At 33.4% G+C, this 61259-nt stretch overlaps 4 protein-coding genes across 4 annotated transcripts in view; 1 reads left to right on the top strand and 3 right to left on the bottom strand.

The window, feature by feature from the left end:
* Window positions 1-2248: 2248 nt before the first annotated feature.
* LOC143228619 (cuticlin-4-like) lies at window positions 2249-7297 on the top strand. The gene is made up of 2 exons (XM_076459844.1): window positions 2249-4444; window positions 6475-7297. The coding sequence occupies exons 1-2, from the start codon at window positions 4335-4337 to the stop codon at window positions 7295-7297; spliced, it is 933 nt and encodes a 310-aa protein (XP_076315959.1). The 5' UTR covers window positions 2249-4334.
* Window positions 7298-10838: 3541 nt separating this feature from the next.
* LOC143227883 (NADH dehydrogenase [ubiquinone] 1 beta subcomplex subunit 9-like) lies at window positions 10839-24065 on the bottom strand. The gene is made up of 4 exons (XM_076459236.1): window positions 23889-24065; window positions 18351-18493; window positions 13707-13762; window positions 10839-12398 (listed from the first exon to the last, which is right to left on the bottom strand). Exons 1-4 carry the CDS (start codon window positions 23984-23986, stop codon window positions 12264-12266), a joined length of 432 nt encoding a protein of 143 aa, XP_076315351.1. The 5' UTR covers window positions 23987-24065; the 3' UTR covers window positions 10839-12263.
* Window positions 24066-37309: 13244 nt separating this feature from the next.
* On the bottom strand, window positions 37310-53667 carry LOC143228305 (protein O-mannosyl-transferase TMTC3-like). The gene is made up of 8 exons (XM_076459582.1): window positions 53591-53667; window positions 49895-49967; window positions 48973-49059; window positions 47211-47287; window positions 46383-46503; window positions 41644-41745; window positions 41231-41314; window positions 37310-38165 (listed from the first exon to the last, which is right to left on the bottom strand). The coding sequence occupies exons 2-8, from the start codon at window positions 49946-49948 to the stop codon at window positions 37890-37892; spliced, it is 801 nt and encodes a 266-aa protein (XP_076315697.1). The 5' UTR covers window positions 49949-49967; window positions 53591-53667; the 3' UTR covers window positions 37310-37889.
* Window positions 53668-54376: 709 nt separating this feature from the next.
* The window catches only part of LOC143228618 (protein O-mannosyl-transferase Tmtc3-like), an 8085-nt gene continuing 1202 nt past the window's right edge, over window positions 54377-61259 (bottom strand). Inside the window, exons 2-4 of the mRNA XM_076459843.1 lie at window positions 59126-59263; window positions 55900-55993; window positions 54377-54508 (exon numbers count right to left, since the gene is read on the bottom strand). Coding sequence (XP_076315958.1) covers window positions 54377-54508; window positions 55900-55993; window positions 59126-59263 — 364 coding nt within the window. The remainder of the gene's footprint in view (window positions 54509-55899; window positions 55994-59125; window positions 59264-61259) is intronic.

Genomic DNA, 61259 nt, shown 5'->3' with positions numbered 1-61259 from the left:
TCTTTTATTCATTTTGAATAGTTTTTAAGTGGTGTGTGAATTTACACGCTGTAGAAACTAAACTGAGGTGAATAAAGATATTCATTTGTAAGGATTTTGGGTGCTTTTAAATACACTTTTCAAGGTCTAAGTCATATAGAAATGTATATACACGCAGTAAGTATCATAGTTTGAAATCAAGGTACGTTAGCTTTTATTTTCTAGTTTCCCAATGGTACAGTGGTATGTCGGCGGACTTACAATGCTAGAAACCGGTTTTCAGTACCGGTGAAAGAGGACAGAACAGAGCACCGGCAGCCCATTGCATAGCTTTGTGCTTTATTTCAAACAAATATAAACTCATTGTTGTGTTTCGTTGATTTTATGACTATATGTCCCATGGTATGTCATGATCAGTCAAGACAGAAAAATAATTCATTTCGGCATTTTAAATTTTGTTCAGTCTAAGATTGTAAAACAATTCGATTGGACATTCTTGCTTACTGTAAAATCGGTAAATTTTAATAAAATATACTTTATCAGTAAGTAAACTCAAAACCATTGATTCCACTTATTGGTAAAAATTAGCATGGAGGATTAATGCCGTCAAGCATTTAAGAAATTGTTAATCAATAACCAAAAATTAGACTAAAACAGAAAACTCTTATCATTTTTGAGTGATTACGACATGTTTATTTGTATCCTCTTATTTCTTCTTAGGGTAAAATAATTTGTTTATACGTAACTTTGAACACATCTAGCATGGCAAACTTGTAAGAAATGTCACATACAACTGAGTTAAGATTAGGGTCGAAGTTTGATTGAGTGTTCCGATAAGATGTATCATCCATTATTTTACACCAGTGGAATAAATAAGTGATAAATGAGCTACGTACTAAAAACAAAAAGCTAGAATTTTGTATATTGTGATATGTTACATCAATTACAACTACAAAAAATATACAAACTGTGTAAATAAATGGGATCCGGTCGCAGATCTCGTTTGAATGAAACTATTTTATCCGTGACGACGAGTAAACCCACTTGTAGAGAAAATTATATATGTAAAAACGGCTAGTATGGATACCGAAAATTCTATATAAAGGAGCGAACAACGTTTCGACCTTTTGTGAACCTGACGATGACCGAAGAAGGTCGAAACGTTGTTCGCTTCTCTACATAGTTTTCTCTATCCATACTAGCCGTTTTATATAAACTATCATTTTAATTTTTATTTTCTGTTATTACAGCAATGTGTTTTAAAGTATTTATTTTAATAACAGTGTGTTATTAAATTTCACTTCGAATTACGAAGACATGACTATAAGATACATCTTCTATGAATAGTGGTTTTAAAACAATGTTATTTTTTCCAGTTATATAAACGGCATACTTTCAGGAAAGAACGTTATGAAGTTTTGTTGCTGACAGTATTTTTTAGCGGTAAGTTCAGTAAAGGTATGAAGTTGTTGTTACTGACAGTATTTTTAAAGGTAAGTTCAGTAAAGGAATGAAGTTTCTGTTGCTGACAGTATTTTTATAGGTAAGTTCAATAAAGTTATGAAGTTTTTGTTGCTGACAGTATATTTAGCGGTAAATTCAGTAAAGTTATGCAGTTTTTGTAGATGACAGTATTTTTAGCGGTAAGTTCAATAAAGATATGAAGTTGTTGTTTACTGAAAGTATATAGAGCTTGGTAAGTTCAATAAAAAGGTATGAAGTTGTTGTTACTGACAGTATATTTAGCGGTAAGTTCAATAAAGATAAATGAAATTGTTGTTACTGACAGTATATTTGTTAGGTAAGTTCAATAAAGATATGAAGTTTTTGTTGCTGACAGTATTTTTTAAAGGTAAGTTCAATAAAGGTATGAAGTTGTTGTTACTGACAGTATATTTGCTTGCGGTAAGTTCAATAAAGATATGAAGTTTTTTGTTGCTGACAGTATTTTTAAAGGTAAGTTCAATAAAGGTATGAAGTTGTTGTTACTGACAGTATATTTAGCGGTAAGTTCAATAAAGGTATGAAGTTGTTGTTGCTGATAGTATTTTAACTGTAAGTTCAATAAAGATATGAAGTTGTTGTTACTGACAGTATATTTAGCGGTAAGTTCAATAAAGATATGAAGTTTTTGTTGCTGATAGTATTTTAACTGTAAGTTCAATAAACATCAGGGCTTTTGACTTTGTTTGCCTAGAGTGGTAAAAAGCAAAGGTATATATATCAGAAAAATATCGTATACTTTGAAATAACAGACTGCGGTTGAAAGCTTAAAAACAAATTTATTTCTTAGATGAAATGTAGATAACATCGCTCTTCGAAATTCTAAAACGTTCTTTAAACGTTTGGTTGTTTTTACCGCAATTGGATTATTTGTACTCTGTCCACCTGGGAGTGGGAAAATCCCAGGCATTATTTTTTGTAAGTATACAGACTCAATGCAGACTCACTGGAGGGCTTTAAATGTTCAGACAACTGCAACACTTCGCAACAGTTTTGATTTTTGTGTTCTATAACTTTATAAAAAACGCATTTTTTCTCTGTAAAGTACGTATGAAATAGTCCAAAGATTTTATTTTTTACCTTCGCACTTACAACTATTCTGTGCGGATAAGTTCCAGGGGCGTAGATTTTTTACACCCGATGAGGGAGGGGATGATTTTTGCAACCAGTTATGTGGACTGTTCAATTTGCAAATTGGTAATCTCTGATTACATGAACCTAAAAGCTGTAAACATGCAGTCACAGAGTAATCTTGTTACCACGATACTTGCATGTATACTTAGGCTTACTGACTGATACTTACGAACTGTCGCTTAGATCAAAAAGTTTAGAAGCAAGCTTATATTAAAGATGTACATTTCGGCTACTGGAAAAGCCTACATCTAGGCCTAATTATGTAATTCGATTGGTAAGAACACGAGAATCACAAGAACAAACACACAATTTGTAGGCCCGTGATGCAATAAAACGATTCAACAGATGGGATGATTGTATGCACCATACCCCCCACCTAAAATGAAGGGGGATGTTTCCCCAATTCCCCCAGGATCTACGCCCCTGCAGATAACACTCAATTTATCCTTTTTTTTTTTTTTTTTCAAGTGGGTTTAGGATCGTGTGTAGCTAAGTAGTAAGAGTTAAAGAGTCCCGTGACTATAAATTTGAGGGGTCATGGCTCGCAGCTCGTTATCACAAAAATGTGGTTCGCGTTTTGGAATTGTACATTCATATTTAACAGCTTTAGCAAAAAGAAAAAAAAATTCCAACAGAAACAACAGCAAAAGAACCACAAATGTTGTCGGAAGTATGTAACTTGTGCTTTACACGGAAACTGGTTTATAACCTACGATAGTGCTTTACTGTATAACCTTCTTTACTCCCCATTAAGGCATACACGACCTGTTATTTAGTGTAACCTCTGTTTCCTGTAACCAGCAGAACAGCCATATCTAGAGCGAAAGACAAACAAACAAAAACAACGCACATAATATTTGTATAACTGAAACATGCAACGAAAATATTTCAAGGTTGCAGTAAAAAAAGATAAAAACAGTCAAAACAATGGTTATGGTATTGAATATCTAATCATACTTGTTATTTATCTTCCTTTCCATTCCGGTTCAAGGTTATTTTCTTCTCTACTGCTTTTAAACTTTCCTTAATACTTTTAGCTATATTTGTTTAAAAGTGAGTTTCTGAAAACAATAACCAAGATGTATATATAAAAAAATAACAATAACACAGAGTTGATGTTTTTACTCTCAGTTGAACAACTCATCATAATATGAAATATTAAGATAGGTTTGTTTTATTAAACTCAAGACTATAGTTTCTTTGTTAAAAACATTAAATTTCAACTGATTAAATATTTAATCTGTAGAGTTTACTCTTATTATGTTTCTGATTTTTACTTGGTATTTTTAAATACGGGTATAGAATTTGTGGAATATTTTACTCGAAATTATAATTACTAATTAGAATGTTAAAACTTTCATTCACTATGCATGATTTTTACAATTGTTTGGGTTTATTAAATTTGTTAAGCTTACACACACATAGCCAATTTTTAACTTTTAAATTTAATTCAATGCCTTCAGGTTGGTCACGCCAGAGACGCAAAACAGTATGGTTCATCTTCAGGACAGAGTCAAGTTCCACTTCTTAGCTTTGTTGGTGCTACCTCCTCCAACAGACAAGGTCAAAATACACGAAGTGGATTTGTTTCAGGACCACAGCACATCTCTCCAGTCAGACCAGTGAATCAAAATTCATATTCTAATTTTAATCCTCTCCCAGCCGCCCAAAACATTCTACCAGAGTCTGAGCTGTTACCATTGGCCCCTGCAGGACAAATGCCACAAATTATCAACATTGACGTCCAGTGTCAGAAGGAAACAATGGCCATCAGGATTGAGTTCAGTAGTCCATTCAACGGAGTTATTTATTCTAAAGGATATTACAGGTAAAATGCTCATTACTTTCTGAAGTGGTTTTATAACAAATATTTCGCATAAGCCAAATTTTGTTGTCATTAACACTCCTACGAAAAGTGGGGCCTAATAGGCCCCAGAGCAACTTGGAAGGTTATTAATATTAGCCTAATATTAATTATTATTAATATTATTAAGGTTATTTATTAGCCTAATATTAATAACCTTTCAAGTTGCTCTGAAAATTTCGTAATGTTTAATCTTTTGCCCCATTATACTGAACATGCTCAATCGTTCAGCCGTGGGGGCGTTGTAATGTAAATGTCATTCCCTTATTCGTTAGTAAAATGAATGTCCAAAGAGTTGGCAGTAGATGGTATTTGCTAGTTGCTTTCTCTCTAGTCTGTCACTGCTAAATTATGAACAACTTGAAACAAATAGCTCGCGTATAGCTTTGCACGAGATATGAACCAAACTTTTGCCAGTAAGTAATATAACATTTAAATTAAAAGTAAATTATTGAACTAGAAATACACACAAGGAAGGCAATTAAATAAACTAACTTAATAATTAATTAAACACCTTAATTTTAGTATAAGTTAATTACTATTATTCAATGTTGAAGAGTAATCATTACAATTAAAAAGATATATCATATACAGTAAACCAGTGAAGATAGCTTGAAATATAATAATTGTAATGATACAGTGACTTTTCTCCAGCTTTTATTTAATATTAATTAGCTCTAATTTCTAATATAATAATCATTATAAAATGGTAAAAGTATTTAGCAAGGTTAAATTGTAGTTAGATTGTAGAGACCTCTACTGTATACACTAAAGAATAAATTAAATATTTACCGAAAACAGAACGGTATGGTTGTTTATTTATTTATCTAGGCTGTGCTCACCACAGGTATCGAAATCCTGTTTTTTAGTATTATAAGTTGTGAGACTTACTACTGTATCATTAAGGGTAAAAACAGATGGAATTTATTTTTAAATTCCAACATATCTTTTTTCCGCGTACCGAGCGTCAACCCTCTAGCTACAAATCGTAGTTTTTTAAAAATATTTCAACTAGTCACATATCATATTCTCTATTGCCCTGGGCGTATTCTAAGGTCATCCCTAACAGGATCCCAATTTACGCCGTATCAAGGTTAGTGTGAGCGCTGCGTCCGCAAACAATGCCGACCCGTAAGGGGTGTGAGTTTGCATCTTTAAACACAAGGGCGCAGAGTTTCTTTCTCACACAGAGCGCCGTTAACAATTGATACAGCCTTGTGCCGATCGTTTTAATGATGTTGTTAAATGACAAACCGAAAACATTTTAACCAAAAGAATGAACTTTTTTGTTACCGAAATTACGGAATTTGTTAAATATTTGAATTATAGGCCACAAACAAGAATGGAAAACTTAATATTCATGCACGATTCGAATTTAGGCTCTATTCCATTTCTCATGTAAAGAATAATAAAAGAAAAATATGCTCCGTCACTCTTATTCTGTTCATAACTAAATCATTAGTAATGCCAAATCTATATAGCTTCTTTTAAATTTCGCGCAAATCTACACGAGGGTTATCTGCGCTCATCATCCCTAAAGACTAGGGCGAAGTAGCTAGTCATCATCAGCCACCACACACTCTTGGACTACTCTGTTACCAATGAAGAGTGCGGTTGACCATGTTTAATAACACATAATAACGTATCCACGATTGAAAGGGTATATTTTTTAGGATGGGGATTCGAATCCGCGACCCTCACATTGCAAATCCAGCGCTCTAACCACCTGACTATATCTCAACATATAGGTAATGATGAATCTTCTCAACTGTTTAGACTAATTATAAGTTATAACCAAGTGAAACAGTTAAAATATTCACAATGATGAACTATACGTGTGTTGACATGTCACTTAGTAGAGTTGGAAACATGCATAACTATAAGAGTAAATAATAAAATGTTCGACTTCTTGTTACTTAATACTTCTACATCCAATGCGACTAAACGGGAAAAATATTGTTCTAATAATTCATCTTTTTTTCTCTTTTAAATAGTAATACGAATTGTATTTATGTGGTGCCGAACAATGGAAGATCCGTTTACGAATTCACCATTTACCTTGATCGTTGTGGTACCCAATTTGTAGATCAATTCAATCAAGGTGGTCAGGCTTATTTAGAGAACACTATAATAATCCAAAATGAGCCTGGTTTTCAAGAAGTATGGGATACTGCACGACACATTCGTTGTCTCTGGACAGGTCAGTTCGAGAAGACTGTGACGTCCAGTATTAACATAGACATGCTGGATATAATCTCTATAACCTACAGCGGAGATTCTGTAGACAGTTATATGGATATCCAAGTTGGACGAGGGCCATTTGCTGTTCCTGTCACAGGATTGGTCAGAATTGGCGATACTTTAACAGCAGTTATCTATGTACAAGGCACTGACAATTTTGACATTCACGTGAAGGAATGTATTGCACATTCTGGAGATGTCAGTAAGGGCATCCAACTTACTGATGTACGAGGATGTGTAATAAAGAAGAAGTTGATGGGCCCATGGCAGAAAACAAGACAGACAGGGAACACTGGGGCAAGCATCATTGCTTACTCTTTTTTCCAAGCCTTCAAATTTCCTGACACAATGGAAGTGTTCCTGGAATGCAACATTGAAATATGCAAGTTCCAATGTCAAGATTTCTGTACAGAATTCCCACAAGCTCGGTCAGGACGAAAGAAGAGAGATACTCGTGGTGGAGTAAAGGTGATAAAGAAGACAAAGACGGCATCCTCAGGCTTCACGACACCGTTGAACCAATCCGCTTGTTGCGTGGAATCGAGTTGTGGCTCCAGAAGATATTATATTTTCTGAAAGTGGTAACGGTACAGTATCACTGACCACAGGATCTAACCTTCGAGATGGTGACATCTGCATGTCCACCCCTAGCTTTGTCACATCACTTGTTGTTACCATTCTTATACTTCTCGCCTCTTCCACGATAACCGCTGTTCTTTGTATCCGTATTCGTAACATTCCGTCCCATCATACATCGACGTTCCATTCCTACTCTCAACGTGACCTGCTAAACAGTCTTGGTAAACCTTGACTTTTGTAACGGCTGTTCACATATTTTGTATCAGCCTTAAAAAAAAAAAAAAAGAGTATTAAATGTGCATTTATGGTGTTCTTCTAAAAAAGTCGAAGAACATTGTTTATCCGTTTGTTATAGTTAGTTTGCTAACTTTCTGAACATTTTTGTAAATACAGTAACAGTTACAATATTCAAAAGTAAAAATTCGCTACGACACTGTTTACTCAGCTCTTCGTAAAATATAATTCCATATTATTATTTTTGGCGTTCAAACAAAATTTTAAAGCTTGTAATGTTTTAATATGCGAGTTGTAAAAAATTATATATTTTCATGTTGCTAGTCGTTGAGAAGGAAAAAGATCGTACAAAAAATTTGTAACGTTTGCGAAAAGGAATAACAAATATTAAAAGCTGTTTCTATCGCATGTTATTTTCATGTTTATTTCAAAATTTTAATGTTTCATATAATGTACTAAACACTCCTAACAACGAACTTTAAATGTTCTATTAGAAGATCGTAATAATGTGTAAAGCGCACTCTTAGATGGTTTAATTTCACATCAGAACAACCATAAGACGTTTGTTTAAGAAATTTACTTTACCTAGAACTGAACCCAACTAAATTTCTTATTATTAGTCAAACTTGTATTGTTTTACGTCATCAACTACACGCTCAAAAACAGTGATTTAAAATGTTGTTTTACACGTTGTACCGTGTGCTCCAAAGATGGTACGTTTAAAGTGCTTTTCTGGAGACCCAGTGCATGTCTCGAGTAGTATTTTGGGCGTGTTCTATAGCTCAGGGTTGATATTTATAAATTCGTATGTCAGAACTAATTCAGATGTTTCCATGCTCCTAAGCATTAGTGTATAAGGTGCTGGTTAAGGTGTTTTATGGTATATTCCTCAGACAATCAACCACAACAACCAATAAATGTGGTTTTAGATGCTCACGTGTATGCTTCAAAGCTATAATGCTACAATGACGTTTAATATATAATATTGCATATTCATATATGATAATACAAGGAACTCCACACTTCAACATGCCAGAAGACTAATTATGAGTGAACACAAGAAATGGCTCCAACACCATACAATAATGACGTGCATTTCTAACAATGTGAAACAAATTTCTTATGTTGAATGTTTATACGATGCCATGTGCAGTAGTTTCACACACATTGCGTTTAACATATTCTAATATTAACATATAGCAAAGGGTAGTGCTAATATAGCAATGTAATAACTGTGTAAAGTTGTAAATAAAATGATTCATACAAAGGACTTTTGCAAATATATACTGGAAGTTATGCTTATCAGCAAGAATAAAAACATTAAATATTTCATAAGGATTACGTTCAGTTTCTGTAAGACTTATCAATACAAGGTAAATATCAGGGGATCACTTATAGATATCCTGATATATTTTTCAGGTTATTGAATAAGTTGAATCTACATAAAACTTTTAGCATTTTACCTTAATAACGATTTACAGTATTTTTATTCAACAAGTAATTTTATTATTATAGTCCCATCTGTAGACGCATAGAAATGTAGCCATTGAAATCAGTGACTGTAACACTTTAAACCACGAACATAAGTTTTTTGTTTTTTTTTAATTTTGCACAAAGCTACATGAGGGCTATCAGTGCTAGTCGTCCCTAAATTAGCAGTGTGAGACTAGAGGGAAGGCAGCTAGTCATCACCACCCACTGCCAACTCTTGGGCTGCTCTTTTACCAAGGAATAGTGGGATTGACCGTAACATTATAATGCCCCCCCAGCTGAAAAGGGTGAGCATGTTTGGTGCGACCACGATTCGAACCCGCGACCCTCAGGTTACGAGTCGAATGCCTTAACTCACCTGGCCATTCTTGGCCAGGAACACAAGTGAAGGATTTTTAGTGCTGCAACTATTCATAAATGATGATATAAATATACTTCATGATCTACTGTCAGAAATAATAATACAGGCCTGTGAAAACTACGTAAGTTGATCAAAAATGATAAACATTGTACATTTATAGAAAGAAAGGGTAAACTTATTTTACCTGGAACTTAATGTCTAGATAAGTTATTAATATCGAAATAGAATGGTTATATTTTGTTCTACCATTCTTAATCACTATTATTTTCTCTACCCTGGTATATACTTATTACTAATGAGGATATAACTGAATGTAAAGAAAAAAAAATCTTAATTCCATTTCACTTATTAACTTCAATGAACCCTCACACTAACATGAATATTATGAACATGATGTGATGTATATATAGTCACAATATGGCATCCTAACTACATAATGCCACAATTATCTTTTCCAACGGAGGTATATTTTAGTACCTGAAATCCCCCCCCCCTTTTTTTTTTTAAATCACTTACATAAATGCAACTTAGCTAAAATAGAAAAATTCAATTGTAATGGTAGTCTTGTGTTGGTAAACCTCTATAAAATTAACAAGTATGTGTCTTCTGGTTTGATAGAAATTAATAAAAACCTAAAAACCCAAGCACTTTGAACAGGTGGACCTTTTAAAAGCATTCAGGTTATAGGGTTTTATTCATTTCTACCAAGACTTCTTGAACCCATGTGATTTTCTAATATCATGAATGTCTTCTGGTTTAAAATATTGAAATACTAATTGTAGACTTGTGTATTTTACATCAAAGAACTAAGTATGATAAAAATCAAAATCTATGCACCTAACAATTTCCATATCATCATAAAAAACATCAATTACAAAAAATTGATAACAAGTAAGAAGTCTTATATGTGTCCATCTGATTGAGGTCACAAAGTGAATCAGACACTGAAGTTATCACTATATTCATTATCAAATGTATTTGTTAAATTCTCTTGTTAAATCACAGGTCATCAGAAAGAGAACAGAATTATCTGAATTTATGTTTGTTTGGTTTGAATTTTGTGCAAAGCTACATGAGGGCTATCTGTGCTAGTTGTCCCTAATTTAGCAGCATAAAACTAGAGGGAATGCAGCTAGCCATCACCACCCACTGCCAACCCTTGGGCTACTCTTAATAATGAATAGTGGAACTGACCGTTACAGTATGACGTCCCCACAGCTGAAAAGGTGTGTTTGGTATGACAGGGATTTGAACCCGTGACCCTTAGATTACAAGTCGAGTGCCTTAACCACTACTCCATGCCAGGCCCTGAATTTATGTCAGAATTTGTTTTGCTCACAAAAAAGTTAATACGATTCTCATAAAATTGAAAATGAAGTAATACAATGCTTAACATATTCTTAGTATTTCCACTGTAGGTACCTATAATTGTGAAGTAAATGTGATTCATCATTTTGTAATCAAAATCAAATTATATTTGCTGTAAGTTGTTAGGATCTGCAACATACTTGATTACCTCTGAACTACAGCATGATGACAATCTTGAAACATGGGCATGATGGAACAGTTACAAATCACAAAACTTCACTTCATTACACAATTAGTATTAAAACAATGACATTTTCAACTAATTTTGATTTTGACCATCATTCAAGGGAATATTCTCCATTTAATCGTTTTAGTTTTTTTCAAAATATTTACTAAATCCTCACCAGCAACGTAAGTGAGAAGAATCACACTCTTACTAAATATGTTTTAAAATATTTTTGAGATGTCAAAATTAATCACATTGGATTGTCTTCAGAACCAACCAGATGTAACTACACACTATTGTCCAACCCCACAATTTTCATTGTAACATTTTTCTGCCAAGGACGGAAAGCCAATTACAGCTCCTCCAACATCTTGAAACTTTCTAAATATTCTCAATCATATATGTAAACAGATTTCAGCTTCGAAGACAAACTTCAAGCAGTTTAAAATCACAAAAACTTGTGGTTGAATGTAGTTGTTGTGAGTACACTTTCCTAAGCCATCTTTCTCACTAAAATAACCACTGATTTTCATGAGTAGTTAGAAGAATTTGTAAGCAGTGCCAATAGATATCTCCAGCTTCCATGCAATGTTTTTCTCCTTTTTCATTGAAAGATTTCTCTGAAGATCAGACCATTGCTCAGACTGGTATGTGATGTGGTTTGAGACTCTGTTACTGTCCTATCTTTGTTGAAACATCAGAAATTCATTACAATTAAATGATATAAACTTGTTAAATGTGTCACATGTGGCAGCATATTTTACACCTGCAAATATATCCTAATGAATTAATCTACATATGCAAATATTTCTTTTTATCTGTGATCAACTCTTTGCATTTTATCTTGTACAAGCTCTGGTGACAGTTTTTTTAATCTATGTATATCAGGCACAGGGTTTTTGTGATATTACAATTCTGAAATTGTGAATTACTGAACAGCTTTCTTATTAAAATTATCATTCCTAATAATATTATATTAAAATATTCAGTAAATGCAAAATATCCGTGTTCTTTAAAATAAAGAGATGTGAATACTGAATGCTCTTGTTGAAAGTAAAATATCTTAAACAGTTATTAATTACAAATGGTTGATAAAAATAGTATCTACTCTTTGAAGAATTTCAAGAGATATTTTGCACTAAAGAAAATATTCCAATTTGTTTTTTATTCATTAAATATAATGTTCTAAGTTATTGTGTATTTTCTAGCATTGTAATTTATTCTCATTAAAATGAGTAAATCTGTTATTTTTGTTTGAAATAAAAGTAATGAAAGAAACAATATATTTACTACATTTATATGTCCTGTGTCTAACTATCTTCCTCTATTCATAAAAAGATATCTTAGTGAGAGGGCAATTCTTCTGGCTTCCCATAGGTTTTCTCCCATAGTTCTATATATTCCTTCTTCCTTTGCTCTCTTCTGGCAAAATATTCAGGATACTGTGCTTTCTCAAGTGGATGCCAGTAATCCAAGACCTAAATAATAAACAGAAAATTGTAAACAAAACTTTGTATTCTTAATTAGTTCACTGACTGCAATCAAATACGAATTAAAACACCTGAAAGCATTAGATAAATGTAAGTAAAATATAATTACAGTAATACGTAAAATATAACTTTAGTACTTTCAATATATTCTGTCTTTTTCATTCATATTATCATGAAAATTTATTTATTATTCACCCATAACTATCATAACTTTATTTTCTACTTACCTGTATAACTGAAAACTCCTGATGTTAACCAAAGTACAGTCACAAGGTAAATGAACAAATGTATTCACTGTAACATTTTTCAAATTCATTTTTATGATTTTATTAACTGTGTGTGACAAAATCTCATCTTACACACCCACAAAGAAAGATTGTTCAGATAACTAGATTTGTTAAGATATCATTAAAAATCAAAGATATAAATTTTAGTACAGTGTGCAATGCTGAAAGGGATACAGCATTAACAAGACTGTTTTTCTCATGCAATATTTTTTAACACTAACAGCTTCAAAAACTAAAATACATAAATCAAGAACAGAGTGAAAATTATCTATAAAATAGAATATTATCAGCACATCCTAGAATTTAAATATGTAAGTATTATAGTATTATGCAAGGTTTTCTAATATGTATATACCAAAGAGAAAGTTGAATAACATTTACTATTTAAGATAACAATAAAATAGAAAATATCTTCTGAAGGCTTATTCAATATAACTAATAAACATGCCTTCTATCATTAGCTATAATTAAAGTAATTCTGAAAACACATTTTCCAAAAGAGTTGTAGAGATGGATATGACAGCATCATGGATACTAAGTTATAGTTCCTCGGGATCTCTTAGCATGTTACGGTGCTTTTGTTTTAAAAAATTTCCAAAGATAACAGTCAAGAGTTTAAACCAGGAGAAGTCTTCAAAACTTGTCATTATACTCAAAAACACGCTCACTTTTGAAGTTTGAAATAAAACACATTCACAAATAATAATCATAAATATAAGCAATAAGTATGATAATTAATTTAAATGAAACTTACAAGCTTTCAGAAGATATTTTGTTTTGAATTTTGTTGTCTCATACAATTAAACATTTACAACTTTCTTTTTGGTATACTGATTTTATAACAGCCTGTACGTTTCCAGGCCGGGAAGAAATAAAATAATGCTCAGAACCATTTACAGACTTGAAAATAGCTTGGTCTTTCCTAGAAGATATTCATTTAAAGTGAAAGTTTCTTATTATGGGTTTTTTAATACTACATCTATTGGGAGGACACACACAAAGTACTTACCCAGTCAGGGGACCCAACTACTCTTTCATAAGCTACTCCTCCAGGACTACAAGGAACTGAAAATAATAATAACTAGTAATATATCTTTATACATGTATAATTATTTATTTAGACCTAAAATGATTTTAAACCATATCTTTACTAAACTGTCACACCACTAGATTAATTTTATTTTTTCTGTTGATTACTTTTCTAATGTGCTTGATTCAGAAAACTGTAATGAAATTTTGACTACTTGGAACCATGAAAAATCTGCAAAATGTACCCTAATCTAACCTTCAATACTGAATTTAAAATGTAGGCACCAATGGGAAATTTATACACAGTACTGTGCAACAGTATTAGTACAAGAGAATATTTTTTCATTCTTTTAATTTTATGGGGCTAATTCTTCCATGCTCTTAAAGAATGCCACTTTCAACACTATGGTAATGCTTCACTGATCCCTGTTGACAACTGAATGAGCCAGGATAAGAATATTTATCATTCTTTAGAATTCCCATATACTTGTGCTAAGGGCAGGTTATAAGGGTTCTACTTGAATAAACATACTGACCATGTTTAGGGTCTGAAATAACTGCCATGGTACACCATGCAGTGTCTTAACTATATCAAAAGAAGTAAGCAAGGAGCTAGCATATGATACTAGTATATGTTAGAAAAAATGGATTTAATGGTACTCCACAAATAAACCTTGATAAAGATAGTGTTTAATAACTATATATTAAGTTATATTTTTGTGCCATGACCAAAAAATCATAGAGAATTGTTGTCAGTACAGCTCAGAGTTCAAATAAAAACCTTTATATAATGCTGGTTGGACTATCCAAGAAATTACTGCACACTTCAAATGCCACCCAAACACTGTCAAGTACACCCTAGATTATGACGTTGAGACATGATTTGAAAATATGAAAGGAAGAGGTAGAACACTTAAACTCAATAATATTGATGTAAAGTATCTCATTTATTTTGGTACAGAGGAAGACTGCCATTGATCTCAAGCATGAGATAAATGACCAGGTACCAAATGACAGAAAAGTGTTCAGACCTACAGTATCAAAAAAGCACAACTAGAATGGAATATCTGATCATATAGCAATAAAAAAAAACACCTTTATTCCAATCTCCAAATATTGTCAAGAGACAGAAATTTGCCAACAAGCACAAAACCTGTGTTGTTGACAATTAGAAAAGGGTGATGTGGATGATTGGCAGAATACAGATGAAAGATACCTCAATGCATAGTACCTGACATGAAGTTTGGTGGAGGTAGTGTAATGGTTTGAAGGTGCTTTTCAGCTAAGAGTACAGGAAATACTTGCAAGATAGATAGAATAATAGATCTGTACAAGTACCATCAGATGCTGACTGATCCATCATGATATGCCTAGTTGTTTGTGTATTATTGATAAAAGCTCTTACTACTAAGATGACCCTAAACACTCATCCAACCCATGCATAAATTACTTAGCTATGAAAGAAGCTGTTAGTCATTAAAATGATGGAATGGCCCCTACAGAGCCCCAATTTCAACCCATTTGAGTGAATCTGAGATTTGATACGTCAAAATTTTACAAATCAAAAGTTACTTGTAAAGAAACTTTATGGGAGTTTGTTAGAAACATTTGAAGTAAAATCCTAAAGTGTTCTTTAATTAAATATGTTGCAACAAAGCCTGAAAGACTGTCTGCAGTTGTTAATGCAAAAGAGGGACACACAAAATATTAACTGTTTACTGAACCCAAACACTTTCACTGAGTTTCTGTTGTACTAAATATAAAGATTAATAAAATTTTGATGTTTGTTCTGACACTTGCATAATACGGTACAAACATAAATTAGTCTACTTCTACAGATAAAATGATTAGCAGCTGTTTCAGAAGTAACTTTCAAGAACAAAGTAAGTTAAAGCTTTGTAAACAATGGAGTTTGAAAACCAATGTATTTAAAACCAAAGCTATGGTAGCCATAAAAGATTTTATAACCCTTTCATGATGGGTCAAAGATCATGTCATACCATTTGATGACTTGAATTCAAAATTTTAACTACTATTTTATAAATTTTGTCAATAAGTTTAGAATCAACTTGTAGATTATAATTCAAACTTTAATATTATATACAAGTTAATTTGTTAATTTAAAATAAATGTTAACAGAACCTACCTAAATGTAGATTTTAGTGAGTCATGTGGTATGTTGAATGCAGCACTGGTTAGAATAAGATGCTTGTGATGCCAAAATACAAACCTCAACTTTTTATTTTGATGAGATATAGCTTATGTACTGAAATAAATGCAGTAGACCCGCTCACCTCTTTTCAATTATTTGAAACAGTCTCTTATATTCTCTTACTACAATATATGACATGTGAATAACCAATCGACAGCTCAGAGTGTACCCCTAGTGGTTTTCCAAGTCATTTTAATCTGTGAAAAGGCCACCACATTCTTTCAATCTAAGATTTCAAGAAGGTAAATTGTGCCTTTAGTTTGCTCAAAGTTTCACACTTTTTAAAACCTAAATACAGCTTAGTTATTTATGATTTTTTGGGGCTATTCACCTCTTTTCAATTATTTGAAACAGTCTCTTATATTCTCTTACTACAATATATGACATGTGAATAACCAATCGACAGCTCAGAGTGTACCCCTAGTGGTTTTCCAAGTCATTTTAATCTGTGAAAAGGCCACCACATTCTTTCAATCTAAGATTTCAAGAAGGTAAATTGTGCCTTTAGTTTGCTCAAAGTTTCACACTTTTTAAAACCTAAATACAGCTTAGTTATTTATGATTTTTTGGGGCTATTCAACTGTATATGTAAAACCTAACAAAAATTGTTTGATATCCTCCACATGTGATATTTTAAAAAGCTTAGCAACCTATGTCCAGCAGCAACTGAGTTCAAAGATCGTAGCTACAAGAGAACTGTTTGCTTTACTTCTTTTTTACTGTTCTATATTTTAAGAAAAATAAATATAATAACTAAGTTATAAATAGTAATAATCTCACTCTCTCTCTATATATATATATTAGATATATATTATTAGATAGAATAACATGAGTGTACATGCACCACTTCAATGAAAGTTATGTAATGTTTTAGCTAGGCAAGACTAAGGTCAGTATGATAACAATAAATATATAACATTATGAGCCTTAAACTACTTAGACTAAACATTTGTATTAGTGTGTTCTAACATGTAGCCATTCGAGCACAAAAAAACAATTTATATTTACTTCCTAATTTTTTTATGATGGTTACGAGGTTAGTTAGTTGACAGACCCCACATACAGTATAGAAACAATATAAAGTCTTACCGAATATAAACATTTAAAATCTATTTCAGAAGTTTTAGAGATAACACAAATAATACTGAAGATTTTTGGGATGAAGAACAGTTTGTTTTATTTGTAACACAAAATCATTTCACACTTGGGCTAGTAACCAAACAAACTTGATATTTTCACAAACAAATCTTTAGTAAAAATATTTCATATAAAATCTGTTTTTTGTGCACAGAAAACTTGTAATCTTTACTAAAAGTGTGCTAAATTTTGTGAAAGTCCACATATTGTATCAAAATACTTAAAGTGTGCAAATGTGTGTATGAACTTGTGTATAATATACTGAGACCGCCGTGAAAGGATTGATGTCTTTATTCTGCTTAATTACTTGGTATTCTATCATGCTAATCATTATGTTATAGAAAACCTAAAACTGTTTCTGTAATATTATTTTAAGGAGAATGTTTTACTGTATGATAAAGTGCCCTGAATTCAGACATAATTAACTTGCATATTTTTAAAAGCCATGTACAACAGAAATACTATACTTTAATATACACCAATGACAGAAGATTAATAAAAAAATGTACATTATGGAATGAAGTTGAGAATAATTACACATATTAATTTGTTTTATTACAAATATCACGTTTTTTTTGTGCACTACTGCATTCACGTGATGTTTGTTGGTTAAATGTTCAGTGGATAAATGTATTACTTTGAACGTATGCTTATTTAACTGAACACCTCTACTGAAACCATATAATGATCATTATTATACTCATAAATGAGAGTTAATTTAAAAGGATATTTTTTAGTTATGATTGTTACTTGTGAGTATATAAAGCACTAAAGATCTTATGTCTAGGTAGTGGCTCAGGTACGTAATACTTCATTACTGAGTATTCAATGAGAAATGCAAAACATATCTTTTGGAAACAGTATTTGGCAAAAGGCCCACTTATACTACTTACACTTAGTAACCTAGACCACAATACAGATTTTTAAAAATATTATCTTAATAAATATTTATAAAAATTTTAGTTTCTACTGTTTCTAGAAGATGGAAACATGAATACAAATCAAAGACAGTAAAACTAGGAATAGCAGCTGTTTATAAGCTATTTGCTGACTATTTTGACTAGCAGATAAACAAATTGAGTGCTTTCAAAAATAAACATTGAAAATAAAACAAATCCATTTATAATACAGATACAAGAATCAAAGACAGAGTAATTACAACCAAAAAGTCAATTTATTATTAATACATTATTACAGAAAATTAAAACATGTTTACAGTACATTAGTATTTTGTACTTGCTTTACAATTTCAAAACAGAGTCTAAAGTAACTTACATTTCAAAGGTTGATAATGAGACTTATGAAATAATTCATCTTCTCCTTGCTCAATAAGCTGCTTAGCGATCCTCATGTCAGTAATGTTCCGATTTTCTTCAAAACGTTGTCTCAGTAATACTGCATTAAACCGAAAATGTGGCCTGAAAAAAATTCAACAAAGTTAATTTACCTGTCTGTAACAAATATTTTGGTATTTTAAAAATATACTGAGGATACATGTTTGATACAGTACATAGCATGCTACAATATATTTAATTTTTTTCTCTAGCTTCCACCAGTGTTTGGTAGGAAAGATTTCTTTACAGACAGGCCTAAACTACATATAACATTTTGATCTATTTGTGACCCTGATTGTTTAATAATTTCAGAAGGGCTTTAAAAATAAAACTATTGGGCAGTTCTTTCAATAACATTTCTTCAATTCAGGTGAAAGAAAGGCATTTAAAATATGACGTGATGATTAAGACATTAGCAACAAATAAGTACATCTGAATGAAACAGTACATAATTATAAACAATGTGGGAAGTAATATATCAAGAAAACAAACCCTAAAGGTTTCATTAAAGACTGTTCAAATTAAATTTATTTAGCAGAACAGACAAGACTACAATACAGGGTGGTAATTTCTCTGTTATAAGATAAATACAAATAGTTTTAATGTCACAGAATGGAAAAAAAAGAGCTTTTCAGTTGGATGAAAGCTATGTATGGCAATATTTTAGTCAACACTTTAGATATTACTGGTATAACAAACTTAGTGAAACAGAGATAATGGCACACATGAACTGCTATGACAAAATTAATTTAAACAGATGAATAAGGAGTTAAACAATATTTTATCAATGCATATATTTATAATGTAAGAAATCCTTTTAAAATATTCCTGTTGAAGAGAGTTATTTTGGATAAAGAGAGAGAGATAAAACTTGTGTGTCTGATGATTTTTACCTTAGAATTGTACTAAAAGTTACTGAAGATTTTAACACACATTCTTGAACACTTATTAGAACCTAGAGATATTTCAATGAAAGTAAATAGCCTATACAATGTACCTGGAAGAGAGAACTAAACAGCTTTACTCATTAAATTTCATTTGTAAGTACATACAGTAATAACACTCCAAAGGACAGGAAGTCAAGTACACACAATTAATTTATCACATAACCATTAAAATTACAAACCAAAACTGAATGGTGATTTTAATTTGTATCCCTAATAAACCAATTGTTGAATAATGTTATTTGTTCAAGAACAAGTAAAGAGAAGGATCTCAAAAGCTTAAATTTATGTCACCTGATACATACCATATACTCCAATAATTATAATTAAGTTAAGCAGTTTAAAACATCTGAATAATAATAATTACATGTATATTTTTATATTCTAGGAAAATCCACTACAGTTCAAGGTTAAGTTTTTCTTTATAACTTAACATTTTACAGCAGATGTAATTGTAAGAGGTCTTCTAAACATTTTTTTTGCAGCAAATGTATGCCACTTTCAGAAAACATTTGACTTAGTTTAGGACATAGCTTAGATTATAGTAGCATGTATACACAGCTTTATCACTTGCTTGGGTACATGGCCCAGATTACAGCAGCATATGCACACACCTTTCTCACTTGTTTTGGTACATGGCTTAGATTACAACAGCATATGCACACACCTTTCTCACTTGTTTTGGTACATGGCTTAGATTACAACAGCATATGCACACACCTTTCTCACTTGTTTTGGTACATGGCTTAGATTACAACAGCATATGCACACACCTTTCTCACTTGTTTTGGTACATGGCTTAGATTACAACAGCATATGCACACACCTTTCTCATTTGTTTTGGTACATGGCTTAGATTACAACAGCATATGCACACACCTTTCTCACTTGTTTTGGTACATGGCTTAGATTACAACAGCATATGCACACACCTTTCTCACTTGTTTTGGTACATGGCTTAGATTACAACAGCATATGCACACACCTTTCTCACTTGTTTTGGTACATGGCTTAGATTACAACAGCATATGCACACACCTTTCTCACTTGTTTTGGTACATGGCTTAGATTACAACAGCATATGCACACACCTTTCTCACTTGTTTTGGTACATGGCCCAGATTACAACAGCATATGCACACACCTTTCTCACTTGTTTTGGTACATGGCCCAGATTACAACAGCATATGCACACACCTTTCTCACTTGTTTTGATACATGGCTCAGTTCATAGCACATCTCGACTTATCTAAAATCTTTAGATAAGCTTCAATACAAAAGTGCATCTAAAACTTTTATTGTAATATGTCATAAAATTGTTTTGAGGAAGAAACTAGAATTAAATGAACTGTAATTATTTAAGATCAGAAGAATGTTACTAATGTGGTTTCTCAAAGGTCTGGTTTATTTCATTAACGCTTTGGTAGTAAGTTATGCAAACCGAATCAAATCAGTAATGCTAGCACTAAATGTTTCAATGATAAAGACTGGGGCAGTTTTTTAGATGAGTAATAATTTTTAAAACTTGTTTTAAAATCATAGCGTTTTGTTTTAAAAAAAACAAAAATTCAGGAATAACTCTTTTTCAAGTGACAAAAGATGTGTTGCAAATTAGTTTGTTTTTTTTTTCACTAAAATGATAAAGTTTTTAGTTGTTACTGTAGCTTTCAGTTTAATGATAATGATGTTGAATAATCTTGGAAGCTGGTCAGTTTCTTTAGAATACAGAACCTAACAGTAATATCTTAAAATCTTGAAGTAGTTTAATAGTATGATGCAGATACTTGGGGCCTTACGTGTTTTATACACAAGTTTGTTGATATTAGAGAAATTACTAAATGGAAAATTGCTGATCTGATTCCTATTTCTATAAGGATAAAGTATGAGAGGATCTGAGAAACAAGGATAAGCCTATTTGGTAGCAAGGATTTATCAGCTTCTGTCAAAAGTACTTTAGAAAATTAGCATTTAGTGAACAATTTTTAGCATGGTTTTATAGAAGAGCTTTTTTAATTCACCAATGTGTTAGTTTTTTAATACATTTTATCCTTTAATTTTGAAAAAGATATCTTAATTTATGATATTTGCTTTGACTTTCAGGTCAAGGTACATCATGAGAAATTCTTCAGTAAGTTGGATACCTCTGGAATTGGTTGAAAAGTTAAATGGATTTGGGAACTATGTTTAAGTGTATAATGCATGGGGTCTCATCCAATAGACTGACCCTGCATTAGAAAAGTAATGTTGACCATGTACAGTGTTGCAATTTTTAGTCAAAAGTACAAGTCCATTGTGCTGAGAAAACAGAAATGTTATTAAAGTTTTGACATTCATGATATATTTATAAAATGACAAAGTCAGTCTGATTCAGGCTCTTGATATGTCAAAGTGAAGGATGATGTTTATGTAAAGAATAAAAATACTTCTGTTAATTATACAGTTTTCAAATTGTTTTTGCATAACCTCTACAGTCACCTTGGAACATATTTAAAGTTTTTTAGTATCCATACGTACTGAATCTGGCATTTTCTCTACACCAGAGTGACCTGCTGCAAGATAGAATTGTAGGAAAACTTTTGATAACAAATACTAAATGCATAACAATGTATTAAATGGCACTCTATGTTGTCAGGTCCTGCACACTTTGACTCAAACCAATATACCTCTGGTTAAAATAAATCAAAATGTGATAATAAAAAGGTATTTTTCACACTGAGGTAATGACACTTATGTGGTTCATCATAGAATTGTTACTAAACCTGTTATTCATTATTCATGTTAATTACTTGGAATAAATTTTCAGTAGTAGTAGTAACTTCAAGTTTGCTAACAACAATACTAATCTGGAAAGAGCCAACTATATAGAAAATATTTCTCTTATGCAAAAGGACCTAAATAATCATAATGAATAGTCTGTTTTGAGTATGTTTTGAAAACATTTAAGGGCAATAAGGGACCTACTGGTTAATCTAGGCTGTTCTATCCATAAAGCAAAACCATTAACAAATACAACAATCTCAGAGCCAGCTATCATTCAAATATTTATAAACCTTGGACTTGCAACTTTCATCATGTTCCATAGGTTATGATGTGAGATATGTAATCTAAAAATTTAGTGTTTCTTGTGTAAAAAAAGCAAAACAATAGTATTATGTTAAAATCTAAGGAGGATTTAGAAATTTTGATGATAAAAACCTAATGCATTTTGGTGAGTACTTAGCTGTATTTAAAAAAACAAATACAACTATTGATCTTAATTTTATACATTTTGAAAGGAAACTTTTTTCTAACATTGTACAAAATTCTGTTAGGACTATACTGAAGTGATGGGAAGTATTTGTCCTCTAAATGCAGTATAGTAAGGATATAAAACGTACATAGAATTGGTTTCACTTATTTGTTCACACACTACCTAAACTTTTTTTCAGCAGACCACAAAGGGATCTATGAAGTTATAAGCTGCTTCATTTCTCTAACCATATATACATTCACACACAGATCACTTGATAGGAGTCCATGAACAGAAACTGAAAACCATTGGTAAAGAGTGATTCCTGGTATATATCATTTTTAGATTGGATTTATTATGGAATGCTTTAATTGAAGCATTAAAAACTACTGAGTAGGATAGTTTATATACAGGGTCAGTGGTAAAAACATTGGAAATACAAATTTAAATATTTGAAGTTTGGAAATCGATATGCAAACTTATTCCTAACATTTTCATTTTCAGTTAGTTTTTAAACTTATGGAATAGCTTACTATATGATTTTCCCTGTACAATTAGTTTGATTTTTTTAAAATTCTGTTAAACAGATACAAGGTTTTGATGGACTATTTTTAAGATTGTTTACAAATTTAAAATGCACTAGAAACTTTTTAATAAACTTTTATTATTAATTTTTTGAATAAGGACTGATCTCAATAAGCTGAAAGATCCTCTTTACCTTTTCTGTGATATGACAGGGTAGATTCAGTTTTAGTTGGGAAAATGAGTGGTCACTTTCAGAATGAATATTCTTGATGTATTAAATGACCTTCTCTCACCTTGTTTTATCTCAACATGTTTTCTTATCCTTATGACACAATGAAATGCACAGGTCAACTGTGTTTGTGTATATATATTTTGAATCTATTTTAGACTTGATATACAGCCAAATATCTTTTCAAAGAATTGTTTCTTTCAGAAACCTAAATAAGTCATCAAGTTTATTGTATATTACAAAAATTGTTGTTGTAAGTTACAAATTACTTATTTACATTTTAATACTTTATCATTGCACTCAAAATTTCACATCAGATTTTGTATCACATATATCAGATTTTATTACAGAGTTTTGCAAATTTTTTATCCTTGCATTTTCTCAGAATAGACAATATTAATTGTTTTCATATCTGGTGCCAAGATGAAAAGTTGTTGCTATCACCAACCCTGAAGTAAACAACATATAGTTGGCACTGAGAAAATCAGCAGACTTGCACGTTGAGACCAACAACCTTAGTAGAACACTAATTACAACTATAAATGTAATTACCTTTCGTGTATATACGATTCCAGATTTCTCAGAGCCCTTTTGTATAAGCTACAAACCTTTACAGTATGACTTACAAGTCTTGTTTCGAGGTACGACATCTTAGACCAATTTTAACTTCTCAAATTTTATCCTGAGCTCACCTTCAACATTTATAAGCCTAATAGATAGCGCTAATGTCGAATGGAAACAATAATATTACCCTAATAACAAGTATATTAATTTTTCAAATTACGACATTGATTACAAATGACAGAATATTAAAAAAATATTGAGTTCTTAAATATTAGTTGATATTCTTTAGCATAAAATTTATATAATATTATATTTTTCAAAAATACTATTACATTATCGTGTTTGAAAAACGAAATATATAATTTTAGACTCGCCATTGTAACAACGTGAAGGTCAGGTAGTTAAGGCACTCGACTCCGTCATCCAAGGGCCATGGGTTCGAATACCTGCAGCACCAAACCAAACATGCACGCTTTTTCAGCCGTGGGTGCGTTATAAGTGACAATCAATCCCACTATTTGTGGTAAAAGAGTAGCCTAAGAATTGGCGGAGGGTGGTAATGATTAGGTGCCTTTCCTATAGTCTTATACTGCTAAATTAAGGACGGCTAGAGGATATAGCCCTCGTGTAGCTTAGCGTGAAATTCAAAACTAATCAAATAAACTGAGTTGCAGTAGAACCTATTCAAACATCGGAAACAGACACAGGACCGCTATAATATTTATACATTTAAATATATTTTAAATAAACTTCGTAACTTCAGAATAAACCTGTGCTGATATTAATTTTCAGTCCTTGTCCCATCCCCAGTGGCACAACAGTGGCGAGCACAGAGAGCAAATTGTGTAGCTTTGTGTTTGATTACAAAAGAAAAAAAAGTTTTAAAAATAGAATGTTGACTGTTTTGGCGTATTTGTAGTTTTCGAATAACGAATTAGGGCATGCAACTCGCAATCTGTCAGTCATGGGCTCAAATCCCTATCATACGAAATGCGTTCGTACTTTCAACCGTAAGGGCGTTATAATGGTTAGAAAAATCGACTATTCATTGGTAGAAAAGTAGCTAAAGAGTGGATGGTTGATGAATAGTTACCTTCTCTCCAGTCTTTCACTGCTAAGTTTGGAGCAGCTAGTGCAAGTGAACACAATGGAAACTTTAGTTTGAGAATCACTTCATTCTTGCCCCCATCTTATAAATATGACTGAAACTGAGGATGATTTTGACAGAAACAAAATTAGTAAAAACTATTACGATTCATGCATACATATTCATTTATTTTAAGAATTAATAGCACCCTATGGCTCAGTGATAAGTCGGAGGGTTTATTACACTAAAAAATTGTTTAATGACTTCTACCGTAGGTTTAGCTTAAAGCTAAATACGAAAAAAAACAATAACTAATTTGGAGTATATAATTAGCATTAATAGATTGAAACTCGAATATTTATTGTTTCTCTTAATTTCTTATTCCTTAAACTGGAAACGTAATGTGTGACATGCAGTAACGATCTAGGTGAATTGCCTAAATTCTAAATAATACGTACTACTTGCGACATCTATAGAGTTAAAATAAAGGTATAATCTGTTTGTTTGTTTGTTTTAGAAATTAAGCGCACGGCTACACGACGGGCTATCTGTGTTTTGCCCATATCTAAACCCAGTTTCTAGTGATGTGAATCGATAAACATACCGTTGTACCAATGTGGGGCAGGTATATTCTGAAACAACAAAGTGTAAAGAAAAGTCTCAGAAGTAATTTGTGTAGGCTAAATACATTTTATGAGAATGACTTGCCTATGTTAATAAAGCGACTTGTCGCTGCAAAGGTAAGCCAAAGCACCATGGGTTGCGTGTTTAGCACCTTTGTTTTTGGTTGAAGACGAATTTTCTAACATTTGACAATACAATGATACTAGGAAAAAATATGGATGCAGAAATATATTATAGTTATTTACGAGGAAGGCTATTCCTATTATATATAGCAGTATTTGTTAATGATTTAGAACCAAGATCGCAATTTTTGAAAACGATGTCTTCGAGTAAGTCGCACAAAATTTAAGACAACAACAGGCTCCGAAACGCACCTAACCATTGTTTGCGTAAGTTTGTTTCAATATACATTGTTATTTTATTGATTGTGTGCTATCATGCCCGTCAGAAAAAGCACGAAAAACAAACAGAGAAGAACCATACAATTCTAGGATATTTACTGCTCAAAAATAATATATATGAGAGAAACTGTTTCGACAACAAAACAGATCAAATTGAAGTAGTTGCTAAATATAAAATTACGTTAAAGAAAGTCATAAAAATCTAAGAAATACGCAGTAACATGCTTTAAATAGTACAAGTCTCAACTTTTTTGAGATACAGATTGAACAAGTTAAAATAACACAAACATCTGTAATGCAATTATTCGACTATGCAAATAATTCTGACTTTAATATTACATGCATATTTGAATTTAGATTAATCACAAAAAAACGATTTTATCCTAAAGGTTTTACCATATAACAGAGACGTTAAAAATATAAATTACTTGTTGCGTCTTACAAGGCACATAAAGAGAATGCTTTTGAATTCGGAAGGTTTGTTTGTTTGTTTGTTTTGGAATTTCGCACAAAGCTACTCGAGGGCTATCTGTGCTAGCCGTCCCTAATTTAGCAGTGTAAGACTAGAGGGAAGGCAGCTAGTCATCACCACCCACCGCCAACTCTTGGGCTACTCTTTTACCAACGAATAGTGGGGTTGACCGTCACATTATACACCCCCCACAGCTGGGAGGGCGAGTATGTTTAGCGCGACGCGGGCGCGAACCCGCGACCCTCGGATTACGAGTCGCACGCCTTACGCGCTCGGCCATGCCGGGCCGAGAATTCGGAAGGAGATCGTAGGATCTCCAGCTAACAACTTAGTAAATTTAAACTAGTAAGTTAAGAGTCTTGTTCAAGTTCGCAACAACACGAAGCATACCAACCCTCGAACTCGCAACTGTATGACTACGTTTAAAGAGGAAAAGGTTTAATATATTACTGATCTTTCCAGGTTCTGTATTCGATGTAAAACCAGATTCAGAGGAGATAATTCAAAGAGCAAAACTACTGAGCTACATTGCCTTTATTGTACCACCCTCATAGAAGATCCAAATAAAGATAATATAACTCTAATAACATTTATCATAGATAATTTAAATTTCACTCATTTTTAAAATTGAGCTTCCGATACCAATGAAATAATTGCTAACATATATAATTTTATATTATATATTATCCAAAACTTCTGCAACTTACCATACATTTAACTAATTAATCATACAAGCATAACTGAATAACAAAAGAACTAAATAACAAATATTTGGTCTGCGCATGGTGATAATTTTTTAATATTTTGAATAATTACAATGTAATAAAAATACATATTAATGATAGAACTGGTGAGAATGATATTTTGGATTTAATTTTACAACAAACGTTAATGTTTTTAATGTACATCATCTTCCCATTATAGTTCCTGTTAATAGACCAAATAAAGGAAATATAAATTTGAATATCATGTTTTAAATAAGATTGTTTGTTTGAAATTAAGTCCAAAGGTACACAATGGGCTATGTATGCTCAGCCCACTATAGGTATCGAAACAAAATTTCTAGCGTTGTAAGTTCGCAGACATTTCGTTGCGCCACTGGAGTACATTATAAGCTCCTCTAAGATACAGAGGGGTGTGTAGTCAGTAAATAACAAAAACTTAAAATATTATTAATGAACAACAGTAAAAAAGAATAAAGATTTTTGTAAGAATTTAGATCAGGAACAAGAATCATTCAGAATTTGAAGAAAGAAAAAGAAAATAAGAAGTAATGCCACCTGACTGTTAACAGGCACAGTCAGATATTTATTCGTTACTTGTTTTCCCTCAGAAACAAGACCCATTATGAAGGGATTTATCTTCTAGCGACAGTGATTCCAAGCATGCAAGAAATGCAACAAAACGACAACCAGAGATTCTGTCTGAATCATTTAAAGTAATGCAGGACATTTGGAACTTTATTTCGTAGTATAATAGTAGAATAAAAATTAGGTGAAATACTCTCTGTATTGCAGAACTTGTTCGCTTTTCTTTTACATGTTGTTTGTGACAATGTATTATTATACTTATAATAAATTAACCATTTAGTTGTAATTACACATTGTTTCTCACATCTCTACACGTTCTGTGTGTTTGCTTGTTTTGAATTCTGCGCAAAGCTACACGAGAGCTATCTGTGCTAACCCTACCTAATTTTGTAGTGTAAGACTAGAGGGAAGACAGCTAGTCATCACCACCCACCGCTAACTCTTGGGCTACTCTTTTACAATGAATAATGGAAATGACCTATACATTATAACGCCTCCACGGCCGAAAGGGCGAGCATGTTTGGTATGACGGGAATTCAAAGCACCTGACCATGCAGGGCTCTTTACAAATATGACCTGTTTCTTGCTATCATGAACTATGATAGTGTTACATAACAGGATTTGCCCAGGAATTTAACAAAAGTTGTAATAGAACATATGGGCAAAAATATATTAAAAACAAACTTGTTATTGATAAAACACCAAAAAAACCTTCTTCCTCAATGGCTATGGCTGCTAAAATATTGATAATAGCAGAAACAGTAATTTTTCTGATTGTTTAACAAAATTCAAAATTCACTATTTCTTATTCATAGTATTCTTGTTTTATAGAAAAAAACAAAACTGTTGAAAAATTTTATTCAAATTTGGGCAAACCTAATAAAAACTTCTTTGCAGGTCATACGAATATTTTTATGTTCATTCTTGAAAGGGAGGGAGAAACTTTATCAGTGTTTCATTGTTATTGGCCAAGTTTCTCTTTAAAATTATCAAAATCTCGAAGCTTACATCAAAATCGGCTGCGTATAATGCGCCAATATCTGTGCACAACTATTAAACAAACACACGCAAAAGCTGTAGAACGGATTATTTTAAAGTTGATTCTCAATAGTCGAGATTTCCCTATTCTAATAATTACTAAGATCTTCTTTGCTACCATGTGCCCTGAAAAGCCATTCAATTACCATAGAAATGTAGATGGCATTTTAGTACCATTATACTAATCGGAAATGCTTTGTTTTATTAGATAAAAAAATTGTTTATTTATATCTGTGTTTCCAACCTTTTTTGTTATCGATTAAAACCCGGCATAGCAAGATGGTTAGGGCGCTAACTCGTGGTCTGAGGGTCGCAGGTTCGAAGCCCTTCCAACCAAAACATGCTTGCGGCCCTTTCACCCATGTTGGCGTTACAATATTATAGACATTCTCACTATTCGTTAGTGAAAGCGTAGCTCAAGAGTTGGCAATTGGTGGTGAATACTAGGTGTTTTTCCTCTAGTCTTACATTGCTAGATAAGAGACGGTTAGCGCAGGTAGCTTTTGTGTAGCTTTCGCGGAATTCAAACCAAACCAAACTGTTACTGATAAGAGTTTTGCAAACCACTACAGAAACAAAAAAAGACTACGTATCTTTTACTTAATTCTGGACAATAGTAATGAATGTAGTATTCATTATGTCAGAAGGTAGTTTTAAAGTTAATTAAAGTGTCTTCGTTTTTCGTCCCAAAGAATTTCTTTAAGTTTTTCACTTTCTGCCATTGAAAAAAAAATCTAGTGTTTTATTGGAAAATAATTTGTGCAAATTATAGCGCTTTAATTGGAAACTGCCTTGTTGAGGATTCATCATTTTCTCGAGTTCACCATTGTACTTTATTGGTTTTCTACGACTATTCGGAGAGTTTCCTAACAGTAGACGACTACCACAGTGGAATACTCTGCTCTTGTGAGTGATGATTTATTCTATTGATTTTCGTACTTCGATTGTTAAACGCGTGTTTGCACGAACCTTCGGGCACAAGACCACTTAGCTCAGTAAATAATGGATGGGTGGAAAATAAGACAGTGCAGCAGTAAATTGTTGTAAAACATGTAATACTGAAGAGAATGAATAGAAAACCTATGTAGCTTAAAATGTATTGCCCATAATTAACATAAAAACTTGAGAAATAATATAATTAAAAACTGCTCATTTAAAAAAGGAAATAGAGATTGTCATGTAAGTACAGGAACGTTTTAAATCAAAATGGAAATTATATTTTCAACGTTACAACTGGGGACTCTAAAAAAAGTTAACAAACCAGGCTGGAAATATACCGCATCATTTTGTCAAAATACAAATACCTAATTTTGTCTGCAAGTCCACAGTAATTATCAGTTTTAATGGAATCAAACAGGGATTCGTAATTTTGCAAAATAATGTAGACACTATCTCTTGCCTTGTTTGTTTACTTTTTTCAGAGATCTTAGTTATAAGCTTGAAAATATAATCTTTGCACTTTGACTCAACTTGTTTCTGTACATTTTTGACGTTATTCGTCTTTTTAAATTAATAATTTTTAATGATTTGGTACTTATTTCCAATCGTCTATTTAAAGCTTAATTACATGTGTAAATAACTTCATTTTTAATCTTAGCTTAGTATTTATTAAAATTACATTGTGAATTTCAATCATCACGTTTCAAAAAGCAGAATATATCTCTCTGTTTATTCTTCCTAAGAGCAAATCTACGTTAGGTTTTGTTTGTTTTGGAATTTCGCACAAAGCTACTCGAGGGCTATCTGTGCTAGCCGTCCCTAATTTAGCAGTGTAAGACCAGAGGGAAGGCAGCTAGTCATCACCACCCACCGCCAACTCTTGGGCTACTCTTTTACCAACGAATAGTGGGATTGACCATCACATTATAACGCCCCCACGGCTGGGAGGGCGAGCATGTTTGGCGCCTCTACGTTAGGCTAACTGTAGGAATCGACCCTTTTTTATTTAACATTGCAATGCCGTAGACTTAGTGCTCTCCTAGCGGGAACGATGGTCTCAGCCTTTTAATGTTCAAGATTTCCATATAGTGGTTTTATTCATTGTCCAATAAGTTGCTCAAATATAACAGGACATTTACCAATTCAAAATTCTTTAAGAAATCAAAATGTTTACCTATCTTTGTGACATTTGTAATTACGTTGCATTTATGGAGGACTCAGGAGGTTTACAATTGGTCCAGCTAAACATAATTTATCATCTTTTACAGGAAAAGATACAAATCTAGAAAGCTACGTCTGAAATAAACACAGACAATTTTCAAATTTGCAATGAGATCTTTTAAACTATGAACTTTACTAAATATTTTTATACTAAAAATGAAAACATGTTAAATCAGAATGGGTTTTAAAACGTTATGCCAAGGTTAACATATTTCGTAATAATGTTTATCCATAAAATTGCAATAACAAAATTGTCTTAAAAGTGACGTGGTTTACATATACTCTATTATTTAATATAAGTGTAAGTCTCTCGTTCATTATCTCCAAATATAGCCCACATCCTCCTCTCCTTACATTAAAACACTGTACTCGGATGAACTTGAATTTCTTTAATTTTCCTCTCTTATAATATGCCACCCAGTGGCTCAGCGGTATGTCTGCGGACTAACAACGCTAAAACCCGGGTTTCGAAATCCGTGGTGGACAGAGCATAGATAGCCCATTATGTAACTTTGTGCTTAATTAAAAAACAACAACAACTGTTACAATATTTCACAAATATTGTTTCTGAACAACACACACAAAAAGATAGCTCCTTTTTACCAAAAATGATGAAAAACCGAAACCTAACAGAATAAGTACATTTAATTATCTTTTTGAATTACATATAGTGTTGAGAATTTCATAATTTCAAATTATAATTGTTTAAGGGCTAAAACCTTATTCTTATATCTTCAGACTTATAGCATTAAAAACCGGGTTTTGATACCTGTGGTGACAAAGTACAAATGGTTCATTGTGTAACAATATGCTTAATTTCAAACAAACAAAATTATTTTTGTAATTTTATCACTATATTTTATTTTTATTGATTGATTCAGTTTATTTTCAATTAAATTCGTGTTATTGTTTTTAAAATTTAGGCTTGATGTGTTTCAACTTATATACCATTTCATAAAAATATTTCAAATTTTGCTTATTCGTTTTGATATCTGTCAGTTAAAGATAACTTGTACAAATCATGCAAAGTATCAAACTATTGCATATGAAATGTCGGATTTGTAAAGTAAAATGTAAAATAAATACTTCTTTGTATTCTTTAATTTATTTAATCTAAATAAGCCCCTTTAGTCTCAATACGCTTATTCCAACGAGTTATAAGTTTATAAATGTCATATTTAAGGAATTGGACTTTCTTTGATGCAAAGAAGTATTCAAATACACTTTCTATTAACCTTTGGTTTGCAGTCGTTTTATTCTTTAAAAACTGTTCCAATGTTTATAAAAATGATAATCTGTAGGGGAATGATCTGGTGAATATGGTGGATGAAGTAAGGTTTTATACTGTAGTTCGTTTAGTTTTTGTGCAATAACGCGTGAGACATGAGGACAGTCATTGACGTCCTATGGGTACACTGTGATTGACTACTACTGGAAGTATGGGTCCATTGTGATTTACTACTGTTGGAAGTATGGGTCTACTGTGATTAACTACTACTGGAAGTATGGGTCCATTGTGATTTACTGCTGTTGGAAGTATGGGTCTACTGTGATTAACTACTACTGGAAGTATGGGTCCATTGTGATTTACTACTGTTGGAAGTATGGGTCTACTGTGATTAACTACTACTGGAAGTATGGGTCCACTGTGGTTGACTACTGCTGAAAGTATGGGTCCACTGTGATTGACTACTGCTGGAAGTATGGGTCCACTGCGATTGACTACTACTGGAAGTAGGTCCACTGGTAATTGACTACTGGATGTTTTAATGACAACATTCGATGCATAATTTCACGTTCATTACAACATTTCTCTGCTGTGGTTGTTTCTCCTGGGATTAAAAATGAATCATGGATCACACCTGCTGACGACCACCAAATACTGACCATGAGGGTGAAGAGTTAGTTTTGCTTCTTCATAGTCAAGTCATTGTTCAGATCGTCGTAAAAATTCATTTTTCATCACAGGTAACAATTCTCTTGTATTTGTTGCGAATAAGAAGTAAGGAACAAATTTCAGTCAATTCGTAAGGTGCCCATTTATCGAGCCTTTTCTTTACCTTACTAATTGCTTCAAGATGTAGATAAACTGTTGAATAATGAACATTAAGTTTGTTCTCAAGTTCTCTCAAGTTTGACAAGTATATAATTCAACTAGGGCCTTCAAGTCTTCCTCGTTAATGGCTGTCTGAGAGTGGCTCTGAGGCTTACTTTTAAGGCTTGTGACACCACAGAGAGATCTCTTAAGCCGACGCTGTGCTGTACGATCATTAGCTGTACAACCATCAAATGTATGATTGATATTATGAGTTACTGTCACTTTACTAAGACCAAGCTTGAACTCATACCAGAAAATTACACGAATATGAATTTTATCCACAGTGACAAAAATCGATATAAGTATGATTTAGTTTCTGAAATGAACCAGACAGTATACTATATTATTCTGACAAATTTACAATTATGCTTCTTCTTCAGCCTCTAAAAATTAAGTTTCATATTTCCACATGAAAAGATCCGACATTTCACAAGGAACAACCTTGCAATATTGCAGTATTTAGATGGTAGTAGTACGTGGAACAGGAATTCACCTGCTGTGTTTCTGTTATTTTCGTTATTTAACTGCTTCGTACATAATTGTCCATGTCACTGGATAGATGGCTAATTTAATTTGGCAAATCAATGTTTATTTTTCTTGTGTCAGAAAGTTTATAGAACTGAGGCAGACAGACTGTAGGATTGTGTGGACAGCGACAGGTTTAAGTTTGACCACCTGCGACATTAACTTTTCTATAGTTTCATTTCATGTGTAAAGGGATGCCAAGTAAATGATCAGTTATCAACTATATATTAATAACTGTGTACCTGCTTCTGGACCACTCTGTATAATTTTAAACTGATAAACTAGAGAGAAGGAAACTAGTCAACAGCACCCACCACCAACAGCTGGACTACTCTTCCCTAATCAATCAATGGTATTTGACCGTCATTATTATAGTGCATCCAAAGCCCCAAAGTGCGGAGAATGATATTATGGCAAAGGGACGCGACAAGAATCACAGGATTCACAATTCCAACACGCAAACCATTTTTCCAGAGAAACAAAAAATATTTTAGCGATTGATAAAATTTTCAAATTAGTTTTAACGCTAGGACTTATGGATAGTGTAAGAATGATTTCATGTTTTTGACCACTCCAATCAAAAACTCAAGGTTCTTTCTCGGTTTAAAGAGTTCAAGTATATAAATCTCGTGCATATATTATTTAAATATAACAGATGAGTTTATAATGATAAAACAAACGTGTTCCTGAGCAAAGGGCCTGGCATGGCCTAGCGCGTTAAGGCGTGCGCTTCGTAATCTGATGGTCGCGGGTTCGCGCCCGAGTCGCGCCAAACATGCTCGCCCTACCAGCCGTGGAGGCGTTATAATGTTACGATCAATCCCATTATTCGTTGGTAAAAGAGTAGCCCAAGAGTTGGCGGTGAGTGGTGATGACTAGCTGCCTTCCCTCTGCTAAATTAGGGACGGCTAGCACAGATAGCCCTCGAGTAGCTTTGTGCGAAATTCCAAAACAAACAAACAATCACATGAGACTAAAATATAAGTTTATCCTATGAGTTTATTCCACGAAAAAAAGATCAGTTACGAATGTTTCATTCTATAAATGTTTACACGATTTACTGTAAAATATTAGCGTCTTAAAATTCAATCAGTTTATACAAAATTATGTAATATTTTTGTCTTTAATTTGAAGATTCCGAAAGGCCTGAACCAGTCGTGGCTTAGTTGCTAGCTTATTGGTGTGTGGATCTAAAAATTAATGGTTCCTGTCTATTTGTCGAAGGAAAACAATCGTGTTTCTCTCATCTTGAAATGTGGGTACCTCATAAGAACTACAATCAAATTCCACTGTTCAATTAAGGTTTCAAAAGACTCAACAGCGAGTATTATTGAGTAGTTTGCCTTCCGTCCAGTCTACAGCGCTGGGTACATTACTTTGTGATAAGACCATTTCGAATACGTATATCAGGAAGTTACGTCGTGGCAAACACAACTGATATAAAGTCAAACTTTAACGTGATAAATCAGAACTGCATTTTGCATTGGTGACATTACGTAGGTAATGTAATGCCACAATAAACTGATCAGAGATTTATGTTTTTCCAAGATAGAGATACCTTCTGGAGATAATAGCATTGGAAAACAAGGGAGTACGAATCAATTCATGGCACCAGTACCACTCAAAAGGAAACCTGCAATAATTGTACGGCCGCCGTAGTAACCAGTGGAAATTTACGAACACATAGGTTAGTGAAAAAAAACCGCCCACATGTCTTTTACAATAGGACCTCCATGTGAAAACGAGACCAAAAGGGTAGAGCTTCCAAACTGTACCTCCCTTTCACTCGTTGCATATTTTAAGCAGCTAGAGAATGAAACGAGTATTCGTGCTATTTCTTAGTAGACATACCAGTCAAATCACCAGAAGCAAAACCTGTGGATTTATATTCGATTGAACTATTGCAACTGTTAAAATTGTTGCACTTGCATAATATATTGACAATGACAAGCCTGCAGAGATGAATGATAAGCTATGGACGTGACATCCTTAAGACTATGCTGTATGACTATTGTCAAGATACTCGGTCATCAGACAGAGCATAGCTGGATATGGTAACATGGACCGTAAAGTTTATTCTGGGAATAATTCGAAACGTTTTATTATAATGTACCCGTGGCAGTAGCTAGCTGAGGTCATCAAGGTCCACACCTTACTTAAAATGTAAAATGAGATGTAACGAAACATTGAATTTTACACCCTTATGGAAAATGTAAACAAAATGCAAGGTTAATCCTATCAATGTTTAGACCTCAGGTAGATTCTTACTGTAGTTACAGCCATGGATGTACTTAATTCTTTCTAAAAACAAAAATAATGATGGATATACAAACAGCCCTTTACGCGAATACTCGAAAGAAACCAATTGATATGTTTGATTAAATACGTTTACAACTGTTGCTGTATGTTCGTTTTTAATTAATATCCGCTTTCCACCTGTTTAATCTATTGCTGTATTGTAAGTTCAGAACTTATGTTTTTATTGAAGTGAAGTAACATACAATATAAAGTGTTGTAAACACTAAAAAGTAAGAGCCATTTCTTAGTATATTTTGGAATACGTGAGTACATGTTTTACATTTTATCGTTTTGATATATCTCGCTTTTCTAGTTTCTTTAACGTCTTAGGAAAAAATTAATAATCACTTTTGTTCATTTAACAATAGATCTTCTTCTAATTTTAAAATAACAAAAGTAAAAACAATATATCTATACAGTAGTTTTGAAGTTTTAACAATTTACCAAACCAGTCTTTCTTAGTACCCACTAATTAACGAAAAATATGAAGATTTAAAACGGCTATTTTCTGGGACAATACTTATTTCTGTTTAACGTTTCGTCTCTACCAGAGAGATATGATCATGTGCAACATTTAAACATTATTCTAATGGTTTGAAAGTGTATTTCCAGCTTTCTTAAACATAAAGAATATAAATATTTAAAGTAAAAAGAAATTTTTTCTTCGCAATATGGAAAAATCTTTTCTTCTCCAAACTGAGCTTACCAAAACATTTTAAACAATGTTTTTGAGTTCCCAAATAAAGGTTTTGTTTGTACAAAATAGTAATAAATACACACTTCAGACTCATTTCTTTACTTTGTATGTTTTAACAGATTTCTTGATCTCATTATTCCCTTTGCTAAATGGTGTTTAAAGGGTAATTTTAAAATGTTTTTGTGAATTAACTGTAGTTGTTCCTTTATCAAATCTAAATGCTGATATACATAGATTTGTTGAAGGCACTAAATTATTTCAGTTTTATACTATAATAATGTTGAAGGTGTCCAATATCAATGACTTAGTGACATTACAGTATCTAAGGTACTTCACTACATTTTCATAAAAAGTTTAAATTACCATCAATAAATCTTGCTTTGTCTTATTTATTAAAGAATTTGTTTTGTATATGAGTTTGACCTTTTCGTAAATATATGATCACCAGTTTTGAGTATCATTTGACTACACCATTAACTATATGGGTTATTTTTTAACTCATTTTTAATTTTGAGGAAAGACAGTGATCCGTTATGTAAGTACTTTCTGTATTAACTATTTAATTATGGTCAACGTATTGTATGATTGTTCATGTATAGTACACGAAAAACAACGTACCGCACAATCTTCAGTTTAATATCTCATACAGGGCAGAAACATAGAATGCATCAACTGATATATGTCAATAGAATTGAAATTCACACAATTTCTTTGATTAAAAGTGTAAGATGATCTTAAACACAGAAGGAAAGGACATGAGACTAGTATCGTTAGAGATATACTATAATGCCATCTTTAGGTACAAGAAGATATTATAAAAGTTAAATTTCAACACCAGCACTGTTTCAGATATCCAGTGCAACATCACCATTAGGAAGAAGTAATGATCTGACACTAGTGTCATAATAAATACACTAATAGTGCTTCTCGCTCTAAGTCCAAGTTGTTGAGATAACTTAATGGTCTTTTTATAGATACATTATTATTATTATTGACTACTATATGGTACCCTTATTAGCCATTTTTAATGCTGTGATCATGAAGATAAAGGCATTTATAACTGTTACCATGCTTTAACAGTAGTTTTATTGCAATAAAACCATTTTAACAAGCCACGATATTATTGTCATTGCTGTAACAGCATTTATTACCATAACCATATTGACACTAGTAGTCTCAATGGCGGTATTTGCTGGTTTGAAGGTATGCTAATGATTCATGTGCTAAATGAAGGCGATGTATCATAAACATGTGTTAATAAAACTGCTTTGTGTCTTTCTCATGTTGGTGCACTCGAGACCTTTTTACCACTCGAAGATTCATTCTTTGAGCTTTTGACTTTAGAAGGATTCCTCGGGTGACGTGAAATATTTCGAAGCCGTTTTCTAGTTATCTCTAGATGGCGCTGAATGTATGCTACTTTCGGGTGTAGATTGATGGCGTTTAGAAAGCATAATTCAGCCTCTCTAAGTTCACCAGCTTGATAATAGATCACGCAGAGGTTATGCAGACCTTGCACGTGCCGAGGGTTGACCCGAAGAATCTTCTTATAACACTAAATCGAAAAATGAAAATATTCATAAAATAAAGAAATACAGGCATAGTGTATTAATTTATTTATTGAAGGAAACACTGAATATTCAAATCTATGTAATGATCTAGGTAATATACGCCTGTAATTCTAAAGCGATAAAGTATAGAGTGATTATAAAGAAAACCTAATGTCTAAAATAATTATAACTGAAAAATATGCTTTGTCCTAGAATAACTAAATTTAGCTCGAGCCGCAATCAAATAAATTTTACTTAGAAACGTTTGAGCATGGTACCGTATGCTTGTTAAAACTGTCACTGAAGTTATTCGATGAACCAGCAATGAACCAAGCAGCTACCAAAATATAATTCAATATCTTTCACCTTGACACGTATTTCATTAATTACTCGTATTGTTGAAACAGGAAATGAAGTACAAACAACGTTTAACGATGTCAATTACACAGGGGGCTCTGAAGCTCGAGCCCCTTCCTAGAAATGAAAACGGGGCTCGGACTCCTTTGTTTGAAACTTTGGCGGTTGAAGCCAACCCCCGTTATATTTTGTGTACTGCTAAAGGTTTTCACTACCAATTTAAGGTTTGGTTTTGAAGTCTATTAGAACAAAGCAACGTAGCTATCTGCGCACCCAATTTAAGGAATTTTATCTGCTTGTCCATTTCAGGTCTATGGCTCACACATTTAATTAAATGAATTAATATCGTTGTTATGAAATGAAAGATCCAGTCGAATGAATATTAGCAAAATGTAATCACTGAAGGTCTTGTGTTTATAAATCACTGAATGCTTTATTTGTTTTTGTTGGTTGAACTTTGCGCAAAAATAATCACGTGCTTTCTGCGTTAGCCATTTTAACTTAAGTGAGAAACTGGAGAAAACACACAGTTAGTGAACACTATCCGCCACCAATTCTTGGGCAACTCTAATCGAATAGTGGATGGACCGTTACATTTTAGAGCTTTAAAGGGTGAGCGTCTTTGCTGATGAGATTTGAGCTCCTGATGCCCGATTGCCAGCTAGTCAATATCACCAGCTGCTAACCCTTGCAATACTATTACCCGATGAAATACTGAGATCAAACTTACCTTTATAACGCACCCAAGGCCTGAAAGTTCAAATAAGGATATTTATTATTATTGGCGGTAATGAAACGCGAATGTTACATCAACAAATGTATAATATTGTACAAAACAATTTGGATCCAGGTTTGTACGTAGTCCTTTCTTAAACTTAGAACGTTCGTACACATTAACCAATGGCAATTCCAGAAATTATGATTAGCGAGAGGAATGCCTTTGGCGAAGGGTTCAACGTCCTCTTTCATTCCCAGTGTTTTACAACCATACGCTGTGCGTGTTAGAAGGGGTTCTGGAGAAAAAGTTTGGCATTTTAACATTCTTTGAATTTTTAGTTGAAATGGTGCATCTTGGTACATTTTGAGCATTAAATGATACAAAACACCAGGAAGCCTAATTGATTACTGCTGCATTCGGGCCATGCTATAACCTGCCCTAAGCATCTGCGTGCATGTATATTATAAATAAAATATTAAGTTATTTTCTCTTTAACAGGTTTCCTATTCGTGATTGATACCGAAATGCAAAACATGGATATTACAACTGTACTCTAATCACAACATAATTTTGTTAAATTTTGTGAGACACGCAGACGTGATTCACACTTGTTTATGAAGACGGAGACTAAAGAGGACTGAGTAGGTTATAGTAAAACGATGTTTAATAAGGAAATCAGTAAAAGATATAAAGTCGTGATAGATCAGAATTACATTATGACATTGTTTGAAGTTTTGTAAGTATTGTGATGTCACCGAAAACTGATATATCAATATATATTTTCTGACATAAAATATTCATACTCTCAGATAATAAATATGCGCACAAATTCGACATTTTGAATATCCAAGTCAAGTTTTTCTTATATATAATGGCATTTGGAAAACATACTATTAACTTAGAGCCTCAGAACCACCCTGAAAAAAACAGTAAGTCGCACTTCATCCTCGGAAAACAGAGTGAACCATTTTTAAAGAGGTGAGAAAAATTTATCAACACATCCAATGGTAAAAGCTGTCCCACACGAGCCAACCAACAGTACCAAGATAATAAGAATGCTCTTCGTCTACTAAAGTGACGTATGTCACATGAACAGAAATTGTTTCCATGATTTATTTAAATCAATAGCCTCATTTTTCTGCTTATGAAAATATACCAGCCAAGTATGCGTGGAGAGAATGTTGAAACGAGCACTAGAAAACAGTTGGCTTCCTACACTAGATTGCTTGTGAAAAGCAAACAGAAATGACTGTTGTGCTTTAGACATGACAATCCTATTACGACGATTTATAAAATGACTTTAAAAGTGACTAGTGCCGAACTTGAAAAGCTTTACATGAAAATAGTTGTAATATGTTGAGAAATTTTCATAAAGTTTTATGATATCTTGTGTGGGCAACGCTGGATAAAAGTGATCTAAGTATGCAATATAGGTGGTTCGGTGGCAAGTTTGAGGATTTATAAAAATAAATCAGAATTTTATCCTCGCGATAGAAATACCATACGCAATTCATTGTGTAGCTTTGCGCTTAAAAAAGATAAGTAAATAAACCACAGTGAAAGTTGGTTTCCAAACAACAAAAAAAGTAGATATTGTGACAATATACTTCCACTACAGAATAATGCTTACATGTTTGTTGTTACCAAGTTTCTATCCTTATACTAATTATACATAAATTATCTATTTCCAAGGTGTGTGGTATGCTTTGATGGTCAGGACGCTCGAAGAGCAATCTGGGGGTAGCGGGTTTCGATCCCATTACCAAACAACTAGTCCTTTCCACTGTTGTGGCATTATAATGTGACAGTCTATCCCAGTATTCGATTAGAGCAGTCCAAAATTTGGCGATGGATGATACTGTATGGATGCCTTCTTTCTATTCTGTGAATTTATAAGTAGGGCTGGCTAATGATGATAGCCTTTGAGTAGCTTTGCATTAATATCCAAAACAAACAAGCAATCCTTTCTAAAACTGAAATGTACAAAATACTTACTTGTTTTGCTGCCTTCAAATTTTTAAAGTGATTTACGTAAATGTCCGCTATTAAGATTAATGCATCTATATGATCAGGATGAGACTGTAATCAGACAAAAAAAAATCGTGATGTCAATAGAAATGCTTTTATCTCAATTCGTTTGTATTTTCTAAGCTTCGATTAACAAAATAGTAAATAATATTCTTCTTTACAGTTGCCATGTAGAATATACTCAGCGATACAAATTCTTGATGATGTTTCCCTATTTTCATTCATTATGTGATTTTATGGGAGTATGATTATTTGACATTACAAAATACCATAAATAGTTTATGGAAATTATTGGTTAAAAAGAATCAGTAATAAAATTATAGATTGAATCAATATTATTATAAAGTAGTTAGACAAAATACAGCTACAAATATACTAACCTCTAGAAGTTTTCTTAAATACAGAAGTGCTTCTTGGGGTCGTTGTTGTTCAGTCATAAGTAAGGCCAAATTAAAAAGGGCGCTTTTGAGGTGAGGTCGCACCTAAATGAATCGGTGTAAAGCGAGAAAATATAAATTTTCTCTTTCTTAGAAAAAAAACAAAAAAAAACAAACAAACATAATGAAAATGTTGTGGATTCTTGGTTATTTTGACTATCAGCAATGCAAAACACGTTAAATATTTAGATAACTCATGAAAAGCATTAAGCAATTAGTGTCAGAAGTTGAGATACAAATAACTTGGAAATATTTTACGAAACATTTAACCCTTAATAACTAAGTTATAAATATTTTATAAAATTAAAATTATTATGATTATTAAATTATAGTACGTAAATTATAATATGATGAATTTCACATAACATTTATTAACATTAAAGTCAAACTATAAAACAGCACTACTTGCTAAATTCATTTTAATTACGTTTTTTCAATATTTTCTTTTTCTGAATTGGTTCTTTTAAATTGTTTGGTGGCAGAAGGCACGAAGAAATAATAAACTAGCTTATTTCTTTTTCAACCTACAGGCTGCTGTAATTATCATGCTGTTGTGCTTGTTCGTTCGATTCGTAATACGAGGGTCGCGGGTTCGAATCCCGGTCACGCCAAACATGTTCACCCTTTCAGCCGTGGGGGCATTATAATGTGACGGTCAATCCCACTATTCGTTGGTAAAAGAGTAGCTCAAGAGTTAATGGTGGGTGGTGATGACTAGCTGCCTTCCCTTTAGTCTTACACTGCTAAATTAGGGACGGCTAGCGCAGATAGCCCTCGTGTACCTTTGCGCGAAATTCAAAAGAAGCAAACAAAACAAACTTATAGATTTGAGTTAATAAAAAACGTTTTCACTTTTGAGAAATTTACCTACTAATGGTATTACATCTAACATAGCATTATAAGCTACATTTTCCAGCTTTGTAATTTTTTAGAGGATGGTGAGAGTCGTAATGATGAATAAGAACAGACCTAAAACATTTTGAAAGTTTTGACGTGAAGTTTTCTGGTAAATTCTAGGGCACATTATGAATTCAAGATAATTGCGAAGCTTAAAAATCATTTCAAGGTGCTAGAGTCGTTTCTAGTTAACAGAGTGAATTATTCGTGTTTTATTTTTGTGTGTACGAATTTAAGCCATGAAGTGGTACAAGTAAGTATGTTCTTTAGATTTTATGCTCTACATTCGTTACTAAAGGACTTTTCTGTACTGCTTCAGGCTACCAAATTCTGTCCCAGAACTCAGCTGGCCAGTTTCATACCGGCCAATAGAATAACTAATGAACTATTATGTGAAGGTACCACGGGAGTTATGCCAGACTCAGCTTGAAACCACATCCAGGATAAATGATTAAACTAGTGAACAACAAGCCATCCACCAGCTTTGACAAAATTAAGTACCCCTGAACTGAGAGATGTAACAACTACTGAGTATTTATAATTACTACACCCCATAGGTTTGAAGTGCTACACCAGAAAAAGTTCCAAAATAAGGTATGGAAGACAGAAGAGCTCAGCCAAATTTGTAGGAGATTTAGATACGAATGAAGGATTCTTTCACATGTGACCAATTTATAATCTTCATAATAGACAAAGATGCAAGAAATACATTGAAGCAAAGATGTAATCTTAAAGAAATATCTCTACTTGGAAATGGAACTGGAATCCATTAAGGTCACATATAAACAAAGACGACACCATCTCGAAGTTGTAGGATTTTCATATTAAATAGCATGAAAAATCAATTTACACTGATGAGACTCTACAAGAACTAAAACGGTTAGCTAGATAAGTGTTACAAGTGTAATTGAAAAGAAATATTGCTATAAAGAAATTCTCCTAAACAATAACAGAAGGATGGAATTGTTATAGATGTAAGAAAATTGGTCATTACAACAAAGATTGCAAGGAATCAACAGTTGTTAGTACACTGCGAATACAGTACTACAGGAATGAGTATTTGAGCCCAGCCAGATCAAAGGAACAACAAAGGACTAACCAGACATCGGGAAATAGAAATTAGTTGAACTTATGGAGCAAGATTTATCTGTTAAGGCCCCAAGTACCCCAAATGAGTAAAAGTTTCATTGTTTAAAGAAAGCAGTACAGTTTATTGGTGGGTAGCCTCGCAGTATAGTTATCGATCTTGGCTCTATAATTGCAATAGTTTGACCTCATTTTCTAATTAAAGGTAGAAAATTGTCTCCATAGATGAAGAAAGAAGAGGAAATGATGTTACCAGTTGTGAGGCAAAGTTCCAAGAAAAGAAAATTAGAAGATAATTTTACTGTAGGAAAGTTCTGAATGCCTTGTTTTGTGTGAGAGACAGAAGAGCACATATTGAGAACTGGCTTCAAGTGGAGACATTATTGCAAGATTAAGATAGTTTAAAATAGCTTCTTGTTCTGTGACCAAAAAATCCTTGTTAACTACAGAACAGGTATTACACCAGAGGCTGAACATCTTGTGACAATAAGAATGGCAGTCACTGTTACACTAAGAAGTGAGATACTTATAAAACCTCTTGTAAAAGCTAAATTTACATCTAGTGATTGGACCATAATAGAACCTTACATTTCAGCAGGTTCTAATGGATTAATGGTTAGTAGAAACTCGTAAAACTGAAGAATAAAGATGCCATTAATAAAGCCATTAACACACATACATAAACACACAAACAAATCAGAGTAAAATCTGGATGGGTACTACAAGATGTACAGGGATTATTACCACGAACTGCATAACTCACAAGATATAAAGACACTTTCTCCAGCTGACTTCATGTTTTGGCCAAACAAGTAAAATATCTTGCAAAATTGGAAATATATTCCGAACATGTTAATTAGTCAGATTACTCTTACTTGCAAAAGAGACTGAGACAGAAGCCATGAAAAAGCAAGGAGTGACAAAACCGAGTACGAGTCCTTGAGCTTCATATATTGTACCTTTGAATAAGAACAGTCAGTTTGTGATAAATTTAAAAACGCTATGATGTTGGTGCTGCTAAAACTGGATTTCATAGCATGACTGAAAAATTTTCGTCACAAGAGAGGACAAATCACTTAGAAGGTCCTTATACTATACTGAAAATAATCAGTGATATGGAATACAGAATCCAGAGGAACCACGTTGTCCCTGCCAAAATTTATCTACTGTGATTATGTTTGAAAGTACGTCAGTTAAAGAATGAGTAACTGGATAACTACAGAGAAGAATTTACAGCTAGATAGTCAATCTGGTGAGGAACCAAGTGTTTCTGTGGAGACTACTTCTGTAGAACTCCACTAGTGACATGACAGCCAGTGGTGATAAGGGAGAAAAGGTCATCTCATGTGTATGTATACTATGGGGCATTGAAAAGAAAACCACCAAAATAATACTGCGTTAATGGATAGTTTAGTGTAGTACTTTATTTTTGTTTGGATTTTAAGATGGGAGCAGTGTTGTAAGCTATATTTGGTGTTCCAGTTTAGTTGTAAGTTAGGTGGCACGTAAAGTTAGCCCTAGAATATCTAGAATAATCTAGATGACATCAGTAAAATCTAGTAACTTTGTGAGACTTCAGTTATAAATACCAATTAGTAGAGTGAAGATGCAGTAAATATCGATTTAAAATATTTGGCTCGTGACTATCGAGTAGTTGTTAGACAAGTTTATGTATTTTGGACCACTGTTAGTTATCGAGCATACTCCTCTACTCGATCAATTGGAAGTGAAAGTTTACAAATAAGTTTACTTCTGTGTTAGTCAGAGTAACAGTGAGGTAGTGTCTCAATTTAACTGTCATTTTTAAACTTAAGACTACAAGTTAAAAATATATAAACTTGTAGAAACGTTAAAGAAAACAAACTAATTTGTTATCGTTACGCGGACTGAGCCTCGAATTATTTTCAACAGGTAATTTAAAATATCCCGCCCAACGTAAGAACAGCATTACAACAATAGCTCTGTTTCTAGACACTTCGCAAAGTATTTCGATTAATAATATTCGCATTCCTCGCTGGTACGGCGGTAAGTCTACACATTTACAACGCTAAAATCAGGGTTCGATTCCCCTTGGTGGGCTTAGCAGATAGCCTGACGTGGCTTTGCTAAAAGAAGATTTTGTTTGTTTTGAATTTCGCGCCAAACTACACGAGGGCTATCTGCGCTAGCCGTACCTTACTTGTATTTAGCAGGGTAAAACTAGAAGGAGGCAGCTAGTCATCAACACCTACCGCCAACTCTTCGGCTACTCTTTTACCAACGAATAGTGGGACTGCCCGTCAGATCATAACACCCTCACAACTGAAATGGCGAGTATGTTTGGTGTGATGGGGATTAGAACCCGCGACCTTCGAATTACGAGTCGAGTGCCTTAACCACCTGGCCATGCCGGGCCCTACTATAGAAATACACATTAATATCCGCGAATGGTCCAAGAGCACTAGTTTTATAAATATAATTAATCTTAACGTCGTATGCCCTCTAGTTAACATTTAAAACAAGACTATAAAAATAAAGATAACAATGTATAGTGAACAGTACTTCCTGAAACAGAAATATTTAGAGATATAGAAGAAGAGACAAAATATTGATAAAAAGCTTGTTGTAAGCACCAACTAAGTTTTATAGGTATTTAAATTTAAACAGCAGACAGGAAAGTATTTCGGTACAATCTGAAAGAGATGAGTTCTTCACGTAACCTCAAGCGCTTTTCTAAACCACTTCTCAGCGAGGCCCAGATCTTTTCTGTCCAAAGCTACTTTTCCCAGGTTGAAAAAAACAAACTCGTTTTCTTTCCCATCGTTCACCATCTTCTGCAATCTACATGGTTTGCATTTATTTGTATTAAAATAATGTGAATATACCATAACATAATTTGAAATTCACAAATTTCATACATTAAAATCTGTTAAAGTATACTGTACAAGAATAGTAAAGTCTAGCGTATTTTTATTCAAATAAACTTCCTATTGTTCTGTGTACATATTTGTGTGTGTGCTTTTAATTCTATGGTGGCAATTGTGATAATTGACCGAAATTTCGATTCTCCATGAGAATTCATTTTAACTTTATCATCTTTCTGGATGGATATTGATCATTGTGTGCGGGTACAACTCATTTTGTTTTCTGTGCGAGGGAAAATTGTTCTGTTTTTATTAGTCTTTAGATTCTCCTTATCATTTAAACCATAAGTCAAGTGTATACAATACTGTTCATAATTAGTTCTGTTATGTGTAGTTAATTTGTCTTTCAAGGACTGTTTATTTTATTGATATTCGTCTTAATTTCTGTTTTTATTCCGTAAGAACCTTTAGAGATTCTAACCAGAATGATCCATGTACGAGACGAACAAAACAACGTTTTGTTTATTTACTTAAGTAGTGAAGACAATTACTTTTATAAATTAAACTTTAAATCAGTCAGTATTCTCTAGTGTTTTTAACTGAAGATTTATACACACACATGCATTTGCACGACAGCAACAACAACAGGAACATATAAAAAGCATTATTTATAATGACTAAAACCTTTCGTTTGCGATTCTTTGATCTCCTGGAGTCATGTTGGATTCTTGAATCAAAATAACCGAATTCATCAAAGCTGGCTAAAAAATAAATAAATATGAAAATCACTAAAATTAACTGATAAAAAACTGGCAAACTTAAAAATATAATAAAAATTAGGATTTTGACAGATTCTGTTGTTGACTTTGAGCAGAACTAACAAAAGTTGGAAAGAAGTTAGGTTTGTAGAATACTGTTTCCAACTGTTCTTAATATTAAAAAAACTTAAGTGACAGAAATCAGAAAAGTACTTCACAATTTAGAAATAACGATAGTTTAGTGATACGAGTTTCCTCTGCAAACTCACACTCGGATGCTATTATATCTTGAATTTACTTTAGCAACTTTTTTATGAATATAATTAGTTATTGATCTAAAATTGTTTGCTTTAGTGAATTGCTCAAAGATAATATACCTTTATAAAACAAAGTAAACATTCATATATCTATACAAATATACTAATTCCTAAACGTGAATAACTAGTGGTGTACTAGCAGCCCCAAACTATACACAATAAATGTATATTATATATGAGTAAAGAATTGTTAAGAGATGACTACAGATGGCAAAAATTCTGTTCTGAGAATGTTCTGCTCAAAGCACATCACGGCTCCTTGTTTGCTTTCCATAAGCCATACAATGTACGTAAGAGGACGACGGTTTCCCAGCGCTCGTTTTAACATAAAGTGCTGCGTCGGACGACTAGTATGGCTTCTATAGAATAGCATGGATATAAGTTTTATTTTCCAGCTTACGGAGGTAGACGACGGCTGAATGGATATATTATGGAAGCGATTTGTGTATACGTAACTTGCGTTGCTTTTCCAGATGAAGATCCTTATTTATATTGTTAAATATTGCTGCATAGGTTTGTTCACCAGCTTTTACTTTTGTAGATTATTTCCTGTTACAAAAAGCAATATTTTGCTACCCCACGCTCTGGATACGACATGTTACATTTCACTTTCTAAATGGCCTGGTATTTTAAGCTGATCTATATTCTTTTGTTTTCTTATGACATTAAGAGATTTCTCCTTTTAGAAGTTCTAAAGCCTCCATCTTAAAGCATCTTTGATCAGAGAGTACGAGTATGTTGTGTAAAAAAGGCTTGTTACATACCCTTTCAACAAGTGATCAACTTTCAGTGCCATCACATTACATACTTAATGCTGTACAATATGAAATTGTAGGTCATATGCAATCAGTTTCATTGCCAGCTTATAGCTGTTCCAGCTTTCACATGATCAGCTGACTTGCACATAATTTGAATATAGCGTATTCAATCCTCTGTGTTACAAAACAATTTTGAAAACAAATAATGATATGAAATAGTTCGTTGTTCTTTCCTATTGTAAACATAGTAATGCGTAGTGTTTACACCTATGTCTCCTAATTTATTGAACTTATGTTTTATATTACAGGAGCTCTGTATCAAGAAGTTTATTAATTACTGCCCTTGTTCCCAGTGGCTTAATGATAAACTTGAGGGCTTATAATGTTAAAATTAAAGGTTCAATTACTGGATTGGCATAAAGTGGATATTCCAATAAGCAGATCGGCATTTAACAGCAAACAAACCTGTTTATTACTCAAAAAATCGAGTCGCAATAAATGTTTATATTAGGTATCGGGTAATATTTCGATATAATGTATTCCATAACAATAAAGCATCTAATAAGTCTACCAGTAAAAGTGCACATGGTTGTACACTTTGAACAGTTCTTACCTCGTGGTTTGGGTCAATTTCCAAAGCCTTGTTGAAGAACGAAAGGGCATCATAGTTTCTTCCCTGGTCAATAAGAATTACTCCAAGCTGGAAAACATTACAGAATTTTAAAATAAGACATTAAAACAAAATCAACATAAGAAAAGTATTGTGGTTATATCTAATGTTTACTGTCATTAATGAAGTAAACAATGCGACTATTCTAATGTTCCTTAGATTTGAAAATCAATGAAAACTGTTTAGATATATGGAATATTTAAAATATGTTTGCCCAGCAAATTAATAGCTCTCCAGTTTTTAATTGGAATTAAATATTGAACATTCACAAAATTAAAACGATTTTAATAATTTGTAATCATTATAAGAATAATCCCTGACAACAGATGAATAATTACAATAAGTGGTGGCTTCTACATATTTTTCATGAACAGTCACTGTTCAGGTTAAAGCTATATATATTTGTGACATTAATGCCACAGGTCCATTTGATATTATGGATATTTTCGTTTCGCTACTGTGAGAATTAGAAATCACCTACAAGTCTTCGAATGCTTAAGTTAAACTACACAAAATAATCAAAGGATAATCACAATTTATAACGTTATTACTCAAAAACTATGACAAATAAAACCCACTGTTATAAAACACAACACTATAAACAGGGTTTCGATACTAGTTGTTGGCAGATCATCAGTAGCCCTTTGTGTAGTTTTGTGCTTGACTTGAAACAAAACACTACTGTCAGTATTTTACTGGCTAATTTGTGGATCAGTTACAAGTATTGTTTGTTTTCTTGGAATAGTACATAAAATTTAAAATTCCTGCTGGAAGAAAGAAATTCGAACACAACTTAAAGTTACAATTGTGCTTCATTGCATTTTATGGCCTTATACTGAGAATGATTAAAACAAAACAAACTTACGTTATGGTATAAATCAGGGTTAAGTTGGTCGAATTCCAAAGCACGTGAATACATGCTTTCTGCTTCTTTAGATCTGAGTGATATAGAATTTAATTACTTAATCCAACGAATCAGGGTATTATACAGAGTTTAACTAATTTACTACAAAGACAACCGACTAACATAGTTTTGCTGAGTATTCCAGACATTCAAGTAAAACAAAATTCAAAAGCACCTGATGAATACAGGATTTATTTTACGTGTTAAAATACACCTGACTACCAGAAGGTTTATCTTACTTTTTATATCTGACTAATATAATGTTTGAGATACTTATTACAATACACATGATTAAGATAGTGTTTAACTCGGTTATTGCAAGACATGAATCATATAAAATTAGTTAATTATTACAATACATCTGACAAAATATCGGATTCGGCTTCATTGCTACAGGATAACTGAATAACGTAGAATTGTACTCACTGACTACAGAGTTTTCTTTAGTAGAACAACTTGTATAAATTGTTTCCCATGCCAGGTGATCTCAGAACCAAAGAACAAAGTCACACTTTAACTACAGAAACTACCGACTAAACACAGAACTTCCGATCGTTCATGAACGACTGAGAAATACGAGCGTTTTTTAAGTAAAATGTACAAACGGGAATTACAACTGTTATAAGATCAAACATCTGTAGTTGACCTCTGAAGGTTACAGCAATTTGATAACTAGTTCATATTGAAACGAAATCACACCTTTAACTGGTCAGGTCATTGTTACTCCACCATTTGTAACTTTAAAAAATACTAATACAGTAACTGTGGTTACACTCTAACCTTTTCCCCTTTCGTTCTCCTCTGGAGCAGTGAAAAGTCTACAGACTTACAACCCTGATAATCTGGGTTCCATTCTCTGCAGTTAACACAGAGAGCTCAATGCAGCTTTTCTCATACATGAAGATTTTTTTTTAGCAAAAACTTCTGTAGATGAGTTAAAAGAGAATGCAATAATTAAGAAAATATTAATGTATGTGAGAGAAAGCCAACTGCTGCTAATAGTCTACATCGTGTTGCACAAATAAAGTAATTAGAGTTCAGTGCATGCTAAAGACGACTAGTTTGCTTTGCTTTTGCTTGTGTTTGTGTTTGTTTCCGTACTTAATACGATAGTGTTTTATATGCTTCTGTTATTTGTTAAAGCAGTCGGAACTTACGATAATGTGAACTGTATCTCAGAACGGCTGGTGGCCCGGTATGGTCAGGTGTGTTAAGGCGTTCAACTCGTAATCTGAGGTTCGTGGGTTTGAATCCCCGTCGCACCAAACATGCTTGCCCTTTCAGTCGTGGGAGCAATATAATGTTACGGTCAATCCCACTATTAGTTGGTAAAAGAGTAGCCTAAGAGTTGGCGCTGGGTGGTGATGACTAGCTGCATTCCCTCTAATCGAACTGCTAAATTAGGGACGGCCAGCGCAGATAGCTCTCATGTAGCTTTGCGCGAAATCCAAACAAACAAAGAAACAAAACGGCTGGTATGGGTATTAACAAGTTTACTGATAAGGAAAGAACAACGTTTCGACCTTCCTAGGTCATCTTCAGGTTAAGAAAGAGAGAGTTTGCAAGTGATCATTGCTGGACACATGTCTTTAGGATGAGAGTATAAGTGGGTACGGTACGGCGTTGCAGGTGGTTGTAGGGTTATTAATTAGTAAAGGTATAAAAGTGTTCCTTTATATTGGTTTAATTTTGGTTTTTGTTGCTGCATAATAGCAGGGCTTCTTTGATTTTGCGTTTGTTCATATTATATTGCTCTAATAATTTAATACGAAGGCTGTTCAAAAAATACGCGGACTGACGTCATCAAACAAAATGTACTTTATTTAGAAGTTACAGGTCTGGGTCCCCTTCAAAGTACTCTCTTCCCCAACGCACACACTTATCACAACGGTGTTTCCACTTGTTGAAACAGTTCTGGTACGCTTCTTTTGTAATGTCCTCCAGCTCCTTCGTCGCATTTGCCTTAATCTCGGGAATCGTCTCAAATCTTTTTCCTTTCAAGGGTCTTTTGAGTTTGGGGAACAAGAAAAAATCGCAAGGAGCAAGGTCAGGTGAGTAGGGGGGGGGGAGAACAGTAATCGAGTGTTTGGCCAAAAACTCACGAGTTCTGAGGCACAAATTTCGCAGCAACGCGATGCATCTTCAATTTTTCCGTCAAAACTCGTAACAAGATCCAACTGATATCTCATACTCTTCAGCAAGCTCCCTGACAGTCAGACATCGATTTGCCCGCACCAGGGTGTTGATTTTGTCGACGTGTGGGTCGTCAGTTGACGTGGAAGGACGTCCAGGACGCTCATCATCTTCAATGGACTGTCGACCATCCTTAAAACGTTCATGCCACTTGAAACATGCCGTACGCTTCATAGCAACATTACCGTAAGCCGTGTTAAGCATAGCAAAAGTTTCAGTCGCAGATTTTCCAAGTTTAACACAAAATTTCACAGCAAGTCGTTGCTCCTTCAGGTCATTCATTCTGAAATCCGCCAAACGAAAAAATCGCACTTCACTTAAAACCGCGTAGCTAATACACAAATGAAGATATTTGCAATCGGGAAATGGCGTCGTAATCAGCTGATCTGTGCAAACCTAGCGACACCAAGCGGATTCCCCTGGAACCAACTGGAGCCGCGCAATTCAAACAGTCCGCGTATTTTTTGAACAGACCTCGTACAAGATATAATTCATACAGTTTTCTTATAAAACAGTTAGATCAATTAAAATAATTTAAAACATTACTAGAGCTATTTAAATAATTGATAGCTTCACTTTAAGCACGTTAATATACTGAACCTATAGACTATACAATTACACCTATCCTTTTACGTTTCCAAAAAACGAAGGGCTAATACTTTACTTGAATTTTAATATACCACACAAGATATTTTTACTAACATTTATTGAAAGCAGCGAATGGAACATAATAACTACGTAAGGCCTACATAAATTTATTCTTTATTAGATTCTTAGAAATAATCAAGAGTTTATCGAGAAGATGGTTGTTACGTTAAACAAGAAGATTTGCTTGTTTCTAGTTACGTAATAAAGGTAAATAACGTTTCTTTTGGGTTCAAAACTTTCACATTATTTGTCACGGTGAGTTAAGTAATCGTAATGATGTTTCTAGATTTATCTACTTAGTCTAAAAGTTATTTTTTTGGAAGATTAGTTCTGGTATTTTGTAAGTAGAAAGATTATTTTGAATAAACCTTGGCGCCAGCGCATCAGATCCGTGTGAGAGTTATTCATGACGTCATATCTGCACCCTGAGAATGGAGAAAAATACGGAGGCGAAAAGGGAAAATCGTGACCCCTATTGCAAGTATACATACACACAGGCCAAAATTTGGAGGTTGCATATCGAGTAATAAAAAGGTTTCTCCAGTGCGAAATAGCAAGGGTTTCATTATAGTATGATACATTATTGTGGACCACTTATGATGAAACATGGTAGCCAAGCGTGAATTTGATATTATAAGAAATCTTTACATTTTTAGAGAATAACCTTATGCCGAATGTTACCAACGTTATTAATTATATTTCCCTCACTTACATGTTTAAAAATCTAAACTTACTTTGTAAACCATGCAATCTTCCTGCACTTTTTATCTCGAATAAAATCACATCATGGCTACCAAACTACAGTACTGCCTTTACCTGTTTAGTTTTAGAAGCAGATTTCCTCTGTGTACGTAAGCTTCTGTAAAGTCTGTTCGGATTGAGATGACTTCTCGATAAAGCTGTATAACAAGACATACACGAATGCATGTAATACATACACGACTATGCGTTCTTCATTTTTTGTCACGATTTGTTCAAACACTGTCAAATTGAACCAACTATTTTTTCTCGTCTTTAACAACAGTATTAATGAATAAAACTATAATTAACAACAGGAATTTTCTTTTAGAATATTTTCTTGGGAAGAAGTATTAAGAAGTGTTTAATGTTGCATCTGAGATGCGATGGAGAAGTAAGTGTATAATTATGGTGAAGTTACATTCCTCAATTATGTACTAAACGGTAAAGTTTTAAGGACATCTAGCTTTTCATAGCAAAGGTTGTAATCTGGAAATAAGACTCTCAACTTTGCTAAACTATCTGGTGGGGAGAGGAAATTGAGTTTAAGAGAATGTCTCCTTTTGCCCTGTGGAAAGAAAAACAATTATATCTTATGATTGTACTGAAATATGTTTATTACTCTTTTTGTTTGAGAACATAATAGAAATTACTTTAATTTTACCATCGAAGAACAGTCGGTTTCAGCGGAGTAACTCCAAGGGATAGAAGTTACAATAAGTAGTAACATATGAAAATATATGATACACGCAATCTGCTGAAATGTATTGGTCTCTTAAAACTTAGAAATTATCTATATTCTATGTTACTCAACTGAAAGAAAATCAGGAAGAACCCAAGTCAGTTTAGTACACTAAACTTACGTTATCTGCTTCCTCCAAGCGAGTGTTGTTTAATGATAAGAGAAGCTAGGTTAACCAAGACCTGTAGGTAACTTTGAGTTACACGCAATACTCGAGGTGTTTCGCCGTTAAAAGGAGGTAAGAGACTTCTTGCCTAAATGTAAAATGTAATACAGGCGTAGGAAATGAACAAACTAAACAGGAAAATCGGCTGAAGAATTGACAAACTACTGTTAATAGCATTAAGTGATATACTCAATGAGTTTTCACAGAAATAAAAGCAACTTTTAAACTTTAAACTTCGTTGAATTTACCATAATAAGGTTTTGGACTAATTTTTTAATTATTCGATTAAACAATTATTTTGGAATGTCATGAATTTTATATATACTTTAAAAATTTCATAAAATAATTATTATCTAACATCGAATGGTAATCATAAATCAGCCCTGTAAGAAATACTTACCTTTCCTTTCTTGTCCAAGTACAATTTTCAATGAATTTAAAAGTAATTTATTCAATATTACCGGGATTTACTATTATATTTTTGTCATCTGGCTCGCTTAAGTCTCTATCTAACCACACCCTAATACACAATTCCTGACTTGATTAACTCACAAAATTTCATTTCTGTTTTTACTTGAGGTTAGAATATTCGTTAATTTCATTTGTTTAAAGTCATAAAATGTTTTACTGCTTTTTTTTCGGTTAAATATTTTCATTCTTGAATGTAGTTCATTCATAACATTCGTCACTTTAGAACATGCACAATTAATCTGTCGAATAAAATTAATTTTTTCCTTTAACAGCCACGTGAATAAAGCACAGAAGACTACTTTGAATGTTAATGTGTTATGTTTTTCTGAAGTATATTCACTCTCACACTTGAATTAGTAGAAATATTAAAATTTTGGATGGACAATTTGAACTTAAAGCAACATCCGACCGACCTGCGTTTTTCATGAGCAGTCACTTATTTTATTTCAATGGCAATACAGTTGAAAACTTTGAGAAGGCCGCTCTGTCTTACCAACCAGAAAACAAGGAAGCAGTTAACACGCACAACACTAAACTTTCAAAAGTGTTAGTGACAATATGGAAATGTTGAATATTAAAGGAAATGAGCGTGAAAACTTATAAAAACAACATACATTTATAACGTTTTGAAATTAAGCGGTAAAGGCTAAACAATTACAAACACCAGCATGTTAATCAAACCGCAATACTTAACACAGCACACAATAAATAATATAACTAAGATTTAACACTCCTACGAAAAGTGGGGCCTAATAGGCCCCAGAGCAACTTGAAAGGTTATTAATATTAGGTTAATAATTTTGTATTTAAATGAAATTGCCATTTAAATCCATTAATGAATGGATTAACGAGATTCTCACTGTCCCTATCTACTATCTAGCGAAACCACAGCCAGGGGAACGGGCTTGGAGAAATCAGGACTAGAAAGGTCTTTTCGTAGGAGTGTTAAAATAAGCATAGAAGGAAGTTACAAACTTCGATTCACATAATCAAAGAACAAATTACTACCTTTAAATACATGTCTTCCGCTTGATGATACCTCTTCATGCGAGTAAGAACATTTCCTGCGTTCAAATATCCACGAATATCATCGGGTTGAACTCTAAATAAATAAACACGTATAATTGGAATAAGTGTTCATTTTAATGCTGTAGATAACACTCCGAAGACATTTATTGTGAGTATCGTTTAGCAAGTTAATACATCTCAACATTTTCAGTTGTTTTAAAAGTGGGAAAAGTTTAGATATTCCAAAATAAACAATATTTTTGGGAATCCACATTTGAATGATAAATGTGTCAGAATTGTACACGTCCTGAACAACTAGTAATCTGCCTCTCTAATTTATGTATATAATATGCACGTGCGTGAAAGTTGTTTTGTTTGTTTGGGAATTTCGCACAAAGCTACTCGAGTGCTATCTGTGCTAATTTAGCAGTGTAAGACTAGAGGGAAGGCACCACCACCCACCGCCAACTCTTAGGCTACTCTTTTACCAACGAATAGTCGGATTGACCGTCACATTATAACGCCCCCAGAGCTGGGAGGGCGAGCATATTTAGCGCGACGCGGGCGCGAACCCGCGACCCTCGGATTACGAGTCGCACGCCTTACGCGTTTGGCCATGCCAGGCCTCGTGAAAGTTGTTTATTCAAGTTATTTGTTTCGTCGCGCCTTGTTTTCTAGTGGATCAGTGGTAAATCCGAAACTAGTACTGTTAAAAATCAGCTATTGATGTGCAAGGTAGGCATAGCACAAATAGCCCATTATGTAGCCTTGTATTTAGCAACAAAAAATAGAAAGGTATCGCATCTTCGACTTATACAATAACGACTTTCATAAAAGCCACATTAAAATCTTTTCACCACATAAAAGGCTTTTTTTTTTAATCATAAGCTTCTTATTATAGATTCTTACATGACCCCTTATTTCGAAATGGGTAGAAAAAATTAGAGGGCGGGGTATAGGTGTTGTATATACAAGACTGTTTAGTGTAGGTGGAATTGATTTGTATTAAACACTAAACAATCGTTAGATATAAACTCTCAAAACAAACCAGAGTGTTGATGGATTGCTTAAAAAGTGTTAGTTTGATGAATTTTATCATGTAACTCTCTACTAGTCGTACGTTTGAGATTACATTGTTGTCTAGGCTTTATTAATATTGTTAGCGTCACAATATTGGAATCTACGTTTTTCTCGTTACCTTAACCGAGGTTTGATAAATCAGCGTTGTTCGCGTACTTTGTAGATAGTTCAAGGCCTCAGCGGTCAAGGAATAGATACAGAAGACCAAGCAAGTGTAAGTTAGGAACAAAAGAAGCGAAGTTAAGTGAAGTCAATTGCAGTTTTGTCAGTGAATTAGTTAGCGAAAGAAAACGCAAGTTAGCCAGTGTGTCAGTAATTAGCCATAACGGGCGATAATCTAAAGTGAGTTTCACAGTTTAAGGGAGACAAGGAAAACAATTTATCTTGTAAAAAGGATGTTCTAAACTTTAGAATCTAAAGTAATTGAATTTGTCTGTATAGACTAACGAAAGAATACAACTATCGTAACCCACGAAGTACCGTAAGGGAATTATTCACTGATACTATTGTGACAAGAGCAGAGAGGAATGGTTCATCTAGTCAACTTCAAGTAACCGTGTTCGTTTCGTCAAGGTCCACACAGACAGATTCAGTTACTTTAGAACACTTTTTGACAAGATGAAGTATTCTCCATATCTGTATTAAACTGTGAAAGTCACTTTAAAATACTGTCTGTTATGGGTAATCAGTCACACTCTCGCTAACTTTGCGTTTTCTAACATTTTTCTGACTGAACTACTATACTGAACTTCTCAACTTGATCTCTCTTGGTCGCCTATGTTTATACGTGGATCAGCCTTTTTAATAATTCACAGTTAAGGTAACAAGACAAATAGCGAAGGTTCGAGTAATGTGACGATAACAATATTAGTAAAGCCTCAACAACAATGTAATTGCAAATACAACGTACAATTTGTATATAGTTACGTAACACACGTTTGTCACAATTAGGATTTAAAACAATCTCCCACACCCTGTCATGAAAACTAAACAATTATTAAATATTAAGTCACAAGATAAACTTACGTATTATGCAGTATTGTATATTTAACAGAGCCTAAGTAGACTTTTGGCAAGAAAAGATAATTATTTACATTTGAAATAGCTGTGATATCAATAGCGTAAATAATGTGTATAAAGTTTGATCTGTTTCGAATATATTATTTTAAAACAAGTAGATTGTGTGCTCTATGTTTAGTATAGACATTTATCGCCAGCAACACACAAACACCTACTGTAAAAAAATTCAGGACCATATACATAAAATCCTGACAACAGGCCTAATTTGCATTTTTAAGATGGGCTACTCCAATATGTGTGGTTGAATAACAAATTATTATTAAGTGGTGATAAATGTGGATTTTCAAAAGTATGAATACTATCCATTATACGTTTGTTACAGATTTGGCCCGGCATGGCCAAGCGCGTAAGGCGCGCGACTCGTAATCCGCGGGTTCGCGCGCGTCGTGCTAAACATGCTCGCCCTCCCAGCCGTGGGGCGTTATAATGTTACGGTCAATCCCACTATTCGTTGGTAAAAGAGTATCCCAAGAGTTGGTGGTGGGTGGTGATGACTAGCTGCCTTCCCTCTAGTCTTACACTGCTAAATTAGGGACGGCTAGCACAGATAGCCCTCGAGTAGCTATGTGCGAAATTCCAAAAAACAAAACAAAAACAAAGTTACAGATTTTACTACTTTTTTAAAAACTCTCACGCTGGTTTTGTGTCTGTAATTTATTGCTTTTGTATGTAATATTATAATCTGATATAACAATAAATATTTTGATATCAGAAACAAACAGTACTCGGAATTCTACAACAGCGATAAAATAAGTTATTAAACTTATATGAAACGCTATCCGAGGAATGGTTTAATAATCTAATCAGACCGAACGCGGCCTAGCGGTTAGTTTGCTGGACTGTTGAGTTGAGGTTGTGTCTCGTGTCCTGTTACAAAAACCAATCGTGCTAGGTACTATGAGGCAATGGGTGTGCAATAAGATTTAAGAAAGAGTTGGCCAGTAAGTGGGGTTAACTAGCTATCTTTCCTTAAGTCCACTACTTCAAAATTAGGAATAGCTCGTGCAAATATCCATCGTATATAGTTTTGCGCGAAACACCAACCAACAATTAAACTAATACTAACCTAATCGCTTGCTGATAAAAGAAAAGAGCCTCATCGTGGCGCGACTGTTTGTCCAAGGCTTTTCCGAGATTGTTGAAGATTTTTGCATTTCTTCGAGTTACTTTCAACGCCGAAGAAAACAATGTATAGTCCGAATACCTAAAAGAAAATCCCAAGTTAGAAAATTATTTTGTTTTTTTTTAACGTTTATACACAAAATGTTCGTCTGCCAACAAATTATTTTAATTAATGAAGTTGCATAAGTTACTTTTGCATTTCAGAACGGCTGGTATGGGGTATTAGTACTTAAGGTTAAGAAAGTTACTTTCATCGACAAGTCATGAATTCACAAAATTTCAGTTTTTTCTGAGCTTGTATTATACTTTTCATCAATAATATTTTAAATTTTAATAGATAATTAAAAGTATTTTTGAATTTTTTGTTTTATACAGTTACATATAAAGCATAAAACAAATGTGCGAAAATAGTCAGTTTAGGCATCCAAAATATTTGTGTTATTCACTTTATCCATTTTACCTTAAAATAGTCTACTTTAGTGGTTCCCATACTAAGCCAAACATGCTCGCCCTTTCAGCTGTGGGAGTGTTATAATGTGCAGTCAATTCCACTATTCGTTAGTAAAATAGTAGTCCAAGAGTTGGCGGTGGGTGATAACTAGCTGCCTTCCCTTTAGTCTCACACTGCTAAATTATGGACGCCTAGCGCAGATAGCCCTCATGTAGCTTTGCGCGAAAATCAAAACAAACAACACCCCAACTAAGCACCGCAGCCAACTCGCAGGAGCGTCGCGGGATATTTAAATTTTCGAGGTAAACACAGTGATATCGACATCTGTTGGACATCACGTGAACTACTAACTCGACTTAGTTCACAGTTTTAACATTAAATCGCGCCACATTCCTTTCGATGACGTCTCGAATGTATGAGATACGTTTTTGTTTACTTGTACTTTCGGCGACGCCAGTAACTTCTCGAACTTTCACGTTTCTTAGAGTTTGTATACATAAATACCTGTCGACTCTCCGGGTCTGTCAGTACTCGAAATAATTAAAGGGTGTTGTGATCAAATGTCTGCGTGGTCTAGAAGTTTTGTTGATTTTTAGTCCTTGTGCATGAAAATGGAAAGATTTTTGAACATTAATAAGAAGTGTGGGAGTGAAGAAAAGGATGGCGAACCACAAACCAGTGGCAAAGTTGTAAAGAAACGGAAATACGACGATAGTTATCTAGATTTTGGTTTTACTTTGGTAGATGTCAAACATGAAGAGTGTCTGCAGTGCGTATTATGTCTAAAAGTTTTGGCTCCAGCGTGCATATTTCCAAGTAAATTAAAATGCCACTTAGAGACCAATCATCTTAACATGGCTAGTGAATTTTGTGATTATTTTACCAAGAAGTTAAAAGATTTAAAATAACATAAAGGCACATTTTTGAAAGAAGCATTAACATCAAACAATGCTTTACTAGCACCCTACACAAGATGGCATGTAGAGTCGCAAAATGTAAAAAGCCTCGCAGAAGAACTGATTTTACCGGTTGCAGTGTGTATGGTGAAAATTATGGTTGGTGAACCTGCGGGAAGACTGCTTTCAAAGGTGCCATTATCCAACAATACTATTAGTCATAGAATCTAACACATGGCCGAAAACCTCAACGATCAGCTAATTGAAAAATGAAAGGGAAAGAAGTCGGATTACAGCTAGATGAGGCGACGGATAGTAACAAGGATGTTCATTTGATTTGCCACACATGGTTCGTGGATGATGACAAAATTGTGGAATACCTTCTCTTTTGTAAAAGTTTCACTGCAGGTACAAAGGTTCAAGACGTGTTTGGGATCCTTGACACTTTTATGTGTGAAAACAACTTAGATTTGACTAAGTGCATTGGCATCTATTCCAATGGTGGTCGATCTATGTCCGGCTGTTATGGAGGATTGCGGGCACTCATACGAAGCAAAGCTCTTGATGCACTGTGGGCCCACTGCATAATCCACAGGGAAGCCTGCCAAAGCAATGAGTCATCCACTGAACCTAGTCCTGGAAAGTATGTTGAAAGTGGTGAAATCGGCTACAGAAGGCGAGGTTTTTAAAACAAATTGTGTGATTGGATATGGGATCTGAGCACACATCTT

The sequence above is a fragment of the Tachypleus tridentatus genome, chromosome 10, assembly GCF_004210375.1.
Source record: "Tachypleus tridentatus isolate NWPU-2018 chromosome 10, ASM421037v1, whole genome shotgun sequence".
NCBI lineage: Eukaryota > Metazoa > Arthropoda > Merostomata > Xiphosura > Limulidae > Tachypleus > Tachypleus tridentatus.
Note: the sequence above shows the minus strand (reverse complement) of the source record. Positions and strands in the feature narration are given on the sequence as shown.

What these genes read in the sequence shown, in the direction of transcription:
- LOC143228619 (XM_076459844.1), top strand. Translation starts at nt 4,335, where the DNA reads ATGCCACAAATTATCAACATTGACGTCCAGTGTCAGAAGGAAACAATG. An exon ending in TATTCTAAAGGATATTACAG is followed by an intron (nt 4,445 to 6,474) that starts GTAAAATGCTCA and finishes TCTTTTAAATAG; the next exon opens with TAATACGAATTGTATTTATG.
- LOC143228305 (XM_076459582.1), bottom strand. Translation starts at nt 49,948, where the DNA reads ATGTATTCACGTGCTTTGGAATTCGACCAACTTAACCCTGATTTATAC. An exon ending in ACCCTGATTTATACCATAAC is followed by an intron (nt 49,060 to 49,894) that starts GTAAGTTTGTTT and finishes AATGTTTTCCAG; the next exon opens with CTTGGAGTAATTCTTATTGA. An exon ending in ATTTAAGAAAACTTCTAGAG is followed by an intron (nt 41,315 to 41,643) that starts GTTAGTATATTT and finishes GTCTGATTACAG; the next exon opens with TCTCATCCTGATCATATAGA.
- LOC143227883 (XM_076459236.1), bottom strand. Translation starts at nt 23,986, where the DNA reads ATGTCGTACCTCGAAACAAGACTTGTAAGTCATACTGTAAAGGTTTGT. An exon ending in GAATCGTATATACACGAAAG is followed by an intron (nt 18,494 to 23,888) that starts GTAATTACATTT and finishes AATTTTTTTCAG; the next exon opens with GCCACATTTTCGGTTTAATG. An exon ending in TCATTATCAACCTTTGAAAT is followed by an intron (nt 13,763 to 18,350) that starts GTAAGTTACTTT and finishes TATTATTTTCAG; the next exon opens with TTCCTTGTAGTCCTGGAGGA.